Source organism: Rhinoderma darwinii, chromosome 12 (genome assembly GCF_050947455.1).
Source record: "Rhinoderma darwinii isolate aRhiDar2 chromosome 12, aRhiDar2.hap1, whole genome shotgun sequence".
Lineage (NCBI taxonomy): Eukaryota > Metazoa > Chordata > Amphibia > Anura > Rhinodermatidae > Rhinoderma > Rhinoderma darwinii.
In genome coordinates, this window is record NC_134698.1 from 36,657,388 (window position 1) to 36,719,396 (window position 62,009).

At 42.4% G+C, this 62,009-nt stretch overlaps 1 pseudogene; it reads left to right on the top strand.

Moving 5' to 3' along the window:
- The first annotated feature begins 2,066 nt into the window (after positions 1-2,066).
- Positions 2,067-56,728, top strand: LOC142665150 (sorting nexin-6-like; annotated as a pseudogene).
- The last annotated feature ends 5,281 nt before the right edge of the window (positions 56,729-62,009 follow it).

Sequence of the window (62,009 nt, forward strand, 5' to 3'; positions counted from 1 at the left end):
GAAACGGTGTGGTTTTTCCATAGCGGAACATCTGCTAATTTTAGCAGAAATGCAGCAGAAATTTTCTGAAGCAATTCTGTTATGTGTGGACAAGCCCTTAGGCCTCGTGCACACTTCAGACACCGTTTTCACAGCCGTTTTTGACGGATCCGTGTGCCCGTTTTAGCGGCCGCGTGCACTCCCGTGTTTCAGTTTACCGAGCGCCGAGCATGGTACTGTCCAGGGTGCTGAAAGAGTTAATGGGCTGCACTGATCGGAGGTAACTCTTTCAGCACCATGGAGAGTACCATGCTCGGCGCTCAGAAAATACAATTATAATGAAATAAAAAAAATATATATATAAGTTCATACTTACTTTCCTCCTGTCCGGCCTCCAGCGATGACGTTTCATCCATGTCACCGCTGCAGCCAATCACATGCTGTAGTGGCGGTCACACACGTCAGGATGACGTCAGGAGGCCGGCCTCCAGGGATGACCCTTCATCCCACGTGCCGCCTCTGCAGCCAATCACAGGCTGCAGCGGCCTCTACAGCCAATCACAGGCTGCCGCGTCAGAAAGGAAGGTCGGACTGAAGGAAGAAGAGGGACTCGTCACCAAGACAACGACCGGGTACGTATGAACTGCTTTTTATTTTATTTTTATCAGCAGCCTCTTTTCTCTATCAGTGATTGATAGAGACAAGTGGCTGCCGATTAGTGTAATATTTCTGTAATGTATTTCTGCCTGCCCGGCCGTTGCTAGGCAACGGCTCCATCACACACGGATGCCTTCCGTGTGCCTTCAGTTTTTTTGACGGTCCCATTGACTTGCATGGGCCTCACGGTCACGGAATCTCGGACCAAAGTAGGACATGCTCTACTTTGGATCGGAATGGAGCAACGGGACCGTCAAAAAAACTGAAGTGTGCATGGCCCCTTTGAAATGAATGGGTCAGGGTGCTAGCCGTCAGAAAAACCGATAGCACCCTGACGGAAAAAACTGAAGTGGGCATGGCCCCATTGAAATGAATGGGTCAGGGTGCTAGCCGTCAGAAAAACCGATAGCACCCTGAAGGAGAAAACTGAAGTGGGCATGGGGCCTTAGGGCCCCAAGTCCCAGCCAGACCACAGGTTCAATGGCCTGAAGTAACCGCATCATAGATCCCGATAACAAAGTTAATTCGGGTCCCGTCGTAACCAGGGTTGACAACATGATTATATCCTTTTTCAACATATTTTACAGAAAAATTGAAAAACCTGTAAAAACCGCATGGGTGAAAAATGAATGATAAGTAATAAATGTAACTATTAGAATAGTGATATGAACACAAGCAGCATGTACTGTGACCTCTAAAATTACGATTACTACAATCCCAAAAATGTGTAGAAGATACTTAAAAAAAATAATTCTGGACACTGGAAAAAAAGACCTGTTTTTACGGACGGTGCAGGAATTTACAGACGGTTGACAACCCGTAACACGGTCGTTAAAATGTTGCTGAATTACAGCAGTTTGAGACATTTTACAACTGCAACGATTTGTTGCAACACGTCTGCCGACGTGTTCCGCTAGGTGTAGTTCTGAGAAATGTCTGCTATCCATCTCCTTACTATACTGCTTGAATTAAAAGATATGTGAAAAAGAAAAAAAAAAGAAGAAAAAAACTTTACATGGGGCATCCTTACTTTTTTAACATGACTGTGTAAAAGCGTATACACACACACATAATATATATATTTACACACACTTTTTTTGTCAAACGTAAGCCATTCGTTTCGCACTGTCCGAAGTGTCCGTTGCTATACGTGGTGTGACAGAAACATGGCGCTTTCTGAGGCAAAATAAGCAGTGTCCAATAACTATATAATATAAAATACGTCAGGGATAGACTACACAGACCAGCCGTACATCAGCAACAGAGAACTGAACTCGCTGGTAATGACGCTGCTGCTCACGCACAATAGCTTCTGCCCTCCTACTATACCCTACAGCCTATTCTGCCTTTAACAATCATGGCCGCCGACTTTCCCACACCACGTGACATTTGGTAAGCCTCCTTAGGGGTGGTCGCCGTCCAGCCGCTGTCACTCTGTGCCCGCCTCTTGTCACGTGACGCGGCCGCCAGTGCTCCACCCCCTGTTCATCGGTTCGAGCCCGTCCCCTGCCTGGCAGTGTCCGTCTCAGCCATGATGGTGAGTAGCGGAGTAGCGGGGGAAGGGCGGGGTATAGTTACCGCTAGTTGAGCTGTAGTTGTCGGTGGTGCTATAATGGAGTCGCGGTGGTCGGTAACTATGTCTTGTTGTTTCTCTACAGCAGGAAGGCCTGGATGACGGACCCGACTTCCTGTCAGAGGAGGACAGAGCGGTAAGTGTGCTTATACCCCAAATCTCACCCAAAGATTGTCCCCTCCCTGGGAATTGACAAATGTCATTGGTCTTGGTTGGGCTCTGGTGCTCATCTCCACGCTGACTGTCCTGTTATTTTATTGACTGCTGCAGGATGAGGATGTCCAGCGCACGTATTTTTCCACATTTTTTGGTGACTTTTTCGCCAGAGTCCATTGACGCTAATGCAAGGACTGTGGGTAAAAATATTCAGAAACCAGCAAGAAAAGACATGCTGCTTTTCTTTAATTTCCCGTGAGCGTCCAAAAGCTGTTTTTTTGCGTTGATTCTGATGTGGTTTCTGTCAAAATCTCTGCCAAAAACTGACCCTGACCCTTCCAAAAGAACTCTTCTTGAAAACCTCAAAATACACTTGCAAACCCCAAAAACTGTCTGAAAATCTGCTCCAAAAAATCGGCCCTGTGTTTTTCTGACTCAAACGTATTCTGTGGTGTGGTCGCTGCTATTATTTTACAAAGAACTGCTGAAAAACTGACAGAATCCGACTGGTTGCTATGGGGGACTAGTCCACTTTTCCTCGCACTGGTTTTGATGATCAGCTCGGCATCAGCCATGGGTTTTCCCCACCTCAGACTGCGATGTTAAGCACATATTTATTTTGACTGGTTCGTAGACTTTACAGGGGACTGCAGGCTTTTTGTATGTATATTTTGTTTTAGGCTACATGCGTGCAACGGTTTGTATTTTGCGGTCTGTAAACTGATCCGCAAAACACAGACAACACACGGATGACCGAAATAGGGCATGCTCTGAATTTTGTGGCTCTGTCCCACGTCACACATGGATCTAAAAACCGCGGTCATGTGCATGAGGCCATATAAATGAATAGTGCTATCAATGTGCTATTCGTAAAAAAAAAAACAAAAAACGCCAATAGCACATTGATAAGTGGTCGTGTGCGTGAGACTTTACTTACAGCATCAGGAAGTGGTCTTGACCTACGCTTTCGCTTCTTTACGTGCTTTTGGTAGATTTTAGTGTTTGCAGTTAATTGGTTATCCTTTTAGGACATGTTTTGCTGCTTCCATTAAAAAGCACAACAGTTGGAGAATGCGTTTTTTTTTCCAGTAATTATCACGCTGAGCGGATACCAAATGCTAAATAAATTCAATGGGAAACCGTATCAAGTGTTCTTTGTGTAATTTAAAGGGGGTTTCTCTCATAAATGTGTAATTTGTTCTCTGTAAAAAAGAAAAAAAAAACATGGTCCTCATTATAACCTGTTTAAAAATAGATTGCTTTGTGCATATAGTGAAATGTTTACCAGCAGATGTAATATTTTGAACATCTTCGGATCCTTTTACACTGGCCAATTTTCGACGTAACAATGAGCACCGATCAACGAGACAGCTAGCTGATCGTGCTCGTTTTCTCCTTTCACAAGGAGCTATATATGGGGGCGAGCGCTTGTTACTACGACCACCCGTCCCCACACATCTCTCTCATGTCGGCAGCCTGTCTCCCTGTTTACACAGACGTGCTGCTGACCAAGATAATAATTTCTGCTGCAGAAACTATACAATCAGCCGATCGAGCGTTTGCTTGTTAACCCCTTCCCTCTTTAGCCACTTTTGACCTTCCTGACAGAGCCTCATTTTTCAAATCTGACATGTGTCACTTTATGTGGTAATAACTCCGGAATGCTTTCACCTATCCAAGCGATTCTGAGATTGTTTTCTCGTGACACATTGGACTTTATGTTACTGGCAAAATTTGCTCGATATGTTCAGTATTTAATTGTGAAAAACACCAAAATTTAGCGAAAAATTGCAAAAATTAGCATTTTTCTCAATTTAAATGTATCTGCTTGTAAGACAGGCAGTTATAATACACAAAATTGTTGCTAATTAACATCCCCCATATGTCTACTTTAGATTGGCATCGTTTTTTGAACATCCTTTTATTTTTCTATGACCTCACAAGGCTTAGAACTTTAGCAGCAATTTCTCACATTTTCAAGAAAATTTCAAAAGGCTATTTTTACAGGGGCCAGTTCAGTTGTGAAGTGGTTTTGAGGGCCTTATATATTAGAAACCCCAAAAAAGTCACCCCATTTTAAAAACTTCACCCCTCAAAGTATTCAAAACAGCATTTAGAAAATGTCTTAACCCTTTAAACATTTCACAGGAATTAAAGCAAAGTAGAGGTGAAATTTACAAATTTCATATTTTTCTGCAGAAATACATTTTTAATACAATTTTTTTTATAACACAGAAGGTTTTACCAGAGAAATGCAACTCAATATTTGTTGCCCAGTTTTTGCAGTTTTAGGAAATATCCCACATGTGGCCGTAGCGTGCTACTGGACTGAAACACCGGCCTCAGAAGCAAAGGAGCACCTAGTGGATTTTGGGGCCTTATTTTTGTTAGAATATATTTTAGGCACCATGTCAGGTTTGAAGGGCTCTTGCGGTGCCAAAACAGTCAAAATCCCCCAAAAGTGACCCCATCTGGGAAACTAGACACCTCAAGGAAATTATCTAGGGGTGTAGTGAGCATTTTCACCGCACAGGTTTTTTACAGAAATTATTGGAAGTAGGCCGTGAAAATTAAAATCAACATTTCTTCAAAGAAAATGTAGGTTTAGCGATTTTTTTTCTCATTTCCACAAGGACTAAAGGAGAAAAAGCACCGCAAAATTTGTAAAGCAATTTCTCCCGAGTAAAACAATACCTCACATGTGGTAATAAACGGTTGTTTGGAGACACGGCGTGGCTGAGAAGGGAAAGAGCGCCATTTGGCTTTTGGAGTTCACATTTAGCAGGAATGGTTTGCGGAGGCCATGTCACATTTACAAAGCCCCTGAGGGGACAAAACAGTGAAAACCCCCACAAGTGACCCCATTTTGGAAACAACACCCATTGAGGAAATTATCTAGGGGTATAGTGAGCGATTTGACACCACAGTTTTTTTGCAGAAATTATTGGAAGTAGGCCCTGAAAATAATAATCTACATTTTTTCAAAGAAAATGTAGGTTTAGCTAATTTTTTCTCATTTCCAGAAGGACTAAAGGAGAAAAAGCACCACAAAATTTGTAAAGCAATTTCTCCCGAGTAAAACAATACCCCACATGTGGTAATAAACGGCTGTTTGGACACACGGCAGGGCTTAGAAGGGAAAGAGCACTATTTGACTTTTTGAGATCACATTTAGCAGGAATGATTTGCGGAGGCCAGGTCACATTTGCAAAGCCCCTGAGGGGACAAAACAATGAAAACGCCCAAAAAGGGACTCCATTTAGGAAACTACACCTCTTGAAGAATGCATCTAGGGGTGTAGTGAGCATTTTGACCCCACAGATGTTTCATAGAATTTATTAGAATTAGGCAGTGAAAATAAAAACAGTCCTTTTTCTTCAATAAGACGTAGCTTTAGCGCAAATTTTTTCATTTTCTCAACAAATAAAGGAAAAAAAGAACCCAACATTTGTAAAGCTATTTCTCCCGAGTACGGCAATACCCCATATGTGGTCATAAACTGCTGTTTGGGCAAACGGCAGGGCTCAGAAGGGAAGGACCGCCATTTGGAGTGCAGATGTTGCTGGATTGGTTTCTGGGCACCTGTGGGCCCAAAACAGTGGAAACCCCCCAGAAGTGACCCCATTTTGTAAACTACACCCCTCAATGCATTTACCAAGGGGTGTAGTAAGCATTTTAACCCTGCAGGTGTTTTGTAGAAATTAGTGTGCGCTCAATGTTGCAGAGTGAAAATGGGATTTTTTTCCATAGATATGCCAATATGTGGTGCCCGGCTTGTGCCACCATAACAAGACAGCTCTCTAATTATTATGCGGTGTTTCCCGGTTTTAGAAACACCCTACATGTGGCCCTAATCTTTTGTCTGGACATATGACAGGGCTCAGAAGTGAAGAGTACCATGCGGAGTGGAGGCCTAATTTGGCGATTTACAAAGTATTGGTTCACAACTGCAGAGGCTCAGATGTGAAATAATAAAAAGAAACCCCTGATAAGTGACCCCATTATGGAACTGCACCCCTCAAGGCATTTATTAAGGGGTGTAGTGAGCATTTTCACCCCACAGGTCTTTTCCATAAATGAATGCGCTGCGGATGGTGCAAATTAAAAATTTATATTTTTCCCTAGATATGCCATTCAGTGGCAAATATGTCATGCCCAGCTTATGACGCTGGAGACACACACCACAAAAATTGTTAAAAGGGTTCTCACGGGTATGACGGTGCCATATATGTTGAAGGAAACTGCTGTTTGGGCACGCTGTAGGGTTCAGGGCCGAGGGAGCACCATTTGGCTTTTGGAGAGCGGATTTTGCTTGGTACTATATTTGTTTGAGTATTGCTGGTGTTTTATAATGTGGGGGTACATGTAAGCGGGGCGGAGTATATAAGGGGCATAGTCAGGTGGTATAAAAAAATAAAAATAATCCATAGATGTGTGTTACGCTGTGAAGCAATCCTTTCTGCACAGGCCGGTGTCGCACTGATAAATGGTGTCATTTCTTATCCCCCTTTTGGTCCACACTCCGCGCCTTTGTAGTTTGGGGAATTTTGCTGGGAAAGTATTATCCTGGTATAATACGGGCACCGTCGCTTCCATCGGATATGATTGGGCCCTCCCTTCCTGGTTCCCTAATTTTAGGTCCTTGATAAATCGCCTCTTGAAACAGAAGAAATGTTCTCCTCGGGCACAACTGCATATTTTTTTATTTCCTGACTTATTGGAGCCATAACTAATTTTATTTTTCATAGACGTAGCGGTATGAGGGCTGGTTTGTTGCGGGACGAGCTGTAGTTATTATTGGTACCATTTTGGGGTACATGTGACTTTTTGATCACCTTTTATCCTATTTTTTGGGATGCCAGGTAAACCAAAAAACGCAATTCTGGCACAGCTTTTTTTGTTTTTTTTTTTATACAGAGTTCACCACGCATTATAAACTACATGTTACCTTTATTCTGCGGGTCAGTACGATTCCGGCGATACCTCATTTATAGAACTTTTTTATGTTTTACAACTTTTTGCACAATAAAATTACTTTTGTAAAAAGAATGTATTTTTTCTGTCGCCAAGTTGTGAGAACCATAACGTTTTAATTTTTTTGTCGACGGAGTTGTATGAGGGCTTGTTTTTTGCGGGACGAGCTATAGTTTTTATAGGTACCATTTTTGGATACGTGCGACTTTTTGATCACTTTTTATTGTAATATTTGTAGGGCAAAGTGACTAAAAAACAGAAACTCTGGTAACGTTTTTTACGGGTTTTTTTTACGCTGTTCACCGCGTGCAATAAATAATATAATATTTTGATACCTCCGGTCGTTACGGTCGTGGCGATACCAAATACATATGGTTTATTATTATTTTTCAATAATAAAGGACTTGATAAGAGTAAAAGGGGGATTGTGTGTTATTTGATTACTTGAAACTTTTATTGTTTTCAAACTTTTATTTTTTGCACTTTTTTTTACACTTTTTTATACTTTTTTTACACTTTTTCTCAAGTCCCACTAGGGGACTTGAAGGTCCAACGGTCAGATTTTTTTTTTTCTAATACATTGCACTACCTATGTAGTGCAATGTATTAGATCTGTCAGTCATTCACTGACAGCAAGCCGTTTAGGCTTCGCCTCCCGGCGGGGCCTAAATCGGCTTCCGTAATGGCAGAGCAGGAGACCATTGTGTCTCCTGTTGCCATAACAGCAGTCGCCAGTCCCGATTGCCTGTCAGGGCTGGCGATCTGCTTGTAACCGCTACGATGCAGCAATCGCTTTCGATTGCTGCATCGAAGGGGTTAATGGCAGGGATCGGAGCTAGCTCCGGTTCCTGCCGTTACAGGTGGATGTCAGCTGTACAGTACAGCTGACTTCCACCGCTGATGACGCCGGATCAGCTCCTGACCCGGCGCCATCTTGCCGGCAGCTACGGAAGCCGATCAGGCTCCGCCGCCGGGCGGATCTTGACCGGCTTCGGTGCTAGGCAGACCGGGAGGCCAGTATTAGGCCTCCGGTTGCCATTGCAGCCACCGGAACCCCGGCAATTTCATTACTGGGGTTCCGATGAGCTGCAAACACCTTAAGTGCAGCGATCGCGTTTGAGCGCTGCACTTAAGGGGTTAATGGCGGGGATCGAAGCTAATTTCGGTCCCCGCCGTTACAGTCGGATGTCAGCTGTAAGATACAGCTGAGATCCGGTGATGATGGGACCGGCTCAGCTTCTGAGCCGGTGCCAAACGTTTGACGTACATGTACGGCAAGATGCGGGAAGTCTGTCGCAGATCTAGCCGAAAACACCAGAAACCATAGTGCACAAGGGCCATGAACACTCCGACAGAAACCCCATAGGTCCCATTAAAATCAATGGGTTCTGTTGGCGGCCGGCTGGTGTCTGTCATACAATTGAACCTGCGCTTCTGTTTTCGTTGGTCTTGGACAGCAGAACAGCGAAAATACCAACGCAGATGTGAACAAATGATCAAAAGATTAAAAAATTGATAAATAATATTGGGGATCATGAAGGAGATTGGTTGTTTGATAAATGTCATATGAATGATCAATACAACTTATGTAAATGGGTATATAAGGTGGAAACTCATTGGGGTGGATAATTCTCACACAATTGGTAAATGGGGCAGACAACAACAAGAAAAATAAGAAATTCCATCTATATGTTGGGATGTAGTGAGACTAGATGTAGATCCGTTCTATAGGATTATTGCCACAAATGTTAATTGGTGTTCAGGCCTTGAGACACTTTGCATCTGGTATTCCACTTTTCCTGTTCTAGCGGTGGTTATTGATTCAAGCCTAATCAGGTCTGTGCTGTCTTTTCTCATATGGAAAGACTCTTCTTAAGGTCCTTTTACACGGGCCAATTATCGGGCAAACTATCGTTTATAGAATGTTCATTCCTGATTGCCCTGTCTAAACGGGGCACCAATCAGCAGATCAACGAGCAAACACTTGTTCATCTTCTGATCGTATCGTTTTAAAAAAACTAAATATCTTAGTCTGCAGCACATTTCCCTGTGTAAACAGGGAGACTCACTGCCGACATGATGATTATTATGTATGAGGACGAGTGGTCGGAGTAACGAGCGCTCGTCCCCATGCATAGCGCCTTGTGACTGTAGCAAACTATCGCCGATCACTAGCTGTCTCGTTGATCGGAGCTCGTTACACTGGCCAAAATTGGCCGGTGTAAGGGTATGTGCACACACACTAATTACGTCCGTATTTGACGGACGTATTTCGGTCGCAAGTCCCGGACCGAACACAGTGCAGGGAGCCGGGCTCCTAGCATCATACTTATGTACGATGCTAGGAGTCCCTGCCTCGCTGCAGGACAACTGTCCCGTACTGTAATCATGTTTTCAGTACGGGACAGTTGTCCTGCAGTGAGGCAGGGACTCCTAGCGTCGTACATAAGTATGATGCTAGGAGCCCGGCTCCCTGCACTGTGTTCGGTCCGGTACTTGCGGCCGAAATACGTCCGTCAATTACGGACGTAATTAGTGTGTGTGCACATACCCTAAGAGTACCTTTAGGAAGGAAGGAGGCCAAGGAGTTTGGGACTGCCAGATAAGTCTCCAGGCTGTAGCCGACTTGGTGGTAGGATGTTTTGGAGGGTATTTGATCTCTGAAAGGCGATGCTCTGTCTGTTTGGAACAGATTTTCTCAAAGGCTTTATAGAAAGTGTTGGATTCATCTTCTGAAACCGAGCAAAAAAACAGACCAATTCTTTCGCAGTAGTATTTAATGTTGGCTAAAGTTGGTGTCAAAATACCCCGTAAACAAATTTGCATATTGGGTCCCCATAGCAGAGCCCCTGTTTATCCACTTTCTTCTTTTAGAAAGTTCATTAAACTTTGGATGGAAAAACTAGTGTAGAGTTTAACCCCTTAATGACCGGGCCTGAAAAGACCTTAATGACCAGCTCAATTTTTCTGGTTTTGCCTCTGCTTTTCAGCAGCCATGACTTTTTTTTATTTTTTCACTGACGTGGCTGTATGAGGCCTTGTTTTATGCGAGAGAAATAGTTTTTTTTTTGTTTTCCCCACAGTTTGGGGGTAAAAATTATATTTTTTTTTTATGGCGTGAAAATAGGAAAAAGCGATTCTCTGAATAGTTTTTTTTTGTTTTTTTTATCCTGTTCACGTTTCACGCTACATAACTCATTAGATTAATTCTTCAAGTTATTATGGTCGTGTAGATACATAATATGTGTAGGTTTTTTTATTTAGTGTAGGGGCAATAAAATGTATTTAATGCAAAATAAAGACTCTTTTTGGGACTTTTTAAATTTTTTTATTTTTTTTTTTTTTAATCCCATCAAGGGATAACTTTATTTGTAACTTTATTTTTTACTTGTAATGTATTAGCATATTTCTGTACGCTAATACATTACACTGTGTCACTATGACACAGGCTGCTGATCGGGCAGCACATAGTGTGCCCGAACAGCAGGCAAACTGAACAGACAGCCCTGGGGTCCTTTGTAGGTCCCCAGGGCTGACTGCAGAGGGATTCCCCATTGTTTGATCGCAATCAAAGAGGGGAATTCCCTTTGATCATGCCGCGGTCACGGACCGCGGTAATCAAAGGGTTAAGCAGCTGGGGTCCAAATGTTTGCCGACCCCAGCTGTGTTCAGGAGGCTGCTCTAAGATCAGGAGCTGTTCGTTACAGCTCCTGCTTAGAGGATGAGCGCTCATCAGCCTGATCTACAGCCAAAAGACGTCTCTGTAGATTAAGCACCTGCACTGCCTGACGTCAAAAGACAGTGGGCGGTCGGGAAGGTGTTAAACCAGTCAAACCGCTCAGGAGCAGAGTTGACATATTTTTAATTGACCTCAATAGAAAACAACCCTAAAATAGTTAGCCACCAGTAGCAATTCGCTAGGCAAATTGGCTTTCTACTTATGTTAAAATGTTTACGTCTATAATTCTCTTGCATTTCTGAAATGTCAATGTTTAATGGGTGGAGAACATTCTTTGATTGTATCCTGCTAGGAGTTATTTAGTTCTCTGCTTAGTAATCTCTTGAAAGTGACCTACACTCTTGTGTGCTTTCTTATGTGATAATTTTCTGTTTTTTTTTCTCCTGTAAAGCCACGTGCAATTAATGTAGATCTGCAGCCTGATGCCACTTTGCAAGTTGATATATCTGATGCATTAAGTGAGAGAGACAAAGTGAAATTCACTGTGCATACAAAGGTAGGTGTTATTCTTGAACTACTAAAAAAAACCAAAAACTGCTGAAATTCCTTCTTGGAATGCATTTAGAAAATTTTGCAAAACATTTATTATATGACTTTTTTTTTCTGTTGACATTTACACTGAGTCCTCCACACTCTTGCCAGAAAGTAATTTCAGCAGATAAACAAACTGGAGGTGCAGATCCCCAAACCAGGGTGAGCGCTGCTTGGTAGACACCATTACGTTAAACCATTTATGGACGTCTGGTAGATGTCCCTGCTTAAAGGGGTTGTACAAAATTACCAGAACACGGCTGCATGAAAACCACACCTATCTAGAAGTTATATTTGGTGCTGCAGATCTGCTATATTAAAGTGAATAGAGCTGAGCTGCAATAACACACACAACCTGTGGGAAGGCGTGCTATTTTTATTTATTTTCTTCTGACTAATGCAACCATGTTTTTGTAATCTTGTACAACTCATTTAAACCCTTCCCGCCCAATCACGTAACTGTACGGGTTAAGGGGAAGTATGGAGCGAGCTCATGGGCTGAGCTGGCACCATACACAGCGGGTGATGGCTGCTACGCGCAGCCGACACCTCACTGCAACGGGCAGAATCAAAGTTCACTTTGATTCAGTCCAACACCTTAAATGCTGCAGTCAATTGTGACTGCGGCATTTAAAGTGTTAGAATCGGGGGAATCCCCTCAAACACGCCATCGCAACCCCTAGCGGTGCGATCGTCAGGTAACAACGGTTGCTATGGCAGCCTAGGGGCCTAACAAAGGCCTCCAGGTCTGCCATCTTTGCACTACTTTGAAGCTTTGCCTCCGGCAGGGCTTCAAAGGAGACTCAGAATCACAATATACTGCAATACATTAATATTGCAGTATATCATGCAAGTGATCCAACGTTCGCTGCTTCAAGTATCCTAGGGGCACTTAAAAAGAAAAAAACAGTCAGTTTTTTTTTGTATGTTCCAAAAAAAAATGAAGTATTAAAAGTTAAAGAAACCAAACATTTTCCCATATATATATATATATATATATATATATATATATATATATACACACACACACACACTCTGTCACCTTAGCACTCCAAAAAAATGAAATCAAAAGATCAAAAAGTCGCATGTACTCCAAAATGGTACCAGAGATGCTGTAAAAATAAAACCCCCAAAAATATGGCGTAATCGCTGTTTTTTTTGCCCTTTTCACCCCACAAATTTTTTTACAGCTTCCCAGTACTTTTATGCGTGCCATGAAAAACTACACCTTGTCCCGCACAAAACAAGCCTTTGTATGGCTATATAGACGGAAAAATAAAAAAATTATAGCTTTTGGAAGGTTGGGAAGAAAAAACAAGTGAAAATCTGAAAAATGCTTGTGGAGGGAAGCGGTTAAGGTCTCTTTCACATGACAGTATTTGGATGTCAAAGCCAGGAGTGAAACCTAGAGAAAAAAAAAGTATAAAAGAAAGATTTGTACCTCTTCCATGTTTTGGACCCACTCCTGGTTTTGGCTTACAAATACTGATGCAAAATACTGCAATGTGAAAGAGGCCTAAAGTGCATCGGTCTCATTACGGGTGCACTTTTAAGGGGTTGCATAGACAATCCCTTTCCATATGGCAAACTTTACCAAAGCAGAATGTTTTTGTAAAGAGCAAAACTTTTAAAGATTCACTGGAGCAATAAAACAAAATTTGACGTAAGTAGCTCCTGGAGAATAAGCACTGCATCTAGTCGTTCAGGATCATATATCCAACTTTTCAGGTTTCAGCAGTGCATCTAGCACCAGCATTAATGGATATGGTAGGAGTGGATCCCACAGCTGTCTAAATGTCAAGAAAAGCAGAATGTGGCCAATGGGAGCTGAAATTGTGAGTGCCACTGGCAGGTCGGTTGCTTGGTGGAGGGTTCAGAGGTTTTGATCCAGAATGATCATACATTTATGCCGCCTCCTAATAATGCCATGAATATTAGTGTTAGGAAAACCCCTTTGGAAGGGGCTGCATCTCGGCTCACATATGTTGTTTTTAAGGTTCTCATGCAGACATCAGTATTTTGCTTCAGTATTTGGAAGCCAAAACCAGTAGTGGAACATAAACGGAGAACCTATAATGGAAAGATTTGCACCTCTTCCGTGTTTTTGACCCACTCCTGGTTTTGGCTTCCAAATACTGAAGCAAAATACTGACGTGTGCATGAGGCCTGAGGCTGGGTTCACACGACCTATTTTCAGACGTAAACGAGGCGTATTATGCCTCGTTTTACGTCTGAAAATAAGGCTACAAAACGTCGGCAAACATCTGCCCATTCATTTGAATGGGTTTGCCGACGTACTGTGCAGACGACCTGTCAAACGACGACGCGTAAAAATACAGCCTCGTCAAAAGAAGTGCAGGACACTTCTTTGGACGTTTTTGGAGCTGTTTTCTCATAGACTCCAATGAAAACAGCTCCAAAAACGGACGTAAAAAACGCCGCGAAAAACGCGAGTTGCTCAAAAAACGTCTGAAAAGCAGGGGCTGTTTTCCCTTGAAAACAGCTCTGTATTTTCAGACGTTTTTGGTCACTACGTGTGCACATACCCTTAGTGCTTTGCTGGGCCGCACCCCACCTGAATGTCTGCTTTTTGTTTAGATGCTCGTATTTTATACTAGACTATCTAACTTGTTTGCCTTAAAGAGGCTCTGTCACCAGATTTTGCAACCCCTATCTCCTATTGCAGCAGATCGGCGCTGCAATGTAGATAAGAGTAACGTTTTTTTTTTTTTTTTCAAAAACGAGCATTTTTGGCCAAGTTATGACCATTTTTATATTTATGCAAATGAGGCTTTCTTTAAAGTTATGTACGTGTGTGGTGTGTGTGTGTGTACGTACGTACGTACGTACACATCTGGGCGTTTTTACTTTTTTTACTAGCTGGGCGTTGTGAATAGAAGTGTATGATGCTGACGAATCAGTATCATCCTCTTCTCTTCGTTAACACCCAGCTTCTGGCAGTGCACAGACACAGCGTGTTCTCGAGAGATCCCACTGTGACGTCACTTCCTGCCCCAGGTCCTGCATCGTGTCGGACGAGCGAGGACACATCGGCACCAGGCGACAGAGGCTACAGTTGATTCTGCAGCAGCATCGGCGTTTGCAGGTAAGTCGATGTAGCCTCTGTCGCCTGGTGCCGATGTGTCCTCGCTCGTCCGACACGATGCAGGACCTGGGGCAGGAAGTGACGTCAGAGTGATCTCTCGAACACGCTGTGTCTGTGCACTGCCAGAAGCTGGGTGTTAACGAAGAGAAGTGGATGATGCTGATTCGTCAGCATCATACACTTCTATTCACAACGCCCAGCTAGTAAAACAAGTAAAAACGCCCAGATGTACATACACAATACACGCCCACTTGTACATAACTTTAAACACGCCCAGTTGTACTTAAGAAAGCCTCATTTGCATAAATATAAAAATGGTCATAACTTGTCCAAAAATGCTCCTTTTTGACAAAAAAAAAAACGTTACTCTTATCTACATTGCAGCGACGATCTGCTGCAATAGGAGATAGGGGTTGCATAATCTGGTGACAGCGCCTCTTTAATTACATGATTTTGTCCTTGTGTGCCGAACACTATCGTTCTATGAAAACCACAGAAAAAAGCTTTTCAAATCTAAGAATAAGCATATAAGAAATGTGCTAAACAGACATTTCTTTGTTGTTGCGTTCCCCACATTGTTACCGTTCACTGATGGGATAGTGTCAGACTGCATAGGGACGTGCCGTTATCAGAAGGAATAACAGATTCTAGTAGTTTTTTTGTTGTTTGTTTTTTAGGAAATCGTGCCATGACTATGGGCTGTCTGGTTTTGTTGCTCAACCCCATTCAAGTAAATGGGGCTGAGCTATAATACTAGACACAACCTTGGACAAACATGGTGCTGTATTTGGGGGGAAAAAGGCAAACCCTTTTTGCCAGTCCTGCAAAACCCCTCTGATTCTAAAGTAAACATTGTTTTTGAAGCCCACATTCGTACAACTTAATCTTTAATGAAAAGACCTATCTGTTTAAAAGGTAACCTTCATTAAACCTTGGTTCAAGATAAAATAGTTACCTTTTTAAAATTGACACTAACTTTTCTAACTACTAATGCTAATCTAACAGTATACATGATATAGAACAACTTTGTAACTTACTGCTTAAATTTAGTTTTTCCATGCAAATTCTGTGAAGTTACTGCTGCTAGGTGTTTCCATTCCTGTTTTCTGCCCCCCCCCCCTGTCAAGCAAAACGTATCCCTAGTTTGGGTATGTTCACACGGCCTATTGCCGGCCGTTTTTCGGAGCCGAACGCCTCCAAATATCTGTCCATTGATTTCAATGGGAAAAACAGCCACGAAAAAGAAGTGCAGGACACTTCTTGGGAAATTTTTAGCTATTTTTCATTGACTCTATAGAAAACCACTCCAAAAAACGGCCGTAAAAAATGCAGCGAAAATCGTAAGGGGTATAAAAAATGTCTGAAAATCAGGAGCTGTTTTCCCAGGAGCTGTTTTGACTCAGCGTGTGAACATACCCTTAGAGTGGAGGAGATGGGAAGGAAGTGAGGGGGGCGGTGGTTGGTGTCTCTGCCAAAGCACACTCCAGTGACTTCACAGCCTGTCCATAGAAGTCTATGGTGATGGGAGGGAGGAGCGGGAGCAAAGCGAGCATGACCCTGCAGCCCATAGAAATCTATGGAGGTGTGAGTAGGAGCAGAGAACACACACTCTGCAGCTTTTAAATTATGTGTGTGTGTATATCTCTCTCGCTCTGCTAAATCATGCAGAATACAAATCTTCTAATGTTCAGAAATAGTGGTGTTCCTCATGTACACACGACCGCTTATTCTGAATGGTTCGTTACGCTTTAATGTATTTGCAATGTAAATCTTATTGTGTTTTTTTTTTTTCTGTTTTATATTCAGAGTTCACTACCAAACTTCAAGCAGAATGAATTTTCAGTCGTCAGACAGCATGAGGAGTTCATATGGCTTCACGATTCCTTTGTGGAAAGTGAGGATTATGCTGGATATATTGTAAGTGTATAAAGTGCCACTGAATGTGGTACCAATAATTCTTGGTTTATAATATGTTAGTGTGGTGTGTATTTTTTTTCCTCTCTGAAGAATTATAACTTTTTATTTTGAGTAGCGCTTCATAGAAGATTATGGCTGTTTAATTTGTGTAGTTTCTCTTAAATCTCATTGTGTTTAAAATAATAATTAAAAACAAAAAAGCAAAGCTGCCAAGGCCATCTGTGCTGCAGAAATATTGGTCATGGCACCATATAATTACAGTAGAGCGAGGCAAAAGTAACATTCTAATTTGGAATGGTTGATCTTCCAAGTGGTGAATCTGTTGTGATGGAAAATAAGGTGACACAGAGGAATAGATTTGTGTGGGTTTCTACTTCTAGTAATAAACACTTGACATGTGAGCTGTCATTCTTTGGCTCATTTTCTGAAAACACTTTCTGCAATATTTACTACCAAAACATTCCGATCCTATAGCCCTATAAGTCCACATTCATGCTTTAAGGTGTCCGCAAATGTCTAAAGTGGCGTTGTTGGGAAGGGTCTCTGGTCAGGGCAAGTGTCTTTGCTTGTGCTTTAGGCAGGGTTAACGGCTATAGGGTGCTGTACAGAAGTAGGGGAAATTCTGAAGATTTGTGGTGTGGTTTCTAAACCGCCACCCACACATAGCGGAAAAATTCTTCATGACCATATAAGCATATAAGACTTTTAAATCTGCAGCATACTCCTTTTTTAAGGGAAATCTTGCTGATGTTCCACTGCTTGCAACAAAATTTGTGGTGGAATGTGCCAATGACCTGTGCACTTGAGCTAAAGGGAACTCCCGGAAAACAGGTGCTACCGCACCTTCACCACCTTAGGCCCCATGCACACGACCGCAAAAAACCTCCGTTTTTGCGGACCACAATTGCGGTCCGCAAAAACGGAGCCATTCACTTTCATTGAACGCTGACACCTTTCCGTAGCACTACGGAAGGGTGTCAGTGCCGTGGAAATGTTCCGGGAATTATGGAACATGTCCGTTCTTTCGCATTTTGCGGGCCGTGCTCCCATACTTTGTATGGGAGCACGGCCCGAAAATGCGGCTGTCAGTCAGCGGCCGGCCGTTCCCGCAATCGCGGGCCGTGATTGCGGTCACGGTTGTGTGCATGGGGCCTAAGTGTCTGTTTCTTCCAGTAATACCGCCGGACAAACTAACCCTGCTACTCTGACTCTGCCCTTCATTCAGCAATCGCTTACAAGAAAAATTTCCCAAAATTAAAAAAATGCACATACAATTATATTTCTTTTGCAATGGATAGTGATGCTGTTCCTTACCATAAACACTTGGAGTGTGATTTTGTAAACATTTTGGTTTTGTACTGGTTAAAAAGTATCCGACCGCTCTACTGGCATTAGGCCTCATACCCACTTCAGGTTTTTTCGTCAGAGTGCTATCCGTTTTTTGGAATGCACGTCCCACATAGTGAAATCACAATCTAATAGTCTGCTAGTTACTGCCACTATAACCACTGTGTGAACAGCTAAGTAAATAAATAACCAGTGCAGGGAAACATGGCTAAATAGTGTAGAGTTCCAACTCACCCAAAGAATAACTCTGTGCCCCAGCTCTCCTGACATGTCTGTTTTAGTAGATGCTTGTATTTCCATTGTAAAGAATATTTTCTTAAAATTCTACCATGTTACATAGTTACATAGTTACATAGTTAGTACGGCTGAAAAAAGACACATGTCCATCAAGTTCAACCAAGGGAAGGGAAAAGGGAAGGAAAAATTTCTACACATAGGAGCGAATATTTTTTTGTTCTAGGAAATTATCTAACCCTTTTTTAAAGCCATCTACTGTCCCTGCTGTGACCAGCTCCTGCGGTAGGCTATTCCATAAATTCACCGTTCTTACTGTAAAGAAGCCTTGTCGCCTCTGCAGCTTGAACCTTTTTTTCTCCAGACGGAGGGAGTGCCCCCTTGTTTTTTGAGGGGGTTTTACAAGGAACAGGATTTCACCGTATTTTTTGTATGTGCCATTAATATATTTATATAAGTTAATCATGTCCCCCCTTAGTCGTCTTTTTTCAAGGCTAAATAGGTTTAATTCTTTCAATCTTTCCTCATAACTTAAATTCTCCATGCCCCTTATTAGCTTCGTTGCTCTTCTTTGTATTTTTTCCAACTCCAGGGCATCCTTTCTATGAACTGGAGCCCAGAACTGAACTGCATATTCTAGATGAGGCCTCACTAATGCTTTGTAAAGTGGCATTATTACATCCCTGTCCCGTGAGTCCATGCCTCTTTTAATACACGACAATATCCTGCTGGCCTTTGAAGCAGCTGATTGACACTGCATGCTGTTATTGAGTTTATGATTTACAAGTACACCCAGATCCTTCTCAACAAGTGAATCCGCCAGTGTAGCGCCCCCTAGGACATATGATGCATGCAGGTTGTTGGTACCCAGATGCATAACTTTACATTTATCTACATTAAACTTCATCTGCCAAGTGGACGCCCAAACACTTAGTTTGTTTAAATCTGCCTGTAATTCATGAACATCTTCCATAGTCTGAACTATATTACATAGCTTGGTGTCATCTGCAAAAATAGAAATAGTGCTATTAATCCCTTCCTCTATATCATTAATAAATAAGTTGAATAATAGTGGTCCCAGCACTGAACCCTGGGGTACACCACTTATAACCGGTGACCATTCAGAGAAGGAATCATTGACCACAACTCTCTGGATACGGTCCTTGAGCCAATTCTCAATCCAATTACAAACTATATTTTCTAAACCTATAGTCCTTAATTTACCCATTAGGCGTCTATGGGGGACAGTGTCAAATGCCTTTGCAAAGTCCAAAAACACTAAATCCACAGCGGCCCCTCTGTCTAGACTTCTGCTCACCTCTTCATAAAAACAGATTAGGTTAGTTTGACAACTTCTGTCCTTAGTAAAACCGTGCTGGCTGTCACTTATAATGCTATTTATTGTCACATAATCCTGTATATAGTCCCTCAATAGCCCCTCAAACATTTTCCCCACGATGGATGTTAAGCTTACTGGTCTATAATTACCCGGGGAAGACCTAGAGCCCTTTTTGAAAATAGGCACCACATTTGCCCTGCGCCAGTCCCTTGGCACTATACCAGTCACTAGAGATTCTCTGAATATTATGAAAAGGGGGACAGAAATAACTGAACTAAGCTCTTTAAGAATTCTAGGGTGTAACCCATCTGGTCCCGGGGCCTTGTGTACATTTATTTTATTTAATTTAGCTTGGACCATCTCTACATTCATCCAATTCAGTATATCAACTGATATATTAACAGCACTGGCACCGGCTACATCAGCTGCTCTTTCTTCTGTTGTATATACAGAGCTAAAGAACCCATTTAGTAACTCTGCCTTCTCTTGATCCCCTGTGATCAACTCCCCATTACCATTATCTAGGGGTCCTACATGTTCAGACCTTGGCTTTTTTGCATTTATATGCTTGAAGAATTTTTTGGGATTTGTTTTACTATCCCTGGCCACCTGCCTTTCATTTTGTATTTTTGCTAATTTTATTACATTTTTACAGATTTTATTAAGCTCTTTATATTTTACAAAGGCTACAGCTGTACCCTCAGATTTGTATTTTTTAAATGCCCTTTTTTTGTCATGTATTGCCCCTTTCACAGAAGGTGTAAGCCATGTGGGGTTTAATTTGAGTCGTTTATACTTATTACCTGTAGGAATAAATTTTGCACTATAATAACTCAAAGTAGATTTGAAAATCTCCCATTTATCATTTGTTCCATTATTTGACATTAGTTCTTCCCAGTCTATATCCTGAATTGCAGCCCTCATCCTGGGGAAATTGGCTTTCTTAAAATTAAATGTTTTTGCCCTCCCAGCCTGCGTTTGTTTTTTACAGTATAGGTAAAATGTAACTATATTGTGATCACTGTTACCGAGGTTTTCACGAACATTGACATTCCCAACAAGATCTGCATTATTAGAAATGACCAGATCCAACAGAGCTTCACCTCTAGTCGGGTCTTCCACAAACTGGCCCATAAAATTTTCCTGCAACAGGTTGAGGAAATGTCTCCCCTTTGCAGTTGAAGCCGAACCATGACACCAATTAATATCCCGGAAATTAAAATCTCCCATTATCACTACAGTACCCGTCTGTGCAGCCCGCTCCATCTGTTTATATAGCTGAACTTCCATCTCCTCAGTTATATTGGGGGGTCTATAGATTACACCAAAAGTAATTTTTTCAGTGTTTACCTCCCTTTCTAGTTCTACCCACAAGGTTTCAACCTCCTCACAGTCTTCACCCACTATTGTCTCTTTCACACTCGCCTTCATATCACTTCTCACATACAGACATACACCACCACCTTTCCTATTTGTCCTGTCTTTACGAAAAAGTGTAAAACACTGTAGATTTACAGCCCAGTCATGTGAAGAGTCCAGCCATGTTTCAGCAACACCAACTATATCTATATTTTCTTCCAGTATCAAGGCCTCCAGCTCCCCCATTTTGCTTGCTAGACTTCTGGCATTTGTGAACATACACTTTAACTTGCCTGTCAGTTTTTCACTTTTATTATCAGAAATGTGATTTGACATTAATCGGTCCTTTTTATTTACACTGATGTTTTGTAACGAAAGGATCTCCTTATCTTGTTGTCTAGTCCTCTCCCCCCACCAATATAGTCTGACCCCTCTCTAACCTGGCTACCCCTTTTTTTTTCTACATTGACCTCCCTCCTCAGCCCTAGTTGACCTAGATGTACCATTCCTTTTTTTTTTAAAAATCTGAAAATGTATAAAAATTGTCAACTGGGCACTACCATTCCCCTTGCCTATTTTACTGTGGCATTGTAATGCAGTACTAGTAAAGTAAACGACATTTTAAGTACTCATCTAAACGTTGCAGGATTTTTCTGCACGTAAAGTGACCTGTGGTGTGTATTTCAGAATCTGCAGCATGTACCTGTCAAGTTTATATAAACGCACGAAAATCCGCAGCATAGAACTGCACCGATTTTCCAAATCAAAATGTAAAAACCACACTTATGCACCAAGGCCAGGTTCCCACGGAACAGATACGCTGCAAAAAAAAACAAAAAACACGCAGGGTATCCAACCTGGAACCCGCAGTACATTCAATTTGAAAAAACACCACATTGTGCTGCGGTTTTCGGATGGAATTTCTGCTGCGGTTAATAAAAAGCACTCATACTTGCGTAAGCTGTTACGGGGACACGTCCCTCCTGTGCAGTCTGGTCCGGCCTCCTTGGATGACACTGCAGCCCATGTGACCGCTGCAGCCTGTCATTGGCTACAGTGGCAGCCACATGGGATGTAATGTCATCCCAGGAGACTGGCCCGCGACGTCGTCCAGGCCAGCCTCCTGGGATGACTTCTCATCCCATGTGACCGCCGCAACAGCGTGTGATTGGCTGCAGCGGTCACATTGGATGCAGCATCATCCCAGGAGGCCGGATTTCAGGAAGGAGGGCGTTCTGGGTATGATTTTATTTATATTTTTTCCGTAGTTGCGATTATTGCGGCGTAATCTCTGCGAACATACCGCAAAAGTTGCAAACACTTGGCTTTTTGTTGCAGGTTTTACATCCCCATTGAATTCAATGGGGAAAACCCGCAACGGAAAATCAACAAAAACTTAGCATCCACATTGCCGATCGATTTTGTTAACCTTTACACTTAATTTTTTTCCGCAGCGTGGAAATTAGATTTTCTAAATCTTATCCACTTTCTGCAGCAATTTCAGCGCACAATTTCGTTGTGGCATTTCCACAGCGTTTACGCTACGTGGCAACCCGGCCCTAGTGGGGATATTCCCTGCGGTTTTAATGCGTATTTTCCGCATCAAATTACGCAACGTGTGCATTTAGCCTTAGGTTGCCTAAGGCAACGTTAGATTTAAAGGGATTGTCCAGTTTCAGCAAGTCAGTTATATTTTCTATTAAGTTATATAATTTTCCAATATACTTTCTGTATTCCTCGCCATTTTCAAGATCTTTGCTTGCTATTCAGTAGGAACATTCATTGTTTACTTCCAGTGGCTATAATTCTGTATGTGGTCATGTGATGGACCCACAGGTGCATGGCTCGTTACAGTAACAATGTGTTTCCGAGCTCTGGCTTCTAATAATCCCTGCACCTGTGTCCATCACATGACCATGGAGAGAATGTATCCACTGGAAGTAAACAATGAATGTTCTTACGGCTTTTGGGATCTCTGCTTTGTTATTCAGCAAGGATAGCTTGAACCAGCGATTGTGATCTTCTATGAAGCCCTGGGCTTCCAAGGAGTACAGAGATGTCAGACCTTGGGGGCAGTCATCAGGCTACCATGCCAACCAACGGCACCCCCAGATCACACTGCGGGTGGCCGTTGGAATGTTACAGGGGGTTGCCCCCCCTGTTTTTAGTAATTTAAATGCTGCAGTCGCTATTTATGTTCAAAAAGTTTTATTTTAAATTTATGCCGATTTAGATGTGATGGAGACCAAATTGTAAATATTCTATCAAGTGTGAGGGTGGTGGGCAGTCTCCATTTTGTATTCTTTACATGTGTGTAATTTCGTGCAGCGGCCATCTTATCTGGAGTTCCCACCTTGTTTCTTTTATAATTAATAAAATTCATTGTTCCTTTAACTGGTTGCCGACACAGGACGAGTATGCTCGTCCTGAGCAGCGAGCACTTCGCGCATTAGGACGAGCATACTCGTCCTGTGTGACAGCCGTCTGTGCCGTCTCTGTGTGTGCGATCGAGAGCGGGGCAACGGCTGTAATACACAGCCACGGCCCCGCTCTGACAGCGGAGAGGAGAGAAACCTCTTCTCTCCGCTGTTAACCCTTTGAACGCCGCGATGACAGCTGATCGCGGCGTTCAAGGAGAGGGGACTGCACATTGATCGCGTCACAGAAAATAACTGACGCGATCAAAGCCAACAACTCGTATGGCCAGACAGCCCAGGATCCAGTGAAGGACCCCAGGGCTGTCTGAACATATTTCCTGTTGTTAGGGCATACTGAGGTATGCCCTAACAACTGCCTGTGTACGATCAGTAACAGGCTAATGTACTGGCATATAGATCTATGCCAGTACATTACAGTTACAAAATAAAAATCAAAATGATAAATCCCTTTATGGGATTAAAAAAAAAAAGTGACATGAATGTAAAAAAAAAATAATGGTAAATAAATAAATAAAAAGTAAATAAAATACACGGAAATACAAATTTTTTATAATAAATAAACTTTTTAAAATAGAAGTCCCAAAACATGAAATAATATAGACATATTTGGTATCGCCACGACCGTAACAACCTGTACAACAAATGTATAACATTATTTATGATGATCGGTGTATGGTGTAAAAAAATAAATATTAAAACTACTGCAAAACTGCTTTTTTTCTGCATTTTAATCTAATTAAAAATTTATAGAAATTAAACGATAATGTATTTGTACCAAAAAATGGTACGTACATAAAGTACAACTCGTCCCGCAAAAAACAAAGTCTCATACAACTACGTCGTACAAAAAATAAAAGCGTTATGAGCGTCGGGATGCAAAGAGGGAAATTTAAAAAAAATTGCTCTGTCCTCAAGGCTAAAATTGGCCGTGTCCTTAAGGGGTTAAGACTGTATTTCGTGGTTTGTTTTTTTTTATAACATATTTTTATTACATTTTTCCCAAAAAAAACCCACAAATCATACAGTAATGCATTGCCATAATAATAAACATTACAAAAAAATGTACAAATGAACATGAGATAGTAAATGCTTCCCAGCAAAATAGGTTTAATCTTGGATGGTATTCCCCAGAGGCTATCAACCCTCCTTCATCTCCTCTGTCCTTCCCATCCTTTAACCCCACATGCCGGGTAGTCCTGTAAACATAGTTACATAAACTTGCGTAACTGCCTAACTAACACATCAAAACAATACATAAAACAAATAAGAAATGAGAGCATACATAACATTTGGAGCTTCGTGAAGCAGTTCACCCACTCAGGCAGCTAGTCCGCAAGAAGAAAGAAATCCAATAGGAGATATACGCTTTACTCCCGTGGTATTTTCAGTGCCCCTAAAGTGCCCTTGAGATCCTCAATCAAGTACCATGGCGTTCCCGTGAATGGGCCTATAATGTCCCTTCGTTCTGTACTGGTGAAATATTTTGTGAGGAAAAGCTTCCATTTCTCAAAGAATTTTTTACTCTGCGTGTCTTTATTCTGTAATATACCAATGCGGTCTAGATAAAACAGTTTCCTCAACCCCTGGACCACCATATTCTGAGTCGGTACCTCAGCTACCAGCCAGTTTTGGAGTATGCATCTCTTTGCCACTATCAGTGTGGCATGGGCCATGGGGGATAAATGTGTCGTTTCTGTCTCTTCTAATTCTCCATCATGTTGTATATGGAATAAGGCCTCCATTGGCCCTACATTCCCGTGGAACCTGCCCACCTGCTGCAGTAAGGATGTTATCTCCCCCCAGAATGGCTGAATATGTGCACACGCCCAAAGGCCATGATACATGTCCGTCTTTGAGATATTACATCTAGGGCATGACTTTTTCCTATCTGGTTGTGAGGCGGAGGGGGCCAGGGTAAATGCATATATTGCTTGGTGTATAATCTTCAATTGAGTTTCCCTCCAGTTTTCGTTGTGTACGTGCGCCCTGAAATCCACCAACCCTTTTTCAATATGCCTTTCAATGCCTGGTAAATTAAACAGTTTTTCCCATTTCCCAAAGGCCTGCCCGTGGACATCTTCAGTAGTAATGGTCTGAGTGTACTATATAATTGGGAAATGGAGTGTCTGTGAATGTCCGTGAACCATGAGTCAAACAGGTTGGGGGGGACCTCATCCGCTACATCCGCAAGTTTAGTTTTACAGTGATTAACTATTTGCATGTACTGTAAGTGCTGATGCCGTGCAGAAACGTATTTATTCTGGAGCTCTTGCAAGGTTAACCACCTCTTATCCTGTGCGTGAAACATATCCCCCAGTGTCGCTACCCCTTTCTCCCTCCATTCTGCCATTAGTTTGTTAGATCTTCCTGCTGCAAACTCTGGGTGCTGCCATAAGGGCATATGTTTTGAAATGCGGTAAGAAAGATTATAATGTTTGCGCAGTACCTTCCAGGCAATGATGGTATCTCGCAACAGAGCTGATTTCTTGACGGTCTTTGGGAGACAAGTGAACGCTGTGTGTACCAGAGCCATGAGATCCCAAGGTTTTGCTAGCTGTCTCTCCAATCTAGTGTTGGAGTGGAACTCTGTGTTGTGTTTCCAGTCTAGCAGATGTCTACTCAGACAGGCCAGATTATAACCCCGGATGTTAGGGAAATTGACCCCTCCTTCCGCTTTCCGCATCATGAGTTTCGTGAGCGCTATTCTTGGTTTCTTTCCCCCCCCATATGAATTTGGTAAATGATGAGTTGAGTATATTGATATCTGAGTGCTTGACCAGAAGAGGAATAGTCTGGAGCGGGTAGAGTAATTTTGCAAATCCTGACATTTTGACCAAACAGCTCCTTCCCATAAGTGATAGAGGTAGACTGTGCCATCTCAGAAGATCTGCTTGGATATCCTGTATAAGGGGAGGATAATTTAGATCATATAGGGAGTTGGGTGCTCGACCCACCTTAATGCCCAGATAAGTAATGTTTGGCTTTGCCATCTCAACATCTAGGTGCTAGGGACCGCCTATATGCTGGGTCCTGTGTTCCCAAATCTAATAACTGGCATTTTAACGTGTTAACTTTGTACCCTGAATAGCTCCCAAAGTCGTTCAATGCCTGGAAGATACGCGGAACATCTTTAAGGGGGTTTGCGAGAAATAACAAGATGTCATCTGCAAACAACGTTTCCTTGACCTCCATCTCCCCCACCCTTATGCCCGTATATAGTTTGGATGACGCCAGATAACGTGCCAGCGGCTCCAAAGCCAGATGGAACAATAGTGGCGATAGCGGACACCCCTGCCTTGTACCTTTACACAGACGGAATGGTTTCGATAAAAAGCCCGGTGTGGAGATTCTAGCCTTAGGGTCTTTGTAAATGTGGTGTAATAAGATCCTGAATGCCCCCGTTATTTCCATCGTTATTTTATCAGCGATATGGGCCTGTATGACCCTGGTAGTAGGGGATCCTTTCCAGGTTTTAGCAATAATTTCACATAAGATGTGTCTGCTGATGGTGGTAGTCCCTCCTCTCCCAGAGCATTGTTAAACAAGGAGACCAAAGTCTCTGTAATCTGTTCACGCATTACTTTAAAAAATTCGCCGGTCAGCCCATCTGGGCCAGGTGCCTTACTATTTTTTAGGTTTCTTATTGCCTCATCTACCTCCTCCCTTGTGACCCTGGCATTTAGAAGTTGCAACTGTTCAGCGGAAATGACCGGTAAAGTGACCTTGTCTAACAGTGTGTCTGTCAGCGGAAGGGAAGATGTATCAGAGTACAGCTCCTCATAGAATTTGGCCAGGATGGTGTTACTAGATGGATCGCATGTTTCTCGCCCATTATGATCCCTCAATTTCGCTATATGTTGCACTGAGCGTTTTCCTCGAGCCATATTGGCCAAAAGTTTACCCGCCTTATTTCCGAACTTATGTAAAGTAGCTTTAAAGTCTCGAGTATGCAGTGTTTCTTTCTGAGCTGCCCACTCGTCAAAAGAGTGTTTTGCCTGAATCCAGGCCTGTCTAGCATCCAATGTAGGGTGTGCCAAGTATGCTGTATAGGTTGCCCTCAGTGTAGCACTAGAGGCATTAAATTTTAGCGTTATTTCCCGTTTTTTGCTGACGGTATATGCCATTATCCTCCCCCTCAGCACTGCCTTGGCCGTATCCCAGAACAGTGAGGGGTCATCTGTGTCCTGAATTCGTCGACGTGTATTCTAACCACCACCCTCTTAGCTGTCTCACAAAGGTGTCATCAGTTGCTAAATGAGCCGGGAATCTCCATATGAAGTCTGATCCTCTGGGATATATTTCCTGGAAATCTACCCGTACCGGGGCGTGATCTGAGTTCACTAGGTCCCCTATCTCGGCGACCCCCAGCCTCGGTTGTAATGTTGGGGAAATTAAAAGGTAGTCTATCCTGGACCAGGACTGTTGAGCGTGGGAGTAATGCGTAAATTCCCGGGCATCCGGGTTACCCCTTCTCCAGGGATCTATTAAGTGTGTTCTTTCCATCAGGGGTCCTAACACTCGGTCCTGTTTTCTGGGGGCCCTTGTAGGAATGGATTCCGTGCTTTGTGAATTGTGTGTGCGTCTATCCTCCTTGTGATCAGAAACTGAATTAAAATCACCTCCCACTATTTTGTGCTGGACATTATCTGACAGAAGGGCTCTCTCCAAACCATTGAAAAACGAAGTATTATCACTGTTAGGTCCATACACGTTATAAATGCTTAATACCCCGCATGGTGTGCTTAGAGTAATATGGAGCAGTCGCCCGTCCTTATCAGAATCAGTATGAATTACCTCCATGTACCAGGTTTCTATTTATTAAAATAAGTACCCCCGCTTTACGGCCGCAAGCTGAAGAGCCGTATACTTGGCCCACCCACGATTTTTTTCATGCGGTGGAAGTCGCTCTCCTCCAAATGTGTCTCCTGAAGAAGAGCGATGTCTGTATGGAGTTTTTTTAAGTGACGGAGTACCATCATTCTCTTGTTAGGGGACCTGAGGCCCTTTACATTCCATGAGGTCAGCTGCATAAATTGGGCGTTCCGAAAAGGTTCACTATTGACTGGTCATACATATCTATTTCTAGGCAAGAGTGCTTTGCTGCCTTGGTAGCCGCTCGGCGGCGTCTGCTCCAGATTGCTCCCAACATTACAATAACAACATTTACATTTGGTGCCAGAGAATTGGCACAACCTTTAACAACAAAATGCCCATCCAGGAATGTCACCAGCATTTCCTGTGAGACGAACTTTAAATTGGCATACATAACTTCACTTTTTTCTGGTCTGTGACCCCTCCCCCCCTCCCCTTCCCGCCATCTTTTCGTGACATACTGAATCTTCATATTTCAAATTTTAAAATATTAAAATAAGTTGGACTTCCTATACATCACGGGTACAAGTGCTTATGCCGATTATAGCATGAATTTTGTCGGAATAACATCCCACCAGAACCAATTGCCACATGAATATATAAGGCACAATCAAATGCGCTCATGGAGCCCCTATGAGATACTTATCAGTCCGGGATGGTTGCAAGCCGGTTTTCTGAGCGTTGTCGGTGTGGCGTCTTCGATGATTCTGCCCGTTGTTGCTTGGGTGAGGAAGTGGAATTGCGGGCGATATCTGACCATGTACAGTCCCTCGGTGGAGAAACTGGTGCACGGGGTCCTTCCCCTCCTGTACCTTGACTCGCCGTCTCCTCTCTCGATTTTCTAGGGCCCCGAAGTCCAGGAATCTTGTCTACATATAATGCCGCCTCAGGATTGTGGAATACCTTGGTGGCGCCATCCGTCTGCATGATCCTCAAGGTGGCCGGATATTGTATCTGGAATTTGATTTTGCGTTTGTAAAGGGAGGTGCAGACCCCTCCAAATGCTCTCCGACGCCTTGTGACTTCTGCCGAATAATCTGCAAACAGGATGATTTTTGCACCCCTTATATGCAAAGGGGTATTACGGTTCCGGAAAGTGCGCAGAAGTTCCTCTTTATCATTGTAATCCAAGTAACGCATGATCACCTGGCGCGGTCTGCTTTGCGGCTCTCCTTTGGCGTTGGCGCTCGGACCAGGGGGGCCCACTCGGTGCACCCTTTCCACTCTGCAAGATCTGGTTAGGCCTAGCGCTTCTGGTAGCTCCGTCTCGCAGATGCCCTGGAGAAGCTGCGGTCTAATATGCTCAGGCAGTCCTACTATCCGTAGATTATTCCTTCTGGAACGTTTCTCAAGATCTTCTAAGCGGTCCCTGAGTTTTGTGTTATCTCGCATTAGGTCTCTAATGCAGGTATGTGCCCCTGCGGATTCATCTTCCATGAGACCAACCCGCTGTTCCAATTCATCTAGTCGATTGCCATGAGATGTCACCTCATTTTGGAGTTTTTGGAGCGTTGTTGTGACTGTGGCTATTAGGGAGTCTCTGATGTCGGGGGCCAGTTGGGTAGCCACCTAAATTGCCAGCTTCCGATAATCAATCTGAGAGTCAGTCATTACCGACGGCGATAACATTTCCCTCTGTATTTCTGGGCTCTGAGACCGGCTCTGTGAAAGTGATGGCTGCAGCAGCGCCGCCATCTTGGATGGCGCCTCACCTCGTGTGCTGTGTTCGGCCGGGCAGGAGATCTCTCTGCTGCCGCTCCGGAGGAGATATCTCTCCATAAACCGCCCGGTTCTTGTCACCCAACTCCCCTCCAAACGCCGGGGTGGTTATATCCTGCGGGTGTGTGGCGTCGATGGGTTAGGGGATCAGGGCTTCAGGAGCTCATGCAGCTCCGTCCTCACATCCCAGCGCCGGAACCGGAAGCCTCATTTCATGTTTTTTAGTTAGTTATCTTTGACCTTCGCTCTCATATGAAGCTTGCGGAGAAAGCACAAGGAGTGAGATGGGTGGGCGTCAAATATGCATGTGGGAATGCCTCCCCCCATCTTACATGAATATTCTTGCCAAGAGAGATAAGGCCACCTGTAAACCTGATGTGTGAAGAATTATAATGTTGTATCTGCAATGTATTGCATGTCTGTAACTGGCTGAATAAGAAATAAGTTTATCCCATGTATAAAAACCATGATACGCAAGGTAGCGGCAGATATTTGCTGATGGATTTTTGATCTACCGGTCATATTGTCTCCTTATCGATGAGAATAAAAGACGCGCATTTCTATTCAGGTGACTTCTTGAATCTCCTTGATAAGAACATAAATTCTTCTAACAATTGACCACGGCATTTAACGGGTTAAACTAGCGGGCTCCCGTTCATTACGGGAGGGGCTCAGCATTTGTACATTGGTGTTTCAATGGGGTGCTGTGTGCAGAAATACTTACCAATCTGTGCATCACGTCGTTTTTGGGTCCAGCGCCGCCCATGTAATCACATTCCCGCCTGGTCTGGAATTGCTGTGCTTTTGAGAAAACCGGATCTCAGGCTTTCAGTGCATTCCTATGGAGCCTCATTCTGGCTCCCATTAAAACCTCACTCCTCTTGCCCCTCTATTGTTAAAGTAAACTCTGTACCGCACAATGAGGCCCAAGTTTTATTGAACGTTTTGGTGCTTTTGCAAACGGAAAGCTGTCTATTTTGGCCCACTGAGCAAGAGTAGGGGAGGATGGAGCAATCCATCGAAATGCAATAGCCTTGTGAGCCCTAAATAGTCTTTCCCTAAGGAGTGATGTGATCTAGTGGTGAGACCACAGGCGATCCTATTCCAGACAGCCACATAGGTATAGTTTGGGTTCAAGGGGTAGAGGAGTCCCATGTATATAGCTTACAATGCCTTCCTTTATGATATGTATTCCGATTGCTTCCCATGTAATACTTTATGCCATTATGTTTTAACTATTCCAATTCTATTAATCACTTAGCTATGTACCATTTGATCGCTCTAACTTTGCTAATGATAGTGACATATCACAAAATTGATTTATTTTAACAAATTGTTTTGTGGTGAACTCTGACCCATTGTTTTGGCGGTTTTTTTGGCCATGACTCTGGTCTGAATTTAGCCCAATTAAGACTTGCATCCTTTCTGTATTTATATGGCCCACTTTTCTGTAATTTCAACTTGCCTGAGGAAGACGCCGGTCCGGCGTTGAAACGCGTAGCAATTGTCCATTACTACTCAAATAAATGTATTAATTTTCTCATAAAGCAGCGCCTCATTATCCAGTTTTTTATCCTTTAATCGTCAATTTTGGCATCTCTTTGGAGCTTTGCGTTGGGATCGGCAGCAGCTTTTGCATCACAATTATTTGCAGATGTTTTACAACTTCACAGGTGAGTATTTATGATCGTTTTTGCTCATCTTTATCACAAATGATACACACGTGGCGCCGTGTTTTTTCACTCTATTTTTAGTATATTTGGATTTTTGAGGCAGATTTTGCTCTGCCTGCACGCCGATTTTTGCAACATTTTTCTTCCACGGCCATTGAGCGCCGCAGGCAAAAAATGCAGCGAAATGCGCTTTCCCTGCTTCCCATTGATGTCAATGGGAGGTCAGAGCTGAAAACGCCTGAAGATAGGGCATGTCCCTTCTTTCTCCCACAAGACTGTTTTTCCGCTCGTGAAAAAAAAAACCTCCGCCTCCCATTGAAATCAATGAGCGGCATTTTCGGCTGTTTTTTGGCGCGTTTTCCGACGCGGATTCTGCATCAAACTCTAACTCAGTAATATAGATGGTGACCTTAAACCACAAACAAAAAACACTAAAAAAATATATATATTTAACGTTTAAACTTAATTTTAAAATTACTTTCTTACTAATTTTCCTCCAATCTTCACGAAATTTTAATTCTAGAAATGTTTTGTTATAAATGCAGATCCCACTCGCACCTCCAAGACCTGATTTTGATGCCTCCAGAGAAACTGCAGAAACTTGAAGGGGAAGGTTCAATGACCAAGCAAGAGTTTACTAAAATGAAACCGGAGCTTGAAGCGTAAGTATTTCATTCATTCCTTATTTAAACCAGTGATTTATATTCATTAAGAATAAGTGTTCAGAAGTTCTTTAACAATGCCCTCTAGAGAAGTTTCTTCATCTAGGGGGCAAGTGTGGAAGACATTCTTTCAACTACTCCATCACACCTTAGATCAGGGATTTCCCAGAACACAGCAGCAAGACCTGTCACTTTTACAGTAAAGATATCAAACTGATTTTGGCCTGTTTTTAACATGTTGCCAACACTTGATGTCTATCCTAGTCTTGAGCGGCTGGTCGTTGCCACATCATGACTAGTATAGACATCATGCTGATTGCGCGGGCACAACAAATGTGTCTGCGGGAACAGGGCAACAGCTGTAATACACAGCCGCAGCCCTGCTCTAATGGTCTAGATTAGAGAAATCCCCGAGCCTCATTGTTAACCCCTTGAATTCCACGATCAAATCTAATCGCAGCATTGAAAGGGAAAATGAGGTGGCTGTGTTGACTCTGGACTTGATACAACATATTGGACCAACACTTGCTCAGTGGTCCAAAGTCCTGTTTTCAGATGAAAGTAAATTCTGCATTTCATTTAGAAATCAAGGTCCTAGAGTCTGGAGGAAGAATGGAGAGGGATCAATCCAAGTTGCTTGTGGTCCAGTGTGAAGTTTCCACAGTCAGTGATGGTTTTGGGAGCCATGTCATCTGTTGGTGTTGGTCCAATGTGTTATATCAAGTCCAGACTCAACGCAGCTGTCTACTAGGACACTTAAGAGCACTTCATTCTTCCCTCTGCTGACACGTTTTATGGAGATGCTGATTTAATTTTCCAGCAGGACTTGGCACCTGCCCACACTGCCAAAAGTACCAATACCTGGTTTAATCACTATCACTGCGCCTGATTGGCCAGCAAACTCGCCTGACCTAAACCCCATAGAGAATCTATGGAGCATTGTCAAGAGGAAGATGTAGACTCCAGACCCAACAATGCTGACGAGCTGCAGGCCGCTATCAAGGCAACCTGGGCTTCTATAACACCTCAGCCGTGCCACAGGCTGATCGCCACCATGCCACGCCGCATTGATGCAGAAAATTCATGCAAAAGGAGACCTGAACAAGTATTGAGGGCATATACTGGACATACTTTTCAGTAGGCCAACATTTAGGTATTTGAAAATTAGAATATTATTTAAGCCCAAATATAATAATGGTTTCTCTTGGCTCAAATACCCACAAAATCTCTCTCAGACCGGAGCAGGCCAAACTAAATTGGGTATGATCCAACAAATACCCTAAATGACATATATAAAGTACAGTTAATTTTACTGCTCAAACGGTGCTGGTAACAGTCCAATATCATTCAGTATGGACACTCTCTCTCCCAGAAAAATGCAGTGGACAATCCACAATCCAATGAGGATGTGGATGGAAATTCTTATCCTTGTAGTTCCACCAAGCTCCTTATCTCTCTCCACATTCAAAGAACTCCTGGTAGGAAAAGGATCTTATGTCTCTAATAGATGGAAAAAGGAAGACACATAGTGCAACACCCTCTGCAAAAAGATTGCTCCACGCCAAGTTTAATCCATACTCACAGAAGTAACAAGAAATAAAAGCATCAAGGTAAGTAAAAATCTTTAACATTTCTAGGCGGCACGCCAAACACTCTCGCCCGACCCTGGTTTTCGCCCTTCCGGCTTCCTCTGGGGCATGTGTGACGTGTCTAATTAACAGGTTTATATAGCTGCATAACATTTACATTTGCTTACATAAAAAATGGTTAAACATATACACCCACAATGATCTCTGCAATATATAGAGATAATCTGATCTTACCATCATAATCGTATACATATATATATATATATATATATATATACACTTTTTGAAATATTATTCTTTTTATATAAATGCCTAATCTCTTTAAAAAGTAAAAAAATATAATATATTATGCTGAACCAGCCTATTTGCCACCTTTATAGTTGGTTAGATTCCACATATCATCCCATATCCATTATATTGATTTTTATTTATATTTTTATCAGTTGTTTTATATTTTCTTTCCCTATTTTTCCACTTAGTCTGATCTGTGACCAATCTCTAAAACCTCCAGAGCTTCAGTGAGCTGCAGCTAATCAGAACAATTGAGTTCTGCTGAGACAAGATCCCTTGGTCAAAATGCTATGTGTGAACAAGTCTCTTACTAATACTATACATAGGGCATTTTTTTGCATAATTGTTTTCATAACATGGAACTACCAATATGGACCAGAATATCTATCAGATGATATCTCGCCAATATTAATAAGTATTTGTAAGAAACAAAAAAAACATTTTTTTATAAAAAACACTTAAATTCGAAGTCTGAATTGAGTCCTAAGGGCTGAAGCGTTTTTAATTGATAGATCCAAAAACTTTCTTGCTTGCTCATTTTTTTAATATAATCCTCCCCCCTCCAATGATTATCAATTGTCTCAATAGCAAAGAATTTAGTGTCCTTGGGATCTTTATGGTGGAATTTACAGTAGTGTGCTGACACACTATGGTCCATCTTGCCTTTTCTGATGTTATTACAGTGTTCTGCTTTTCGAGTTTTCAATTTGCGGGCTGTGCGTCCTACATATAACTGCCCACAGGGACACTGCAATAAGTATATAACCCCTTTAGTATTACACGTTGTAAAATGTTTGATCTCATATTTTCTTTTATTTTCGGCATTCATAAAAAAGGTAACATTCCCCTTTCTTTTATTATACCCCACTTCTTTACAAGCTTTAAAGAATTTATTTTTTTTAGATCAAATTGCTTTTAGTGTTTTATTTAAAAAAAAATTATTTGTGTTTGTGTTTTACTGTTTTGTTTTTTTTTTAAACTTTTTTTTCTTCTGTATGGGGGCTGCCTTTTTTTTTTTTTTTTCATCTCTGTATGTGTCGATTAACGACACATACAGACATGGAATATGGCACATACAGCCCCATAGTGAATGCGAACGTGAGCCGTTCCATTCACTATGCTGTACTCCGTCTGTGTGGGAACGGCGCATGCGCCGCTCCCACACAGTCCAAATGGAAGGTCTTCTGCCGAGCGACATCCGGCACCATTTTCTTGTGGACCGGAAGCCGCGTTTAATAAAACACTAAAAGCAATTTGATCTAAAAAAAAATATTTCTGCGACACCCGTCCTTTAAGGGGTTAAATGCTGAGGTAAATGTGACAAAATTGCACCATCAAAAAGTTCAACTTGCAAAAAAATGGTCTCCTACAGCTACGTCAAACAAAAAACAAGTTCAGAGACGGGATGCAAAGAGAAAAACCTAAAATAAATTGTTCTGTCTTTAAGAAAAAAACGCTTAAATCTGTAGCAAATAGTGCGTTTTTGTTGATAACATTGCTGTGCAAATGCTGTTGTTACCTGTAGATTTAGGGTATGTTCACACGGCAACGCAAAATACGTCTGAAATTACAGAGCTGTTTTCAGGCGAAACCTGCCCCATAAATTTCAGACGTTTTTACAAGTGCACGCGTTTTTCGTGGCGTCAGTTACGGACGTCATTGGAGCTGTTTTTCAATGGAGTCAATGAAAAACGGCTGAAATTACGTCCCAAGAAGGGTCCTGCACTTCCTTGACGCGGGCGTAATTTTACGCGCCGTCTTTTGACAGCGACGCGTAAAATGACAGCTCTTCTGCACAGAACATTGTAAGACCCATTGCAAGCAATGGCCAGATGTTTGCCGACGTATTGGAGACGTCTTTTCAGGCGTAATTCGAGGCGTAAAACTCCTCCATTACGTCTGAAAATAGGTTGTGTGCACATACCCTTAGTGTTAAACATTGATTAAATAAAAGTATATTTGCGCCTATGGATTCTCAGCAGTTTTTACTGCTTTTCTGCTGTAAAAACCTCAACAAAACCTGTTGCGGAATTTATTCCCCCTTATTGAAGTCTATGGGCCAAACACGCAGCATAATTTGACACACTGCAGAATCGAAAGACGCATTGCAGAACACTTTCCGCATGACTTTTCTGTAGTGCGGGCATGGGATTTTCTAAATCACTCACTTTGCGTCTATTGTAAATGCTGCTGAATTTCTGCACAGAATTTCCTCTGAAAATTTCGCAGGGTTTCCTGTACGTGGGAACCCAGACTAAAGGGGTTAAAGATGCTTGGCAAACAGTCAACACTTAATCCAGAATATAGCTCATGCGCAAGAATTATAGAATACTTCACTATAGGGGGGGTTCCCAGAAATGGAAAAAATAGTTCAGGTGTTCCCCCAAAGTATTAAGATTGATAATCACTTCCTTAGATGTTCAGTTTCTACTCTTTATTAGCTGATGCTTTAACATCCGCCTATAAAAAGAAAACTAAAACATGAAACCGGAAATAGCTCTGTAATCTCCTTCGTGGTACAAAAGATGGAGCTGTAAGTGATCCAGTGACTGCTCCATTTACTAACTGCACTTTGTCTCATAGGCTCCCACCACAGTAGCCAGATATTTTTTTTCTCTGCTTTTTTTTTTTTTTTTTTTTTTTTTTGTCAGATAGGTCATCTAAATGCGCTTTTGGTAACTTGAACCTGGTACTGCAGGCATATAGTTTACCGACAACCGACTAAGAATGCGGTGGAAGTCTCGTAAGAAAAAAAACGAATCTGCCATTAAATCCAGAATTTTGCCTAGCCACAACTGTCCTTGAAAAATCTGCAGTAAGACACCACACACAACTCGCATTACGCAAGGATATTGTAACAATCTCAAAATTAGAGGTTTATTGGGACTCTAATGTATTTTTCTGTCTTTCACCTGTCTAACTCTAAACTGTACAAAAAAAGTGATACATAGAAGCTGCAGAAATAAAACTGCATTATTATTTTTTTTTAAAACCAAAGTAAATTACAAAAGGTATTTTTAGCACTAAAATGCATTTCATAAAACAACAAAGGTGTCCATAGCCTTTACTGTGTCCACATCCAGAAATGCACAGATAAACACACAAGCTGTCGTCTCTGCTCCACTGGGTACTGTAATCACAGGGATCCCTGGTGTGGTGAACCAGCTGCCTTTGGCAGAGTAACCTCTGCAGCTTCAGAGGAGATACTGAGCAAGTGAGTGAGACCGCGATACTGCAATTGTGCTTGCTCAGCAACTCCTCTAACAAGAAGAGAAGACTCTTTAGAGGCAGCCGGCTCCAGGGATCCATCCACAGACCCAGCGGCAGTGGTGTAACTAGGAAAGGCTGGGCCCCATAGCAAACTTTTGACTGGGTGCCACACACAGCCCCCTGTAGATTGGGCCCCCACCCGTAGGTTCTGCATACAGCCCCTCCCTGTAGACAGTAACAACCCCCTTGTAGATTGTTCCCCACCCACCGCTTAAAGGAGTATTCCCATCTCCGACATTTGTGGCATAGAGGATATGCTGTAATAGCTGGATAGATAAGGAGCCCACATCTGAAACCCACACTTCTCTCTAGAACCTTAAACCCAGACCCCCATCAAACTTTGTGCTGCTGGTCCTCCACCACAGTTGGACGAGTGTACCAGGTTTTCTGGAAAGCCGAGTGCATTTTGTTAGAAGTAAATGGGAAGGGGGGGCGTGGGCTGACCGTGCTTGGCGTGAGACACTCTCTTCACATCTCCTGCCTCCGCTCCGGTCAATTATCCGGCTTGCACTGATTACCAGTGAACAAATTTGGTGCTTCTGCACAGTAACAGGATCTTCTACTCGTCCTGACTCCGGGGACACCTTGGGCTACTCTATGCTGTGGAAAAGCGGTAAAACCCCTTTGATAGTCAAGCGCCATGCCGATTTCCAAGATGGTGCCGAAAGGGAGCGGAGCTCCGGGACCCAGGCTCTGAGGAAGTCTGATGTTGCTGACTACCTCAGACAGTATGCCTGACATGGCAGTGTGGCAGAGGAGGGATCGTCTTGCAGAAGAACAGGCCGGATGGGTCTGACTCAGATGTGGTCCGAGGATGATGCAGTGGTTGCATAGGTACAGGTCCCGCAGCGGTGGCAGGCCGAAACACGTGGCAGCCCTGGGGTGGGGTTACTGGGGGGCCCACGATGAGAGATGTGCTTAAAGAGGCTCTGTCACCACAGTATAAATGCCCTATCTTCTACATAATGTGATCAGCGCTGTAATGTAGATTACAGCAGTGTTTTTTTTATTTAGAAAAACTAACATTTTTGACGGAGTTATGACCTATTTTAGCTTTATGCCAATGACTTTCTTAATGGACAACTGGGCGTGTTTTACTTTTTGGCCAAGTGGGTGTTGTGGAGAGAAGTATATGACGCTGACCAATCCGCATCATACACTTCTCCCCATTCATTTACTCAGCAGATGGCTTTCTTACCAGAACACTATGTGCATCCACATAAACACACTTTAATGCTACTCAAGTGTCCTGACCGTCCTGACACGTCTGTAGCGTTTGTTTGAGATTTACAGCAAGGCAAGCGTAATCTCGCGAGATTACGATGTAACCTGTAAATTAAAATGAGATTACGTTTGCCTTGCTGTAAATCTCACACAGGTGCTACAAAAGTGTCAGGATTCTGAATAGACATCACCTCCTGGCTGGAGGTAATGTCTATTCACGGTCAGGACACTTGAGTAACATTATAGTGTGTTTATGTGGCTGCACATAGCGATATAGCTATATCGCTATCTGCTTTGTAAATGAATGGGGAGAAGTGTATGACGCTGATTGGTCAGCGTCATACACTCCTCTGTACAACGCCCACTTGGCCAAAAAATAAAACACGCCCAGTTGTCCATTAAGAAAGTCATTAGCATAACGCTAAAATAGGTCATAACTCCGTCAAAAATTATAATTTTTCTAAATAAAAAAAAACTGCTGTAATCTACATTACAGCGCCGATCACATCATGTACAAGATAGGGCACTTATAATGTGGTGACAGAGCCTCTTTAAGACTATCTCTAAATGTAACACCGCCATCAGTTCCCTGTCACTGCAGGTGGGAGGCATGAGACAGGAGCTGTCTGTCCTTAGACAAGATGTCCATAAGATCTCTGAAAGGACCACTGAGGTGGAAGTTAGAACCTCGACCCTGGAGGATGACATGCTTAAAATTAAGAAGGCATCTCGGAGGGCTGTGCAAGATTCCATGGCTGTGGGCAAAGGTGGATGATCTGGAGAATAGATCTAGACGCAACAATGTCTATTATTGGGGTCCTGGAGAAGGCAGAGGGAACTAACCCCACAGACTTTTTTGAAGGCTGGTTTGTCCAACAATTTGGGAAGAATGTATTGTCACCACTGTTTGCCGTTGAAAGGGCGCATCTGGTGCCCACCAGACCATTACCGTCTGGATGGCCGCCGTGCCCAATTCTGGCCAGTGCTTGATTTTAAAGACAGGGACACCCTGCTACGTAGAGCTCGGGATATGCCGAACCTCGGCATCAATGGATGTAAAATTTCTCTCTTTCCGGATTATTCGGCGGAGGTCCAGAAATGGAGGGCCCACTTTATGGATATCAAGAAACGCTTGAGAGAGTTGAAAGTGGTCTACTCTAAGCTGTTTCCCGCCAAACTTCGGGTGGCGGCTTTGGGCGGCAGCCATTTCTTTGAGGATACTAACGCCGCCTTGCAGTGGCTTGATCAGCATGAGGGACAACTTCGCCTGGAGTCTGCACCCCCTGACACGTGAGGTGTCTTTCCGGAGGGACTTTTCTTTACTACTTTTTTTTTTTTTTAGAGAATTTTTGTCTTTAATGGACCCGTTTGACTGCTCTGAGTTTTTGGTTTTTTTTGCAATGTCATATTGCTGTGTTTTTGCTTCTGCCCACCTTGGATTTAACCCAGAGGGAGTGAGGGGTACTCCTTTTCTCACTGCTTATGCATAGGTTGGGTAATGTGCTACAGTAACTCCAACGTGTTTTTGTTTTTTTAGGCTGACCCTGACTACTGTGTTGATTTGTGGTAGTGATGTTTAGTTATGGGGACGAAGGTTTTGGGGGGGGGAGGGGATTCGACCATACTGTATGCTCTGGTTTGGGAGGTGGCGGGCTTTGTGCATACGTCTGCTATGTCTTAATGGCAAAAATGTGAATTATGCCTCTGACTGTGTCGCCGATAATTAGCTGGAATGTCAGAGGGCTCTCTGATGCTACCAAAAGACACGGTGTCTTTAGATTTGTTGAAATGCCGCCCTGCCATATGCTGCCTGCAAGAAACGCATCTTACTGCGGACAAAATAGATTTACTGAAACAGCTGTGGATAACCTCTGCATATCATGCTGTTTTGTTCTCATAATTCTAGAAGAGTTTTCATCTTTGTGCATAGAGACATCTCATTCCAGGGCATAGCGCAAAGTATTGATGTGGAAGGCTGCTATATTTGTTTGCTTTGCAGAATTGACCAACAGCTTCTGGTCCTTGTGTCAGTATGCATTCATCCATTTTCCTTGGCCTTGCTGAAAGATATTGGATTTAGTAGCCTTGCACCATGGTGTCCCCTGTCTCTTGGTTGGAGACTTTAATAATATCCCTGATTCGGCCTGGGATAAATGTAGGATCATCACAAACTCCTTTTGGGGTCCTTACCTCTAAATTAGGCCTTTATAGATGTATGGCGGGTTAAACCTCCCCAGGATAGGCAGCCACGAGCCATTTTTAATGTCCTGGTGGAGGGAAGGAGGTTGTCACTCAGGATTTGACGGTACATGGCTCCATCCATTCTCCCATTGATGCGGTGAAGTATTCCTGTGCCCTTAGCAGAGAAACACCCCCAAAACATAATGTTTCCACCTCCATGCTTGACAGTGGGGACGGTGTTCTTTGGGTCATAGGCAGCATTTCTCTTCCTCCAAACACGGCGAGTTGAGTTCATGCCAAAGAGCTCAATTTTAGTCTCATCTGACCACAGCACCTTCTCCCAATCACTCTCAGAATCATCCAGATGTTCATTCTTGAGCAGGGGGACCTTGCGGGCACTGCAGGATTTTAATCCATTACGGCGTAATGTGTTACCAATGGTTTTCTTGGTGACTGTGGTCCCAGCTGCCTTGAGATCATTAACAAGTTCCCCCGTGTAGTTTTCGGCTGAGCTCTCACCTTCCTCAGAATCAAGGATATCCCACTAGGTGAGATTTTGCATGGAGCCCCAGATCGATGTCGATTTACAGTCATTTTGTATGTCTTCCATTTTCTTACTATTACACCAACAGTTGTCTCCTTCTCACCCAGCATCTTACTTATGGTTTTGCAGCCCATTCCAGCCTTGTGCAGGTCTATGATCTTGTCCCTGACATCCTTAGAAAGCTCTTTGGTCTTGCCCATGTTGTAGAGGTTAGAGTCAGACTGATTTAATTGAGTCTGTGGACAGGAGTCTTTTATACAGGTGACCATGTAAGACAACTGTCTTTAATGCAGGCACCAAGTTGATTTGGAGCGTGTAACTGGTCTGGAGGAGGCTGAACTCTTAATGGTTGGTAGGGGATCAAATACTTATTTCTCTGTGCACAATGCAAATAAATTATATATAATTTTGACTGTGATTTTCAGTTTTTTGTTTTTTTTTATATATATAATCTATCTCTCACTGGTACAATTAACCTAGCCTAAAAATTCTAGACTGTTCATGACTTTGACAGTGGGCAAACTTACAAAATCAGCAAGGGATCAAATACTTATTTCCTTCACTGTATGTGTTTCAGGAGTCCCTGGAGGTGGGATATTTGTAGGGAATCCATTCGAGAGGCCACCATTGTAGTGCTTCCCAACAGAGGGTAAGGACCCACTTCTTCCTAAGTCCTACCGCCCTATCTCTTTGTTGCCTACAGAAGTCAAAATTCTCGCAAAAGCCCTGGCCAACAGGTTAAATAAGGTAATTTCCGCCATTATTCATGATGATCAAACAGGCTTTATGCCAGGTAAGGCGACATCTATTAATATTCGGCGTCTGTTTCTTAGTTTACAGATTCCGCCTGATAATGTAGTTATACGCTGTTAGACGCCACTAAGGCATTCGACATTGTTGAATGGCCCCATCTGTGGCACACGCTTGAAAGTATGTGGGTCGGTCCGGTTTTCATTTCTTGGGTTAAAGTTTTGTACTCCGGTCCCAAGGCTAGAATTAGGGCTAATGGAGGTCTATCGGAGAGATTTCAGCTCTATAGGGGTACACGACTAGGGTGTCCACTTTCTCCCCTTTGGTTTGCAATTGCTATTGAGCCTTTGGCGGCAGCGGTTCGGCTTTCCCCAGCGATTTTTAAAGCATTCACATATGGGAATTATGTGAGTAAAATTGCCTTGTACGCGGATGATGCGTTGTTCTTTTTGGGAGATACGGGACCCTCTTTAACAGCGGCTATGTCCTTGGTGGATGAGTTTAGACGTCTATCTGGACTTACTATTCATTGGCAGAAAACAGCACTACTTCTGATAGACCCCCTGGTTGAGCCTGTGGAAACAATAGGGAGCTCGGTCCAATGTGTTGCACAAATGCGGTACTTGGGGATAGAGGTGACACGGATATCTGATTTTGAGGATTTGAATTTCATGCCTTTGCTACAGAAATGTAAACGTAAAATAGGTTTGTGGTGTAAACTGTCTTTCTGTCGTAGGCCGTGTGAATCTTCTAAAAATGATTCTGATGCTGCAATTGCTTTACTTGGTACATAATGCACTGGTGTGGATCCCGCTCACCAGGTTCCACAGGATAAGCGCTCTTTTCCGAGACCTTATTTGGCAAAGGAACCGCCCTAGACTGCGGCTGGAAATTTTGCAAAGGCCCAAAACTGAGGGGGTACTGGCTCTCTCAAATTCATGGATTTATTTTTTGGTAGCTCGGTGTCAGCACCTTAAAGGTTGGGGCGCTCGTTCTGGGGAAGACGCATCTGCAGTTACATTGCAGTATCATTTGAAATGTGACATTTTATTGGAGGCTGTTGAGAGTGGGCGTCTCTCGGGTAGACTATCTGTGTTTCCAACGTTCGATCTCATTCATAAAACCTGGGGGAAACTTAAAGAGGCTCCGTCACCAGATTTTCAAATCCCTATCTCCTATTGCATGTGATCGGCGCTGCAATGTAGATAACAGTAACTTTTTTCTTTTTTAAAAAACGAGCATTTTTGGCCAAGGTATGAGCATTTTAATATTTATGCAAATGAGCCTCAGAGGGTTCTTTAGGTAATTACAATTGAGGCATGCGTTTCAGGCACAGTTCTCACAGGTTCAAGGGACTATACAACAAGATAATATTGTCCAAGCTCTTGGCCCTACTGGGACCACGAAGGGGGTTATATCATGGGTATACCAACTCCTGCTGACTAAATTTTTGGATAGTTATCCTTTGGTAGTTATGTGTAAATGGGATAGGGATATACCAGGGATTGATGAAGACCAGTGGTCCACTATAATGGAAGCTGTTCCGAATGTTTCGCTGAGTGAGGGCGGCAGGCTCTCACAGCTCTATATACTCCACCGGCCTGATTCTACATGTCCAAGATGTGGTTTGGTGCCTGCCGACCTCCTCCATATGCTGTGGGATTGCCCGCAACTTGATATATACTGGTCTGGCCTACTTGCAATTGTGGGGAAGGTGTTCTCTATCTGTCTAGGGATCCAAAGGTATGTCTCTTAGGTTTTGTAGACTGTCTGCCTTTGGACTCTAATGGGAAACTGACAGTGGGAAGAATACTGTATGTGCCCTGGAAACTCATAACGCAGGGTTGGATTCCGACTTCACCCCCAAAGGTTCAGGAGTTTGTAGATGGCGTGAACCAGTTGCTCATTGATGAAAAGGCGATATTTCTTAAGAGGAGCATCTGCCAGGTTTGAGAAACACTGGTTGCCATGGTTACATACTGATGGGTTGGCAGGTTCTGGACTGCTAGGGGGTGGGGCTGTTGGGATTTGGAGGTAAATCAATTCTTGAATATTTGATTTGGGTCTGTGTCAATGGTTGGAGAGTGGGTTATGATATCCTTTGCTACGGATGTGTGTATGGCATGTAGATTAGATCTGCTAGCGGAAGTAAAACATATGTTCCTGCCTTGCGTGGCGATTTTTCTGTATGACAAATGTATACGTTCATTTTCCTTTATGGTGTATGGTTGACCGTTCGTGGGGGGGTCCTATTTCTGGACTGTTGTAATTGTTAAAAATGTGCAATAAATGGGAGTTACGGAAACCACTTAGCAGTGAGCTACAATGTTTCCGTAGCTCCAAGTTTGTGGCCATTAGCCTGAAGTCTGATGTGATCACAGCCTTGCATTCGGACTGCTTGCAGAAGACTGAGGTAAAGGGGTTTTCCAAAAACTGACTAGTCTGAAGCTGGCCACTTCTGGTATTGCGGCTCAGGCTCATTTATTTAAATGTTGCTGAGCTGCAATACCCAGGCAGAGACATGAGTGGCCCTATTTCTAACAAAAAACGTATCTTCGAAATCTACCCTTTTTAACAATTATCAGTAATAGTTCAAATGTAATCTACTCCATTGGTGAACACTTTTTGCTTTATAATGGTAAAACCAGGATCATATCGTTTACCTTACGATCCTCAAAGAAAACTACCTGTTGGTGCACAGATACAAGATTCAAACTATTTGCCATCAGTTTTCCATTGTTTGAAATATCCATTCTTCTATGCCCCTTTTCCCAACAAGAACTATCAAAAAAGCTTTGGAATGCTCAGCGGATTGGGGAACAAGTTTTACTTCTATAGCATCTTAACCCCTTAATGACAGCCGATTAGCCTTTTCACGGCGGTCATTAGTGGGCTTTATTCTGATGCAGTAGTCGTTTCACGGTGCTGCATCAGGATAAGTAAACCGAGCAGGGAGCTGTCAAATCTCCATGCTCTCAGCTACCAGAGGTAGCTGAGGGCTGGGGACATCCCTATTCGAACGCGTGAGATCGATATTCGTATCGATCTCACCCGTTTAACCCCTCAGATGCGGTGCTAAATAGCGTGCGCCACATCTGAGTGGTTTTGGAGAGAGGGAAGGAGCTCCCTCATATCCCACTGACACCCGGCAATAAGATCGCCCAGTGTCTGTGTCTTCTATGGCAGCCGGGGGGCCTAATAAAGGCCCCCAGGTCTTCCTCTAGTGAATGCCTGTTAGGTCATGCCAGAGGCATGACCTAGAAGATGCCTGTCCGTTTTAAACTGCAATACAAAAGTATTGCAGTGTATTATAAAAGCGATCGCATATTAAAGTCCCGTAGTAGGACAAGTAAAAAAAAAAGTTTAATAAAGTTAATAAAAAATAATGAAAATCCCACTTTTTACCCTTACAAAATGCTTTACTATTAAAAAAAAAAAAATAAAGGAAAAAAGTTACACATATTTAGTATCGCCACGTCCGTAACAACCCCGACTATAAAGCTATTACATTATTTAACCCGCACTGAACGCCGTAAAAAAGAAAATAAAAAACAATGGAAAAATAGTTTTTTTTTCTGTGAATCCTGAAGTGATCAAAAAGTCGCATCTACTCCAAAAATGGTACCAATAAAAACTACAAGTCGTCCCGCAAAAACAAGCCGCCATACAACTGCATCGGCGGAACAATAAAAAAGTTATGGCTCTTCAAATATGGAGACACAAACAAATTTTGAAAAAAAGTTTGTTTTTTTACTGTGTAAGCAGTAAAACATACAAAATCTATACAAATTTCGTATCGTTGCAATCGTACCAACCCGCTGAATAAAGTTATCGTGCATAATTTCAGGTTTTCTTCCCCCCCCCCCCCCCCCGAAAAAAAGTTAATAAGTTTAATCAAATTATATGCACCCCAAAATGGTGCTATCAAAAAATACAACTTGTCCCGCAAAAAAACAAGATCTTAAACAGCTATGTCGACGCAAATATAAGTTATAGCTCTTCGAATGTGACGATGGAAAACTTAAAAAATGGCTTGGTCATTAGGGCCCAGAATGCAAGCAGGGGGAAGGGGTTAAGAGTTCTCAAGTATGGTACTTACTGGCAGCAGAACCTTGAAGGAATTGCAAGTGAGCATATGCATCTCTATGATCAGATGTTTCCATTAGTTCATTAATAGATTTAGTAGCTGCATTGATTTATATATTAAACGTGATGTCTTTTGTTTGCCGAGAGTATCTGGCTATTTTCAAGAAAACTGTGGCAATGCATGAAGTGTTCCTGTGTCGTGTGGCAGCCCATCCTATTCTTAGAAAAGATTTAAATTTTCATGTCTTTTTGGAGTACAATCAAGATGTAAGTTGCATACTGTCATATCTCAGATGTAAATTATAGACCAAGTACGTTACTTAAAGGACGAGTGTCGCAAAAAAAATAATTTTTATATCCATTTGCTTTTAGTGTTTTTCCTTGCAACAGTAGAAAATGCAAGACCTGTACCAACATCTTGTCATCAAACACCATCCACATCCCAAACACGCAGCAGGACTATAAAATAATTGGCACGTTCTCCTGTACATCCTCCAATGTAGTGTACATGATCCTGTGTACCAGGTGCATCAATAAAGGAATCTAAATTGGAGAAACCATACAAAAACTACAAACCAGGATGAATCTTCAGACATACAATAAAACAGGAGGTGGATACACCCGTGGGAAAACACTTCTCTGGACCTGATCACAGTTTGGCAGATTTAAAAGTCCTAATACTAAAGGGTCATTTTAAAAACAACAGAGAGAGAAAAATTTGGGAATTCAAGATGATGATAAAATTCCAGTTATTGACACAAGGCCTCAATCTAACACCAGGATTTATGAGCCACTACATGGACAAACGTCACATCCCCCATCAGACTGACTCCAGATGCCTTAACTCCTAAGTCATCACCCCTATAACCCCAGTTTTATTTCCCCAGCTTATTTTCATGATGTATCACCTCATGTACTAATTGTCTTTGTGTAACATCTTAATGTTGTGCTTTTTTCAAAGTCATTCATTGTAAACTGCCTGAAGGAGCCTCTGTGCTCTGAAAGCTCGCATATAGAACTTTTATGGTTAGCCAATAAAGGTATCATACCTTCTATACTTTTGTCTTTTTTGACACAAAGGTATTTAACATTGCATAGTGTTTTATTAAAAAAATGTTTTATTTGTTTGTGTTTTTACGTTTTTTTTTTTAACTTTTTCTTGTCTATGGGGGCTGTCATTTTTTTTCCATCTCTGTATGTGTCGATTAACGACACATACAGACATGGAATACGGCACATACAGCCCCATAGTGAATGTGAACGGGGCCTGTTCCATCCACTATGCTGTACGCCGTCTGTGTGGGAACGGCGCATGCGCCGCTCCCACACAGTCCAAATTGAAGGTCTTCGGCCGAGCGACGTCCGGCGCCTTTTTCTTGTGGACCGGAAGCCGCGGCCGGACAGTAAGATTCCTACTTCCGGTCGCGGCTTCCGGACTTGTGCACTTGGAGCGGAGGGAGCGGCGGCGGCAGGAGCAGATAAGTTAGGTCTGTGTATGTACGTGTTTTAGTGTGTGATTACTACTGTATGTAAGCCTACTACACTGTGTGTTAGCTCAAAAAATGGCGACACACAGTGTAGGAGGTTTGACCGTTCAATCCCCTCCTTTCTCCTGGCACTAGCCAGGATAAAGGTGGGGGGATTCTGTGAGCTCACTAGAGCGAGTGTGTATTCTCAAATTTTGCAGCATAAAGCAATGTGGTTGCTTTACCAAATGCCAATGCTGCAATTTTGGGAATTACTCCATCTAGTGACCAGCACTGGTAAATGTTATAAATTAGAATCTAATTTATAATATTTCCTGACTCATGAAAAAATTAAAAAAAGTAGAACAATGTATAATCACTTATACAATAACTGTTTAACTAAAAAAATAAATAAATATATTTTCTAGCGACCCATTACCTTTTTAAAGGGGCTGTCTTAACAGACATCATTGGTATATCGCTAGGATGTACTAGCAGTGTCTGATTGCTTTGACTACCACCAATTGCTAGAACATAATGGTGGTAGCGCTACAAAAATACCTTTTTTGCCTTTTTCTGTTCAGTCATATGGTTGATCATTAAGGGTATGTTCACATGGCAAACAAAAACGGCTGTAAAATACGGAGCCGTTTTCAAGGGAAAACGGCTCCTGAATTTCAGCCGTCTTTAAAGCGTTTTTTGATGTATATTTTTTTGGGGCTTTTTTTGCACCTGGTTTTCTATTGAGACCATGAAAAAGATCTCAAGAAGTGACATGCCCGTGACAGGGCGTTTTTCCCACTGAAATCAGTGGACAGATGTTTGGAGGTGTTTATTTTCAGCCATTTTTCTGGGCGTTTATGGCCTGAAACACGGCTGAAAATAAGCAGTGTGAACATACCCTATTGGGGGTTTTCCCAGAACAAAAAAAAAAATCACCTATCCACAGGCTGGGTCATTTTCTGATCTGCTGGGACCTCAACTGATAGAGAGAACAGGGGTCCTGATCTTTCCGATCCTCCTTGCTGCACGCCCCACGGTTCTGATTGACAGCGATGAGCACTTCACGTGTCAGCCGCAACCCGTATAAATGCTCAGCATTATCTATAGCTACCCTGTACATTAAGCAGAGCAGCATGTTCACTACATACAGTGTACAGATGAGTTACTGAAACAGCTGAGCGCTCATTCCCAAACTTTGAATGGAGCATCAGCACACATGCTTGACCACTTCTCCATTCAATGTCCTCACTGCAGTCAAGCAGTGAGGAGGAACAGCGGGTTCAGGACTCCGGTACTTACGATTTGTGGGGGTCTCAGTGGTAGGACCCTCAGTGATTAGAAAATTCAAAACAATCCTGTGGATTCTAGAGATACCCCTTAATGACTGGCTGCTTGGGGTAGTTTCTTCTGGAGTCCCGACGTGAAAAGGTGGCACTTCAGAAGAACTTTTCCCGCATTGTGCATAGTTCTCCTGAAGCCTGGGCTGTTGCTAACAGCCTCGGGCTTCAGGGCAACGATCGGAGACCACTAGCATTGGTCCCCGATTGTATTTAACCCCTCAGATGTGGTGCTTAATAGCTAGCGCCGCATCAGAGTGGTTTTAGAGGGAGGGAGCTCCCTCACACCCCACTGGCTCCGCGTGTGCATCGCTGGGTGCCGATTGCTTTTTTGGGAGCCTAACAAAGGCCCCAGGTCTGCCTTTAGTGATTGCCTGTTAGGCTATGCCAGAGGCATGTCCTAACAGATGCCTGTCAGTTTTACATGGAAAGGCAATAATACACTGCAATAGAGAAGTTTTTTCAATGTAGTATATAAGCGATCAAGAGATCGCACCGTAAAGTCTCAAAGTGGGACTAAAAATAAGTTTAACGTTAAAGTTTGAAATCAATAAGTCCCAAGTAAAAACAAATTAAATTCACTTTTTCCCCTTACAAGATCCTTATGAAAAATAGTAAAAAGTTACTCATATTTGGTATCGCCACGTCCGTAACCAACCCAACTATAAAACGATTACATTATTTAATCCGCACGGTGAACGCCGTAAAAATAAAGCTAAAAACATGCCAGAATTGCGGTTTTCTGTTCATCCTACCTTCACTTTACCAAATTTTTTTGATCAAATAGTCACATGTAGTTTTTATTGGTACCATTTTGGAGTACAAGTTGTCCTGCAAAAAAAAAGCCCCTATACAGCTGCAAAAAAGAGAAGTTATGTCTCTTAAAATGACGACACAAAAACAAATAATTTAGAGAAAAGTGTTTTTACTGTGTAAAACTACGAAAACATTTAAAAAAAAAAAACCCTAAGTTTTGTATCAATTGTAACAACCCACTGAATAATAAACAGCATTAAATTAAGACAGAAAAAAGAATGCCGATATTTCTGGGTTTTTTTTTGTTTTTTTTCAGTACCCCTCTAAAAAAGTTAATCTAAAATATATGTACCCCAAAATGGTGCTATTAAAAAAATAAAAATACAACTTGTCCCACAAAAAAAGTCCTCATACAGCTATGTTGATAGAAAAATAAAAACGTATAGCTCTTTGAATGCGACTATGGAAAAACGTAAAAAATTGCTCGGTCATTAAGGTTTAAAATACCTTCGGTATATAGGGGTTAATCTATATATACAATGATTAATAAAAATAAATAAACCAGCCTGATGTGGCGCAACATTTTCCTGTGCCACTTCTAGGATTTACAGCAGTCTGACACCTGTCAATCAGACTGGCTACATATCCTAAGAACCTCTGCATGAAGTTTGTATCTTCTCCCTATTTTTTCCTCTGGGGTTTTCCAGTTGGAGGCCCCCCATTGGGGACAGGTACTGATGTTTATGATAACCTCTGTACAGTGCTGCAAAATATGATGGTGCTATATAAGTGATTGGAAATAATTTAATTCCTTGTGGTTTACATGCCATTCATTGTGATTTCACTTGACCGCAGAGTGTAATAGCGATAGGCTTTGTTATGCCGTGCTGCCAGTTATGCTATTCTGATCAGGCTTAGGCCTCATGCACACAAACTTATTTTTTCCCTCCCGTCAATACTGGTATAAATACGGGTCCTTGGTCACACGTATTCGATTCGTATTGCACAAGTATTTACGGACCCGTGCCCGTAAATACGGGTCCGGTGTCACCAGTATTCCACCCGTATTTACAGGCCAGTTTTCGATGCAAAATTGCACTGCACTAATCGGCAGCCCCTTCTCTCTATCAGTGCAGGATAGAGAGAAGGGGCAGCCCTTTCCGAGGTAAAATTAAAAGAAATTCATACTTACCCGGCCGTTGCCGTAATTACCTCCTAAAATAGGACATGTTCTATATTTTTCAACGGCACGGGCACCTTCCCGTAAGCATATGGGGAGGTACCCATGGCCAATAGAAGTCCACGGGCCCATAAAAACGTGCCGTAATTGTGGGCGTTTTTACGTTCGTGTGCATGGGGCCTCAGTCTGAAAATTGAGCAAATGGTCACTGCCTGGTTGTTCTCTTGTATGGGGTAAATTTGGATCTCGCTGGATCAATTCCATAACGCCTAAATTACTTTCCATCTGCACTGCTTCCCACCTAGATTGTCTCGTAGTATCTATATGCTGGTGTACATGCTGTAAATCTCACTTGATCTTTAGAAGTAATTGATATGCCCTAGTACAAAGGCTGATAGTTGGGTGGGTAAGAATTTGTGCTTTTAAATTAGAAAGTATTAATCCTTGAATTAGGCCATAATAGGAAAAAAAAACTTGTTAAAACATGTTAACTGCCTTTTAAGAAAAGTCACATCCTAACCAAAACTTCTGACGTAAAAAGTTTCATCGGTCGTGGTCCAAGCACTGAGACCCCCACCGATCGCTGAACCGATTGGGTGAGCACTGTGCCGCTTCATTTCTGATCGGCTTTTCAAGTGAAGTTTTTAAGTTTAGTTGCTCTTTAAGATTTTACTGCAACCTAGATTATGTCCACACTACAGCCATAGAGAACAGCAAGGACGTGTAAAGAAGTCCACTCCATTGCCCAACGTGACCTTCTTTTTCTTTTTCCAACATTTTACAAAAACCGCATGAGAAGCAATTGGAGACTATATGAAGTAGGTAGTAACCTCACCGGCAGATAAGCAGTATTACACAATAATATACACATAGTAATATGAGCTGGTCATCCAATTGCTAATCTACATAAATGAAATATATGGAGTGACCGGAGTATAAAAAGTCTACAAAACCAAAAGTAGACATTTTAACAAAACCTAAGGCCTATGTCATATTCTCTGTTATGTATAACTGACATATCAGGTTATCAACACTTTAAGAAAGATGGTTATGGAACAGACAGGGAGTTTAGCAGAAACATCAGATATCCAACCATTGACCCTAGATTTTACTAAATTTATCAGGGCAGCCCCTGTGATAAAGTAATTGCTCATAGGAAATGATAGTATTGACAAGTTTTCCATGCCGATAGCTATGGTGGCGTATCTGCCATCCAGTGCATAGCTATCGTTTTCCTTGCTAACAAAGTTTCTCTCAAAAAAAATACATGTGTAATGTGACCAGAGTTCCTCCTCCAGAAGCCCTAACAAGGTAATTTTCGGTGTGAACGGCAAAGGGGATGGTCGCGTAGGTGCAATAAAATTGTAGACTTGTTTACAAAAAAACAGAAACAAATTAACATTTCCAAATGAGGTGTCAAAAATCCGCCTCAGAGTGATAGCCTCTATGGCAATCGGATGTGGGAGTTCTACCCATTCTGTATAGGAGTGAGAAGTCTGGTGGATAATATATAACTGAATGTCTATTATTGATTGCCGGAGACACCAATAAATGTGAACATAACAGGTCATTCACGTCGTCGGGGGAAAGATCTCATATTTGTATTTTCCACTTATCAAGTACTGGGAGTGGAAGTTTTCCTGGCTGAGAGCAAATGAGTATATAGGGCCGAGATGAGGCCTCTGGGACCCTTAGTCTTCAATATTCAATAAAGACGTAATTAGAGATAATTGTTGTGCTAGGTGGAAATTGTACCTGTAGGGCATGGCGGAGCTGCAAGTATCTGTACCATTGTAACCCTGGAACATGGTAGGTATCCTGCATCTGTGTGAATGTAAGTTGAACAATTCCCAGATGTTGCCAGATCTGAGTCTGCCAGTGTTTGAATAGAGGGTAAAGTAGGGTTATGCCACAGAGGTAATTCAGAAATAGTGTCCTTATAAGCAAGTATTGTTTTAGACGTACGCCAAATTGTTAATGCCATATTGTGTAGAGGAAGTCAGGTAATTTGCGTAGTTAATCCTGGATATTCTAAAAAACTAAGCAAGCTATGACCTGCTACCAAAGATGCCAAATCTGCATCAGAAAGAGTAGCATTACACACCCAGTCTCGTATATTACGGAGTTGACCAGCCAGGTAATATACATGAATGTCTGAAAAGCCATACCTCCATCAGTTTTAGGACGTTGTAAGGTAGTGAATTTAAGTTTGGATCTAGACGAGCCCCATATGAACTTAATAACTAAGGAATTAAGGGATCGGAAGAAGGACATAGGTACCACAACAGGCATATGTTGCAACACATACGTACATTTAGGTTGTGCTACCATTTTAACTAATTTTATGTGGCCTGCTACGGATAATGCTAATTTGCACCATGATCTAAATTTGTCTATCTGTCCTAATAGCGGAGTAATAGAAGTCACACGGGCACGATTGTGATCAAGAACCTTATTAAACCCAATATATTTAAACTGGGAGACTGTTTCAAGACCATATTGTCGAGCGTAACGGATCAGGAGTGGGATATCTAGCCATGTACATTATAGACGATTTCTGACAATTTACTTTTAGTCCTGAGTATCGTGAAAAAGTATCAAGTAAGTTAAAGGAATCAGAGGGGTTTCTTTAAAAATAAAAAAAAAGACCATATCATCGCCATATAAACCCACCACGGTCGTCCTATCCTTCCATGTGATGCCCGTAATGTCTGGTGAGGAGCGGAGTCTAAGTGCTATTGCTTCTATTGCTACAGCAAATAAAGCTGGCGATAGGGGACAACCCTGTCTCGTGCCACGAGCTAGATGGAAAGGGAGGGAGGGAACGTTGTTAACCACATTAGCTGTAGGGGATGCATAAATCAGTCTAATCCACATTTGAAACTGGGGACCAAAGCCAAAACGTGTCAAGCAGGCACATAGAAAGGACCGTTCCACAGAATCAAATGCCTTCATTGTATCCAAAGAGGCAATTGCCCATGCCATATCATGTGCTCTGCCTAACTGTATAATAGTTTGCACCTTCCTAATTTATAGTAGTGGACTTTCCTGGCATAAACCCAGTCTGATCTGAGTGGATTATAGAAAGGATAACCTCATTTTATTCTCCTGGCTAGCATCTTAGTCAAGATTTTGTAGTCTACATTGACCAGTGATATGGGCCTATAGGAGCCACACTCAAGAGTCTTTGTCAGGTTTTAGTAGCACAATGATCGTAGCATCATAGAATGTAGAGGGAAGAGAGTAAGTGTGAGGCTTGATTAAGGGTATCCAGTAGAAGTGGGGCCATCGTGTCCAAATACCTTCTATAAACATCTATAGGTAGCCCATCGGGGCCAGGAGACTTATTCGAGGCCAAATCCCGTATTGCATCCTGAACCTCTGCTACTGTAAATGGGACATCTAAACTGGATACTTGTTCAGTGGAAAGAGTTGGGAATGTGAGATCTCGTACCCCAACGTGTACCTTTTAAAATCGCATTTTCTGTTTTGTGGTATTTGTTTCAACCCTTTTTAGTAGAAAAATTCAAATTGAACTGTATAGTAGTAATAAAATGCTGGGGTAAGGAGAATTGTTTTTTTTTCAGGGGAGCCTCCCCACCACCTTTTACACATTCAGACACTGTTGTAGTAGAGAAAAACTGCCTTCTTTCCACATTGCACTGAGGAACCTGTGGCAGCCATCTTTCTTTTGAACATAGGCTAAGCCTCTGAATTAGGCCTCATGCACACTTCATTCACCGTTTTTGAGGGATCCGTGTGCCCGTTTTATTATCCGTTTGCACTCCGTTTTTCCGAGCGCCGAGCATGGTACTGTCCAGGGTGCTGAAAGAGCATTGTTGTTCAGCGCTAGTCACTGTACAAGGTGCTGAAAGAGTTAATGGGCTGCACTGATCGGCAGTAACTCTTTCAACAACCTGGACAGTGACTAGCGCTGAAGAATGACCATGCTCGGTGCTCGCAAAATACAATTCTAATGAAATAAAAAATGAAATCCGTTCATACTTACCCAGAAATCCCTGCTTTTTCCTCCTGTCCGGCCTCCTGGGATGACTTTTCATCCCATGTCACCGCTGCAGCCAATCACAGGCTGTAGTGGCGGCCACATGGGATAAAAGTCATAACAGAAGGCCGGACTGGATGACGCTTCATTCCATGTGACCGCCTCTGCAGCCCATCACAGGCTGCAGCGGCCACATGGACTGCCGCGTCATACAGGACGTATAAACTGCTTTTTATTTTTATCATCAGCGTTCTTCTGGATAGAGAGAAGTGGCTGCCGATTAGTGTAATATCTCTAATGTACTTCTGGCCGTTGCTAGGCAACGGCTCCGTCACACAAGGACGGCACACTGATGCCTTCCGTGGCGTGGCCTTCAGTTTATTTTGACGGCCCCATTGACTTGCATGGGCTTCACGGTCACGGAATCTCGGACCAAAGTAGGACATGCTCTACTTTTGTCGGAACGGAGCAACGGGATTGTCAAAAAAACTGGTGTGCATGGCCCCATTGCAATGAATGGGTCAGGGTGCTAGCCGTCAAAAAAACGGCTAGCACCCTCACGGAAAAGACTGAAATGGGCATGAAGCCTTAATCCTTGTTTAGGCCTATACATCATTTTTATTATCCATATTGTACTTACAACCCTCAGGGAAACCAGTGAGAAGAGCAAATAGAAAACAAAATTGGATAGTGTGTTTAAGGCTGGGTTCACACAGAGTTGATTGCAGGAGGAAAATCTGCCTCAAAATTCAGTTTGGAATTTTGAGGCAGATTTTCCTCTGCCTGCATGCCGTTTTTCGCCCGTGGCCATTGAATGCCGCGGGCCTAAAACGGCACAAAATATGCTTACTATGCCTCCCATTTCAATGGGAGGTCAGAGGCGTAAACGCCTGAAGATAGGGCATGTCCCTTTTTCCCGCGAGCCGGTTTTTCCACTTGCGGGAAAAAACTTCTCTAATCCCATTGAAATCAATGGGAGGCAATTTCGGACATTTTTTGGCGAGTTTTGCGGCGTGGTTTCCCCGTCAAACTGTGTGAACTGGCCCTAAAGGGGTATTTTTAACCTAGCTAGGCTGTTTCTGTAACTTTCGTGAGAATGAACGGAGAGAGCCATGGCCACCCCTGTCATCGTACCCCCACATTCTGGAGATGGATGCAGATGCTCTGAGACCCACACCTCTCTGTCATTTATGGCATATCCTGTGGATTTGCCATACATGTATACATTGGGAATACCCCCTTCAGGAATATGCGGTAGAATATTAAAATCAAGGTAAAGAATTTATTCTGTGCAATTTAAATGTGAATTTGTTTTAAAGTAGCATTGCAGCAAATATAATTTGTCATTGTGTTGGGGGCCGTAAACATTGACCAAATAAATGTTATTTGTGTGTTTACAGTTAAGTGTTCGAGGGAAAAATAAGAAGGAAAAACTGGAAGATTTCTTTAAAAGTGTAGTGAAATCGGCTGATGGAGTCATTGTTTCTGGGACAAAGGTGAGCTAAATGTTTTTCACTATTGTGCATATTGTTATAAACAAACGCTGACAACTTCTTCTCTTTTCTGATTTGTCTTTCAAGGATGTAGATGATTTCTTTGATCACGAGAGGACATTTCTTGTCGAATATCACAACCAAGTAAAGGATGCAAGTTCAAAGTCTAATAAGATGACGAGATCCCACAAATGCAAGTTTCTTCATTAAAATTATAATTTATTGCTAATGGAAATAGTTTTTTCTAAGTCTGACATAAACCTACTATAATCCGTTGAAAGATTTATTTATAATTTTTTTGGGTCAGATTTAACCCTTTCCCGTCACTGATCTGTAGATTTACGTCGGCGAAGGGTATTTAACCCCTTAAGGACGTAGCCTTGTTTTGGCCTTAAGGCTCAGAGCCCATTTTTCAAATATTACATATTTCACTTTATGTGGTAATAACGTCGGAATGCTTAAACATATCCAAGCGATTCTGAGCTTTGTTTTTTCGTGACACATTGGGCTTTGTTAGTGGTAAAATTTGGACGATCTATTCAGTGTTTATTGGTGAAAAATTGCAAAATTTTGAGAAAATGTATTAAAAATAGAATTTTTCAGGATTTAAATGCATCTGCTTGTAAAACAGACGGTTATACCACCCAAAATAGTTACTAGTTCACATTTCCCATATGTCTACTTTAGATTGGCATCATTTTTTGAACATTCTTTTATTTTTCTTGGACGTTACAAGGCTTAGAACATAAACAGCAATTTCTCATTTTTAAGAAAATTTCAAAAGCCTTTTTTTTAAGGTACCTCTTCAGTTCCGAAGTGGCTTTGAGGCGCCTATGTTTTAGAAACCGCCATAAAACACCCCATTTTGAAAACTAGACCCCTCAAAGTATTCAAAACAGCATTTAGAAAGTTTATTTAACCCTTCAGGCATTTCACAGAAATTAAAGCAAAGTAGAGGTGAAATTTGCAAATTTTATTTTTCTTGCTGAATTTAAATTGTATTCAATTTTTTTCTGTAACACAGAAGGTTTTACCAGAGAAACACTACTAAATATGTATTGTCCAGATTCTGCAGTTTTTACAAATGTCCCACATGTGTCTCTAGTGTGCTCGTGGACTAAAACACAAGCCCCAGAAGCAAAGAAGGACCTAGTACATTTTGAGACCGCTTTTTTATTAGAATATATTTTATGCAGCATGCCAGGTTTGAAGAGGTGTTGAGGTGCCAAAACAGTAGGAATCCCACAAAAGTGACACCATTTCGGAAACTACACTCCTCAAGGAATTTATTTATGGTTGTCGTTACCATTTTGACCACACAGTTTTTACACAGCACGTATTTGAATTGGGCTTTGAAATTAAAAAATTTTAATTTTTTCCAATAAGATGTCATTTTTGATAAAAATGTCTTCTTTTCACAGGGAACAAAATACCCCATTTTGTTGCCCAATTTCTCTTGAGTGCAGCAATACCCCATTTGTGGTGATAAACTGCCGTTTGGGCCCATGGGAGGGCTCAGAAGGGAAGGAGCGCTTTGTGTTCTTTGGAGTCCAGATTTTGCTGGATTGGTTTTCGGGTGCCATGTCTCATTTGCAGAGCCCCAGAGGTATCGGCAATGGAAACCCACCAGAAGTGACCCCATTTTGGAAACTACACCCCTCAAGGAATTCATTTATGGTTGTTGTTACCATTTTGACCACACAGTTCTTTCACAGCACCTATTTGAATTGGGCTGGGAATTAAAAAAAAAAAAAAATATTTCAAATATGTAGTTTTGGCTGAAAATTTCTTATTTTCACAAGAAATAAAATACCCCATTTTGTAGCCCAATTTGTCCTGAGTGCGGCAATGCCCAATTTGTGGTGATAAACTGATGTTTGGGCCCATGGGAGGGCTCAGAAGGAAAGGACCACCATTTGGCCTACTGAGGATTTTCTGGTGCGAAGTCATGTATGCAGAAACCCCTGAGGTACCAGTACAGTTGAAACCCCCAAGAAGTGACCCCGTTTTAAAAACTACATCCCTTAAGAGGTGTAGTGAGCATTTTTACCGGAGGCATATACCCCATAAACTAATGTGGGTTCTCACGGGTATGGCAATACCCTCAATGTGGCTGTTATCTGCCTGGGCACACGGCAGGGCTCAGAGGGAAAGATGAGGGGGATAAGATGTGCGGAGTGCATCAGGGTAAGTAAAACTGGGGTAGATTAAAAATCTAGGGATGTATGATACATTTTTAAGTACTCTTTCATACGGAGCCTTAGTTTTTCAGGACACGTGTCACATTGATATATTGTGTCCTCCCTTATCCCCCTCTTATAGCAGACTTTGTACCTCTTTTGACTTTTTCCTTTCTTGCCAGTTTGGGGAACTTCTCCTGGAAAGTGTTGCCCTGGTACGATGCGTGTGGCCCCGCTTCCAGTAGTACTGGGTGCTCCCCCCCCCCCTTCTTGGTCCCTAAAAATTAGTTTCTTGATAACCACCTCTTGAAATTCCAGGAAAGTTCCCCTCTGGCCTGTACATCGACGTAGCACGTACACATTGTACAATGCCATCTGTATGATGTGCCCGGCCAGCTTCTTATACCACACCGCATGGCGCTGTAGGGCTTCAGGACTTGATCTGACAAGTCCACCCCTCCCATGTACCTATTGTAGTCCAGGATGCAGTCTGGTTTGGGGGTCTCTGTACTCGTACCTCGTACAGGTACATGGGCACTGGTGTGGCTATGTAATGTTGTCAATACAAGGACATCTCTCTTGTCTTGTATTTGACACACAATATATTGCTGCTAGATTGTGCCCTGCTCTCACCCCTTCTGAGTGTTTGCCCAAGCAGAGTCTTAGGGAGGCCTCTCAGATTTCTTCTAGCAGTGCCGCATGCCGCAGGACTTCTGGAAGCGAGGCAGTTGAAGAGTGGGACGCTGGTATAAAAATTATCCAGGTAGAGGCGGTAACCCTGGTCCAGCAGTGGGTGCACCAAATCCCACACAATTTTTGCATTAACTCCCAGTGAGGGGGGGCATTCTGTTGGCTGAGCACTGGTGTCCTTCCCTTCATATATCCTAAATTTGTAGGTATACCCTGATGCACTCTCGCACAGCTTATACATCTTCACGCCATACCTTGCCCTCCTACCTGGCAGGTACTGGCGGAATTGAAGCCTCCCTTTAAAATGTACCAAGGGCTCCTTCAATAGAAATACACTTCTCGGGGGTGTATGCTTGGGAAAACCGGGCACTGAATTTGAATTTTGGTCTAATAGGGGTCTCCGTTTATACAAACGGTCAAAACTGGGGTCGTCTTGGAGTAGGCAATGCTCATTAGGAGATGCGAAGTATTGCCTCATTTTTATTTTTTTTTAGGTTCCAGTTCAGTTCTGAAGTTGCTTTGAGGGGCCTATATATCAAACACCCCATTTTAGAATCTAGACCCCTCAAAGTATTCACAACAGCATTTAGAAAGTTTATGAACTCTTTAGGTGTTTCACAAGAATTTAGAGCAAAGTAGAGGTGAAATTTACATATTTATTTTTGTCAGAAAATTCTTTTTATACCATTTTTTTCTATAACACAAAAGGTTTTACCAGAGACACGTAACTTAATACTTATTGCCCAGATTCTGCAGTTTTGAGAAATATTCCACATGTGTCCCTAGTGCGTTAATGGACTGAAGCACCGGCCTCCGAAGCAAAGTAGCACCTAGTGGATTTTGAGGCCTCTTTTTCAATTAGGCACCATGTCCGGTTTGAAAAGGTCTTGTGGTGCCAAAACAGTGGAAACCCCCAAAAGTGACCCCATTTTGGAATCTAGACCCCTTGAGGAATTCATTGTAGTTTTCTTGGGGTGCATGCGGCTTTTTGATCAGTTTTTATTCTATTTTTAGGTGGCGTTGTGACTAAAAAAACAGCAATTCTACTATTGTTTTTATATTCTATTTTTTTTACAACGTTCACCGTGCGCTATAAATTACATATTCACTTTATTCTGCGGGGCGATACGATTAAGGCGATACCAGATTTTTATAGGTTTTTTTTTTAATGTCTTATGACGTTTGCACAATAAAATAAGTTTTGTAAAAAATCATTCACTTTTTGTGTTACCATATTCTAAGAGCCAGAACTTTTTTATTTTTCCATCAATAATGCCGTTCGAGGACTTATTTTTTGCGTAACGAACTGTAGTTTCTATCATTACTATTTTTAGGTACATGCAACTTTTTGATCTTTTTATTCCATTTTTTGGGAGGTGAAGTGACCAAACAATTCTGATTGTGGTACGGTTTATTATTTTCTTTTACGGCGTTCACCGTGCGGGATAAATGAAATAATTTTGTAGTTCGGGCCGTTACGGACGCGGCAATACCAATTATGTATAGTTTGTTTATTTTTATTAATAATAAAGGACTGATGAGGGAAAAAGGGGGATTTTTACTCTTATTACTTTTAAAACTTTTTTATTTTCTTATTTTTACACATCATTTTTTTTACTTTTTTTTTACTTTGTCCCACTAGGGGACTTGAGGGCAGGAGGCCCTGATCGCTATTCTAATACACTGCACTACATGCGTAGTGCAGTGTATTAGAGCTGTCAGCTACTCACTGACAGCAAGCATAGTGGGTCCTGACTGTCAGGACCCACTAGGCTTCCATCAATGGCATAGCCGGACGCCATTGTTTGGTGTCCGGTTGCCATAGTCACCATCGCCGGCCGCTATCGTGTAGCAGGCCGGCGATGGTAGCTTAACCCCTAAAAAGCCGTGATCTCTATTGAAGGGGTTAATCAGCGGGGACACAGCGTTCGGTCCCCGCTGTAGGTGCTGGGGCAGCTGCTGAACAAGACAGCAGCTGTCACAGCTCCTGTATGTGTCGGGAGGACGGCCGAAACAATATGGTTACCATGATCTAATAGTACGTTTTAGGAGCGGGAAGGGGTTAAATATGTGATAGCCACCCAGTCTCTGCTGTGTTACAAGCAAGCATTTGACCCATCCGATGCCGGTGTCAGATGTGACTACCAGCAGTTGAGGAGTTTTTACTGCCTCTTTCACTTCGGGGCCGGTCACCGGCTCCCGTGTGGCAAGATCGCGGCAGCCAGTGCATCCCTCCCCACAGTTGGGAGCTTTCTGAACGCTCCCAGCCCTGCTATAGGAAGATTGCTATTGAGACCTCCCTGTGGTAAGTCTCAATAGCAATGCGCTGATTTTTCCATACTGTCATACTGTGATATTGCAGTCTATGGCAAAAGCGATCTAATCGCAGGTTCAAGCTCCCGAGGGGGGCTAAATAAGAGTAAAAAAAAAAGTTTTTATAAAAATTCAAATCGCCCCCCTTCCCCTAAATCACATATAAAAAAAAATAAACAATAATAAACACACACTAGGTCCAAAACTACCCGATCTATAAAAATATTTATCTAATATGGAACGCCATAGCGGGGAAAAAAACTATCAATGGCCGAATCGCAGTTTTTTGTTTTTTCCTTTTTTTGTTTTTTTGGCCAATTCAAATCCCCAAAAAAGTGATCGTAATGCCTGACATTCCCCAAAATGGTTTTAATAAAA